General features: G+C 37.2%; 2 protein-coding genes, 3 long non-coding RNA genes and 1 pseudogene across 6 annotated transcripts in view; 3 read left to right on the top strand and 3 right to left on the bottom strand.

Moving 5' to 3' along the window:
- Positions 1 to 10,772, top strand: part of LOC147475065 (uncharacterized) — a 15,023-nt gene extending 4,251 nt beyond the window's left edge. The window contains exons 3-4 of the long non-coding RNA XR_015209622.1: positions 10,542 to 10,575; positions 10,641 to 10,772. This is a non-coding gene — a long non-coding RNA (uncharacterized LOC147475065). The remainder of the gene's footprint in view (positions 1 to 10,541; positions 10,576 to 10,640) is intronic.
- Positions 10,773 to 34,182: 23,410 nt separating this feature from the next.
- LOC147475064 (uncharacterized) lies at positions 34,183 to 37,489 on the bottom strand. Its single transcript, XR_015209384.1, has 2 exons — positions 37,379 to 37,489; positions 34,183 to 36,427 (listed from the first exon to the last, which is right to left on the bottom strand). It is a non-coding gene; the product is annotated as an uncharacterized LOC147475064 (long non-coding RNA).
- A 1,819-nt stretch (positions 37,490 to 39,308) lies between these two features.
- Positions 39,309 to 40,479, bottom strand: LOC147475063 (uncharacterized). The gene is made up of 3 exons (XM_086585254.1): positions 39,856 to 40,479; positions 39,513 to 39,808; positions 39,309 to 39,399 (listed from the first exon to the last, which is right to left on the bottom strand). The coding sequence occupies exons 1-3, from the start codon at positions 40,477 to 40,479 to the stop codon at positions 39,309 to 39,311; spliced, it is 1,011 nt and encodes a 336-aa protein (XP_086441380.1).
- Positions 40,480 to 43,342: 2,863 nt separating this feature from the next.
- On the top strand, positions 43,343 to 45,665 carry LOC147475062 (H/ACA ribonucleoprotein complex subunit 3-like protein). Its single transcript, XM_086583262.1, has 3 exons — positions 43,343 to 43,564; positions 44,600 to 44,642; positions 45,388 to 45,665. Exons 1-3 carry the CDS (start codon positions 43,511 to 43,513, stop codon positions 45,483 to 45,485), a joined length of 195 nt encoding a protein of 64 aa, XP_086439388.1. The 5' UTR covers positions 43,343 to 43,510; the 3' UTR covers positions 45,486 to 45,665.
- A 16,838-nt stretch (positions 45,666 to 62,503) lies between these two features.
- LOC147475061 (lysine-specific demethylase JMJ29-like) lies at positions 62,504 to 66,019 on the bottom strand (annotated as a pseudogene). The gene is made up of 7 exons (XR_015209692.1): positions 65,469 to 66,019; positions 65,245 to 65,345; positions 64,741 to 64,840; positions 64,496 to 64,637; positions 64,255 to 64,318; positions 63,240 to 64,087; positions 62,504 to 63,042 (listed from the first exon to the last, which is right to left on the bottom strand). The product of XR_015209692.1 is annotated as a lysine-specific demethylase JMJ29-like (transcript).
- Positions 66,020 to 66,542: 523 nt separating this feature from the next.
- Positions 66,543 to 67,764, top strand: LOC147475060 (uncharacterized). Its single transcript, XR_015208184.1, has 2 exons — positions 66,543 to 66,836; positions 67,260 to 67,764. It is a non-coding gene; the product is annotated as an uncharacterized LOC147475060 (long non-coding RNA).
- Positions 67,765 to 72,089: the final 4,325 nt, after the last annotated feature.

Raw genomic sequence — 72,089 nt, 5'->3', positions numbered from 1 at the left:
ACAGATGCCTTAATTACACGTGTTTCTATGCCCCCAAACAAAAAGTATGGTTTGTCCTCAAAGCATTTAAATAAAGAGGGTAGAAAAATACCATGGAAACGCATGAAATTCTGGAACATCTGCAAAACAAAGTTAGAACGTACTAATATAGGAAATAAAAAACTGACACAATTCTATACGAGTTCTACCCATTATGGGGTTAACAAGAATGAAATTGCTTGGGACATAAGCAGACACTAACTAGAATGAAAACTTACCTTATCTCCCGCATTACTCATTATCTTCCTCATTATTCTCTTCTTCCATAAAGAAGTGAGGTTCCTTCGCGTCCTGCCATGCCATGACAATTTGCCAGGCTTCCCGCCATTTATCATCTATTATTGCTAACCTATTAAGAGCCACTTGGTGCGGACGGGGTGTAGGGTGCAACGATGAGGTTGTATCCTCCACCCCTGCCAAGTCATTACCGGAAAGATCGAATAATACTATTGGTGGGTCGCGATTGTCGGCCGTAATCCAATCCGTGAAAGCGTGTACAAAAACGGGGAAAGAAACATAGCATAATCACGGAAATTAGAGCGGGCATAAGAAGGTACTTATGCCTCATGCTATGGGATCGAGCTAAACTAGACATCAAGGTTCGGGGAAGGTCATGACACATACGCCCCGTGGCTAAAGCAAGGAAGGCGGCAAAGTGGCATCATTCACGAAGAAAAACGCCATTCCCTAAAATATTTAGCATGATCCAAAACATAACGGTTCCTATATTCATAGACGGGGCTACCAAAGGCGACGTTATATCCCCTTTGGTCATCTATAACGGAAAATGCCCGCTGCGCCCACGACTCATGCAAAACTTCGTAAGTGTAGACATACATATTATCTACCCAATAGCACCATGGGTCTTGTATTTCAGCGGGCATAGCAAGTCCAAGAACAAATGCTAGCAAGAACCTGGTAATTTCCATTGGTTCATTATCAATGTTGATGGAGAACATTTGTTCTTCATCTGGTCTTTCAAAGAAAATGCAGTTATCGTAAAAATAAGATGCTAGTGTTGGAGAATAAAGTGTATCAGGTCTTACCATAAGCGGCTCCCAACCAACGTATGTGATCGCCTCGCAAAACCAAGCACCATAAGTAGTGCTTTGGAACAAATCCTCGAAAGACTGTTCCGGTATCAATGTTGGAGATGTCATCTCAAACTTACGCTCTGGAATAGTTGCGAATGATCCGGATACTTCATTGAAAACTGGAAATTTTACGGTCCGCGTCCAGTCGGAAGTCTCTCGATAGAAGCGCGCGCTCTGAATAGTTGGAATTTCCGTGTTTTGGTCGGTCGGCTCAGCAAGCGAAGTCGCGCTCGACAAAAATTCAGAAAAAAATATGCAGAGCACGAAGTGCGCTCTGTAGAAGCAGAAAGCTTTCGAGTTGCTTGAAACTTCGGAAAATGAGCCGAAACGTGGGAATCGTGGGAGTGAAAGGTGAGTGATGGAGTTTAGGTGTAGTGTGAGTTATGAGTGTAGAATGTATGAAGTTTATATAGGTTTTAAGTTGCTAAAACGGATCGGGAAGTTTCCAAAACTAATTACGGCAGTTTTCGGAAATCCTAAAATTTCCAAACCCGAAAACGGAAACAACTCATTTTCTTGATTCTAATTCAAACCTAGTATCTTTTAGGTTGAATTTATGATAGAATCTACCTATTTAATTGAGATTTCATCCTACCCTTATACTTATTCCTAGATATGCCTAAACGGCCATCTTTTCACCTTGACTCCGCAATAAATTCTAACACGAGGGTTATATAAAAATCATGCTGGAATAGATAAAACCACCCCCAAACAATTTGGGAAGGTGGGATCAATATGAGACAACCACGCATAATAAAAATAACCGCATTATATTAAAATTTTCATTCGAAGTACATTTCATTACAAAATTTAAATTACGGAAATAAAACTTACATTAAAATAAATAACAATAATGAAACTACAAATAAACATAAAAACATCAAACGATGCTATCCCTAACCACTCCAGTACTGGTAGCGGAGTGTACATGGTCTGGAGATGGCTCCTAGGCTCCTGATGGGCCAGCACCATCCGTCCTTCGGCGACGACGCTCGTGCCTCGATGGTGTGTCATCAGAAGGAGAGTCCCCGTGAGGTGGGAATCGTGTAAGCATCTCTTCCCGGAACTGTCGCTGAGCTTCTAGCTCGGCCCTAATATGTTCCCATCTCTCATCCTCTCTCTGTGTACGGATCTCGAAGTTATGATGCATCGTTGCCTGTCGAGTCCGGAGGTCTTCGCAGATAGTGTTGAGCAAACGCATGCCACAATGAATCACAGCCATGCGTTCTGCGTCTGACCAACACCTCTCCAAGGCATCCGCATCAAAACAAGTCACATCCTCCTCATCCTCCGAGGCATTCTCGTTTCCCCCATCCTCCTCGACATTCTCATTTCCACCGTCCTCCTCTTCTTCTTCTCTATCCTCAGCCAACCTCCAAACTCGTTGGACACACTCCCTATAGATGCGTGGGTTTCGGTGTAGGGTGATGTAAGTCCTATCCGACGCCTGAGCTGCTCTCAACTTCAGCATGATCTTGGTTATCAACACAGGGAGAGGTGCAACAGACTTCCCTACTCCCCTAATCATGCTATGTAAAAACTCGAAGATGCAGAACTCATACTTTTGCTCCTGGAGTATCCATAAGATGTGGAGGCAGTTCAGGCCGATGTCGCTGACATTCTCCTTCCCCAGGACGTTCCGACCAATCCACTGAGTTGCAGCCAGCTGGTTGGTCCTAAGGGAAGCCTGACGAACACAATGCGACCTCGCATTGTAGTTCCCTTCAGTAACTGTCTCGTTCATCAATGGCTCTACCCCATTATGTTGGGACTCCTGCAACGTGACATCCAGATGGATTCTAGGCGGAATGCCTAGAATCTCAGCCAACAATCCAGTAGTCACTTCCTTCCTCCTCTTCGCCACCACAACAAAAATCCTAGTCCCTTCCAACTCCCTCGTATTGTAGAACCGTCGGACTAAGTCCTCGTGGTAATAGGCTTCAGTCGAGTACCACAAGCTATTCCGATCTCTCATCGATCATTTAAATCACCGTAAAACGGTGCGAAGTGGTCGCCAGTAAAAGCTTGCTCTGGTAAAATTTGGCGTTGTTGAGCCATTGGTGTTTGGAATGTAGTGGGGGTTTAAATGGAATGTGGTGGTGGGATTTGAATCGACCGACTGAAGCAAACAGTGGTGGTGGTGGAGTGGTGGCGCGGCAGCACCAAAATTTGGAATTTTCAGTTGGTTTTGCTTATTTAATTTGGTGGAGGTGGTGGTGGAAAGCTTTTAGATTAGATTTGAAATCGATTTGAACTGGGGGCGTAGGTTAATTAGGTTTTCTTTTTATTTATTTATTTTTTTTTAGGCTTTGTTTGAAGCTTTGGGCGTTAATGGCGGTTTGTGGAAGATGATCGTGACTGTTGGGCTAAGGTAAGGGCGCGAGTGCGCTGCCTGTGGGTGCGGGTTGGGCCCAAGCCCAAATCGAAATTTGTGGTTTTTTTCGATTTTTCGCGAAACTTCAAATCAAAATTGCCGCTTCGTTACAGGTCCGATTTTTGCGAATGAGATATGGAAATGATTAGGAGAGAATTTCCAATCCAATGATCCATAAAACACTCTATTCCGACCGTGGATGACATATAAGATAGTGGAAAATGCCTCGAAGTGCGTGCATGACGTACGTTATGCAAACAATTGAACTCTAAATTCATGGATTATGTCAACCCGAATCGTAATACAATTAAACGGCCTAAGCAACTGTAATGGGACATAAACATTCTAGGATGGAAACATGAACACCCCACCCCCAAACAAATTTTTTACAACGGAGCTTAGAAAATTTGTTTTTAGTAATGGTCTTTTTAAAGTCGATTCGAGACTTCCTATATTACTATGTTTATATATATATATATATATATATATATATATATATATATATATATATATATATATATATATATATATTTAATTTTAAAAGAAAACAATAAACAAGAAAGACATAATTCACCCCATAGAGAAACATGACTAAAAAATCCGAGAAAACATGCAAGAGTGGAAAACGTGAATTATGTTTAAACATGGACTTAGGATCCGGTACTTACAGCCACACACTCCATAGGGAGGGCCCGGTTACCTTAATGGTGCACTCACCAATATATGGAAATGAAAGGAAATGCACCAAACACAAAAGTTGAGTCGTTTATAGTCAGATACTCGAGACTTATCTAAACATATGTATGAACATGCAGTTTATCATATATCAACAACCAAAATAGTTGTGGATCATTCCATAAATAAATATCACAGAAAACATATCCAAACACAATCAAGCACCAAGATTTCCTATGACGCAACCTAGTAAAATGAAAGCGAAATCGGATAACCTTATTATGTAACCTAGCATGCACCTTCTTTTTCATTTTTGAATGAGTGGGTGTTCTAGTGAATAAGTGTGGAAGAGTGAATGGTTGTGGAGAATATGGTGGATATGGGTAAGTTGTAGAAGGAAAACATGGAAAAAAATGAGGATGTGGGTTTAGCACAAAAATCATTCATAGTGTAGGTAGGGACTGTCTCCAGTCTGAAAATGAAGGTGTCAAACGCTTTTGTCTTCTAAAGTATTTGTTTACTAGGTGAATTTAAAAAATTATGAAGCACAGAAGAAACAAAAGGATCGAGTGCAAACTCGAGATTCCTTTGAAAGGGTGGAAGGAGGGGAGTCGAGGTGGGTGTTGTGCAAAGTAGTTCTTGATAGGGTGAATCATCACCTGCTCTAAGAAACTCATCGAATTGCTCATCTATATTGGTCATATCCTCGTTACTATGATAGTCCTCTACATCTTTGAGAAAGTCATCTATCTCATCCTCATCCGTACTATGTGTATCGACTAGTGTAGGGATGGAAATGTTGGAGTCTGAACTTCCAAAGGAAAGAAATTTGGGCATATGATTATCAGGGAACGTGTTGTTGAAATAATCTCGAGCAAAGCTCTCGATCATGCTAACCTCTCCATCCATAGACGAATCGGGTAACTGTGTCTTTGTTTTAAAAACATTGAATTCAACAGCAAGATGGCCAAAAGACATGGACATTGAACCATCGCGGCAATTAATGAGCGCATTGGCGGTTGCCGGAAAGGGCATACTAAGATGATCGGGACAGAGTCGTTAACGACTTTTGTGTCGAGGATGACAAAATTAGCCGGATAGTAAAAATCCTGAACTTTTACCAGAACATTTTCGACGACACCCTTAGGATACTTAATAGACCGATCAGCTAATTGCAACGTCATTTTAGTGGGTTGCATCTCGTCTAGACCTATTTGTCTATACAAATAAAACGGGAGTAAGTTAACACTAGCCCCCAAGTCTAATAACGCGGTCGTCGTATAAGAATCTCCTAAGGTGCATTGTACGGTAGGACGACCAGGGTCCTTGTACTTAACAATTCCATTATGTTCAGATAGAGTTGAGAATTGTTCTATTAAAAAGGCGTCTTTTGGTATATTGGTCTTACGCCTAGTAGTACACAATTCCTTAAGAAACTTAGCATGGTGTGGTAGCTTTTTTATAGTTTCGAGGAAGGGAAGGTTTATAGTTAGATTCTTGAAAACATCCCTAATCTCCTCATAATTAGTATCCCTAGTTAACACGGCTAATTTTTGTGGAAACGGTGGTTTCTGTTTATATTTAGCAATGGTATCACCTGGATGTTTAACCGTGGCTTTCTGTTTCTTAGGTTGTGTTGTAACTGGTACCTCTACAGTGGTAGGCTCTTCAGTTTCTATTTCGGTATCTAGTAAAATAGCAGGTGTAGGGGCTACTGGTGGGGTTACTATAGGCATAGTTACTTTGTTATTAACCACTCTGCCAGAACGGAGAGTGGTGATGGCCTTTAGCTCACCTACATCTTCATATTCATTACTAGTATTATCGGTTACCTCAAAGGCTGTATTTGTTGTTTTAGGATTAGGTATTTCGTGACCTGGAGACACACCTTTGGGTTGGGCTTTATCTTGAGCCAACTGTTGGGTTAAATTATTAACGGATTGTAGAAGTTGTTGGTTAGATTGAGCCATGGTTTGGAAAAGTTTTTTGCTCACTTGTATGAAGGTGTCAAGACGATCCGGTTGTGTGGGTGTAGTAGTCATGGGTGGTGTGACTGGAACTATTTTACGTGAATTATTTATGGGTGGATTTTGATAGTTATTATTTACCGGAACGATACCTCTATTAGCATTATAATTATTATAACCACCTTGACTTTGTGCTTGACCTTGTCGAGGTTGCACTTGGTTGTTATAATTATTAAAATTACCCTGCCCCTGTCCTTGTCGTGGTGGAGCTTGGTTAAAACTTTGTGTTGGCCTAACATATTGATTATTGTACCCTGGAGGTGTGACGTGTTGGTTATTTCTCCAACTGAAGTTGGGATTTTGTCTCCAAGGGGCGTTAGGTTCACTATTAATGGAACAAGCCTGTTCATAGGCAATAGGACAGTGGGAGTCGGGATGCTCAGGGCTCCAACAGAAACTACATGGATTTGAATTTACATTCATGACGGGGATAGGCTTTTGTTGAACAGAAATGGCCTCTACCTTTTTAGTGAGTGATTCGATTAGAGTTTTAAGCTCGGGATCGTGTTTAATTTCAAACATACCGGCGGCCTTAACTGTATTTGATGAACTAGCGGAGCGGTGGATATCATCACTACCCCCAGTTGTTATTTCGCTTAGTTTGATCCTCTAAAAATTTATAAGCCTCCGAGGCTCCTTTGCTTAAGAAACTACCCCATTCATTATGTCTAGGACTTCTTTATGGTGGTGTAGAAGTCCTTTGAAAAGGCACGAACTAACGTGTCTTTCGCTAAGTTATGATGTGGACACTCTATAAGGAGATCGGTGAAGCGATTCCAAGCCTCCGAAAATGTTTCATGAGGATTTTGTCGAAAAAATGAATCTTGGAAAACATCTCATCCGTCTTTAGGGGTGGGTAAAATGTTCCATAAACAGGTGAACAAGTTTAGCCCACGAGTCCTGAGAATTAGGCGTTTGGGCGTTAACCAAGACGCCGCCTTTATCGGCTAAGGTGAAAGGGAATATCCCGAGTTTAATTTGTTCCGCACCAACCGTAGGATGGTGGAATGTTGTTAGGACTTGTTCAATCCCACGTGTGCCGATAAGGTTTTTCATGGTCTAATCCATGAAAAGCGGGTAACAAATTAAAATATTTGGGGAATTCGGAAATCCCCCACTGGGTCTGCTAGAACGATGCAAGATTTGGGGCTATCGCTCAAGGCTTTGTAGAAGTCAGAGAGAGGAGTCTCTTCTTCGTCGGGCATTGTGTCAGGTGATGTGTGTGAAATAGTAGCTAGAGGTGTAGTGGGTGGTATACTAGATAGACTTGTTTGTTGACGTTGTTGTGTAATTACGTTCGCTGTTTTTGTTCGGCCAGACCTTAATCTCATACAAGGCTAAAACCAAACTTAGCTACTTACATCAACACTCCAAACAATTCTGATATACTAGTATAAACCTCTAACAGGAGATGCGAGGTGTGGAAGAAAGGAATACCGATTCGTCCTTGCTTTCGCTTTATGAATAACATCTTGTTCTGGCGTGTTCGGTGTATATAACAAGTTAGAACACTGAAAAATTTGAAAAATCAAAGTTCGAAGTCAAAGCGTAGAATTCGGAAAAATTAACAAAGGGAATTGCAAGCGCTCTCAGAAGTATGATGCGCGACTCGTGTAATTTTCAAATTACAGTGTTTTTAGGGCGGGTCGCGCTCCACATGGGGGCGGGTTAGCGTTGATGTAGAAGCTATAGGGCAGGTAAGCTCTTCCTTACGGCGAGTGCTGGTTCGGTGTAATTCTCGCTGAAATTTTCAACGATGAAACGGAAAGCCACAGTATGAATCAAACATGGGTGGGTGGGTGAAATGGGACTTTTAAGAAAAGTACTTACACTACGAAAACAATGCGAAAGTGCAACTAAGATGGCAGCGGCGGCATTTGATAAAAGATAAAATGAAATAGTTTACCTACGAAATGAACGATGAACTCAAAACGTAAGTAAACTAAAACTAATTTATGTGCCTATATTTTATCAAAGAATTCTACTCTCAGTCCTATGAGATATAGTGGAGTAGAGTGATTCGTTCCACTCCTAGTCCTTCCGCATGTTAATGTTTTCTAAGTATAAGTATTCTAACTCTAAAGTCTAATGAGAGATTTACGAAAAGGCAACTAGACTACGATGCAACTACCCACAAGATGCACTAGTCGACTATCAGAACAACTATGGGAATGCTACGTTGATTCGATGATAAGGAGTTAGAGGGGGATTGATTCCACCTCAACTCGACTTAATCCTATTAACGATTTAATCGTCAGTAATCCGAATTGAATCGCCCGCGCAGATTAATTGGTTCTTCCTAATCCCTAATTACACATGGCATTCCTACCAATTCATAACTAGCATGTGAATGATTAAACCCATTCTCATGGTGAACTAATCGATTCTAGAGTGGGAAGAAAATTACGATGATTCTACGATAGTCGGAATCAAGCTTTCATCAAGGCTTCTCAACCCCCTCTAATGGAGGTTTAGCCGAGAATCATTACGCAATCATTTCCGATTAAATTTAAACTAAACATGATATAAAGAATTGAAATTTACTAATCTAAATTAAACAATAATTAAAATCTAATTAATAACTAAGAATTGAATAACAAGTAATAAATGAATCAGATCTAACACAAATGTAAATGATAAGAATCAAAATTTAACAACTAGCTATTTTATTAATCAAACTAATTAAGAGTAATGATTCTAATAGTTTAATCTAAAACAAGAATTGGATTTGAAATTAACTTAATTAAAACAATTAAATCTAGATCTAGAAGCTATTCTAATGGGTACTTTCTATTCTAAGCTCCTTTATTTTCTAACCTAAAAATCTACTATTCTCTACCAAAAAATCTACCATTAACAAAGAGCTAAGCTTTTATTTTTATACTTTCAGATCCAAAAATCGTGCATGGGCTTGGAGCCATGTTTTGGGCCGAGAATCGGGCCCAAAAAACCAATTATTTCGGTTCAAAAGGCCTCTTCAGCTGCAGTTGGCTTCAACAGACTTTTTGTCCACTTCTGCTCCTCTGATTTGGTCAAGGCTTAGACCATTGGAAAGCTCTTTCCGAGCCGGTCGTTTTGACATAAGGTAGACCCCATTTCGAGGTCTGAGTCCAAAGATATGGCCTTCGGAAGTTCTGCTGACTTTGTGTGCTGTTTCTGTCCGCGTCGACTTTTCAGCATTTGACCGGGCTTTAGAAAGGCTTTGTCTTCTTGAATCTTGGCCTTTAATCATAGAACTCCTTAGTAACCGGCCTTTGCTCCTCTATCTCGCTAAAGTGGCACATTTATGCACATAATGGACTTTGAAGCCTGAAATGCATAAAAACACGTAATCAGTGTTAACTCTTAATTATTACTCACATAATTGGTCTAAAAGTATGACTGTTAAAGGGTTAAAACTACAGTTTTGGGCTCTTATCAACTAGCAAAAGACTCTCATCCAAGTTTGAGAGATCTGAATACAGGAAATAAACCATTGTCTATCGAACAAAAAACACCTTTTCTTCTTATGGATAGAGTGTTTGTGTGAGTACAAAGTGAGAAAAGGTAGTGAATGTGTTTTAGTCAAGTTTTTTAGTGGCTAGGACGGTAAACTGGTAAATGTAGGTGCAGATAAATGTTTAATCTTTTTAGATGAAGGGCCACATGTAAAATAGATAGAAGAATGTTATTTGCTGCCCTTAAGTAGTTGGCCCTAGATGTTTGCTTTTCACAAGAAAGCCTATGGTACGTGTGGGAAAGTTTGAGGTCTTTCCTCATGGCTGAATGTGAAATGAAAATTTTCTGCCCTAGGCATAAATGCCTAAGCAAAGAAGACGGTTTGACCACATGATCTTTGAAATCTTTGCGATTTTTTTTTTTGAATTCTTAGCTTGTTTTGTTATTTCTGTTGCTTTCTCACCCTTCAGGTCTTACATTTGTCACTCTAGTCTCTTTTGGGTCTTTGTTCTTTTCGGTGAGATTTCATAGGAAGCTATTTCTTAGTGGTAATCCTAACATCTTGTTCTTTAGTTTGTTGTTCTAATTGTACAAATCCAAAACCGTCTCTCTGTGACATGCTCAGTGTTTCTTTCATAATGGATATTTGACGAGTTGAGATGATCTTTGTTTATTTATGTTTTTTGGTTTTTTGATAAGCATTAGTCCTGCAAGATAACCCGGTGTTGTACACTTGTCTTTTGTCTTTTGAATTTGTCGGAATTCTCTGCACACATTTTCTCCTTAAGATCTAAAATATTAGCTTTTACTTAATATAAGGTCCAATCCAGTGAATATTTCATTTTTAGATATATTCTAGGCGTTGATAACTTTAAACTGTTGTTATTATTCCAGACAATTGTGAAATTTGAGGTCACGGAGTTACCAGGTATGTCACTTTATTTGTCTCATTTTATAACTTGTGGATATTTAGAATTTATGATGGGTTTGCAGTGCGTTCCTCGAAATTTATCGCGAGAAAGCAATGGGTTGTTGCTGGATCTGATGATATGTTTATCCGTGTGTATAATTACAATACGATGGATAAAGTAGTATTTGAAACACACACGGACTACATCAGATGTATTGTGGTCCATCCGACACTTCCATATGTATTGTCCGCGCGCCTGATGACATGCTTGTTAGGCTCTGGGATTGGGATAAAGGTTGGATGTGCACTCATATTTTTGAAGGACATTCACACTATGTGATGCATGTCACTTTTAATCCGAAAGACACCAACACTTTTGCAAGTGCGTCTCTTGATCGCACTATCAAGGTATTCTAAACTTTTCATTATAGTAGCATGTTTTGAGCTGTAACATTTTATCTTGTTTATCCGGAAATATATATTTATCGCGAGTCTCTATTGGCTATCTAATGGATTCTTATGGTTCAGATTTGGAATCTTGGATCACCCGACCCATTTTTTTTTCTTTAGATGCACATATGAAAGGGGTGAACTGTGGTGATTACTTCACGGGCGAGGGATAGGCCGTATCTCATTATCGGGTTCGATGATGATCATCTGCAGAGTTTGGCTCGATCGCCTAAATTTAACCCATTATAATTTAAAACTTGTTCTTGGTAAAATTTGGATGGAAAACAAGTGTGGGACTACCAAACCAAAAGTTGTGTTCGGACTCTAGAAGGCCATGCACACAATGTTTCAGCAGTTTGTTTCCATCCCGAACTTCCTATAATTATCACAGGTTCTAAGTATGGGACTATTCGAATTTGGCATGCAACCACTTACGGTATATGCAATATTTTTGTGATTTATTTTTATTGGTTTTTTTGGTTTATAGGTACTCCGATGTAGAAGTCTTTTTGGTGAATTTGCCAAAATTTCCATATGGATCTTTTATTTGCATAAAGTCAATCTAATATAATCATTTTTGAAGATAGAACTTCATTAAGTGAACAAAGTAGCTCGAGGGAAACTGCCTTTGGCCGGTGTCATCCTTTCTTGGTGCCCGGCCGCCGCCATGGACTGGCTTGGTGCCTGTTCGCTGGTGGTGGTGGTGTCGATTCTTTGGGTGCCTGCTTATTCTGCTGCTGCTTGGTGGTGGTGGTGGTGTCGATGTTGGGTGCGCCCGCTTGCCGCTCTTTGGGTGTTGATCCGCCGCCGGTGGTGCTCTTCTTCTTCGCATCTTGGTGTCATTCTTTGGTGTCTGCCGCCATGCCATGGACACCGCTAGTGCACATTCTTTGGTGCCCTTGGTGTTTAGTTCTTACGTGAAGGGCTAAGTATCAAAAGCCTTTGGTACATAAGTCATGATGGCCTTACTGTTTCTGGCAACTGTTTCCGCAGAGTACACGATGTGGATCCGAAACAGACAAAGCATGTGGCATTGGCTTGTCTCGCCTTGAACAATAAATCAAAAGGTAATTTTTTTTTTGGTAATTAGAGGTCGTCTTTATGACAGTAACAAAAATTTGGTTATGGCAACTTTGGTTGTTGTTGGTGGAGTTACATCTGCAATGGGACCGATGGTTGAAAAGTCTAGCAAGGTTTTCAAGTTTGCTTTCATCTTAAATGTGTTTACTCATTTTTCTATTTGTGACTTGGAGGAGCGAGTAATTTGAGGATTGGTTTCTTGTAGGGAATATTATCAGATGTCTTGAAATGTTGTTAAGAGGTGGTGCTGTTGGAATCCTAATCAAAGCACTCGGCAGTTCATATGGCCCAGAAGGGAAGTTAATTACAGAAAGCAGAAGTTATAATTATGGCTTTACTCTGCGTAATTGGTGCTTTCATGTGTTCAAGTCCATTGCAACAGTCTGGTGTATATGATAAGTAAGTATATTTTGTGACTGGTTTTTATATTCTTTCCAATCCATATCTTGTTGGAAAGTGTGTGTTGATTTTGTGACCTTATTTTTTATTTCATATCTCGATGCATGTAGTGGAAAGATGAGTGTTAAAGATTGTTCCTCAATTCTGCACCACCTTCTGAAGTTATGCCAGGTAACATTTTTGAACTTAGTGTCTGATCATGACTCACAAGGGTTATATGAATATTTTTTTTTTTAGCGTTGAGCATTACAATGAATAATGAGTTCTTATTTGTATTGTTTATTTCTCCTTTTATGTAAGATTTCCTTGCGTCTCAGTTTATTAACATTCTGTTAGAACTACGATGAGTAGAATCCATCAAGCAAAATAAAGGGATAGATAAGAAACAATGTGTTGTATCCAATCTATCATAAGTTGTTATCTAAAATCAAACACAAAATCTTATTTTTCTCCCCTGGTGCAATAGATCCAATTTATTTGTTGGTTTCAAAGCCATGCTAATGCTCTTGAGGCGTTTAGAAAGCTGAGAGTTAGTTATATGTAGAGGAGCTGAGAGTTAGTTATATGTAGAGGCATAGGTTGGTTTTCACAGAAGTAGTCAATTTGCATGAGGAAGGATCAAGTTTAATGGGGACAAGTTTAGATTGGAGGAAGGAAAATATTATTTAGAAAGGCAAAGAATAAAATTATACTTGTTAGACTCCATGTTACATGGACACGCCATATTAAAAAAAAAAAATCATGTCAGATATGTATCCACGTGTCCGTGTCGGATAGAATACAACATATTGCATCCCTGCTTCAAGTCAATAGTTTGTTCCCAACTGCCTTTAAAACTATCCAGCTTTCTCTTGCTCAACTTTCTAAATTCATGGTTGGTAATCCATTTATTATATGATAGATTTTCTTACTAGAAAAATAAATGAAACACACAAAAGTTCTTCAATGAAGGGGATCTGTTGTCATGTTGTGTAGAACATCTCTTCTTCAAATGCATCTGTTTCATGTAATTCGGTGCTTCATACTTATTCTTGGATGTATCATGCACCTTCTTTAATATTTTTGCTATATGTAAGTGACCATTTCCCCTCCTTTGTTTTTTGTTAAGGCTGGTCCTTTCTCCTCTTACTATTTGACCTCATAATAGATTCGAGTTTATATAATGATTTGGGAATGGATATCATTTTCCAGGTCCTTCCAGTTGGGAAGGAGTTGCTTGCTTCTCTTATTGCTTTTAAAGAATTGGTTTCTTGCAGTGAGGGTAGAAGTGCTTTTGCATCAATTTCCACGCACTTCCAGTCTTTTAGTCTTGATGAAGTTGAGTTAGAGAGTAGGCATGAGCAGGATGGACATGATGGTGTCATTGATAACTCTGATGGGAGAATGAGTCCACCTTTGCATGTCTACTGATTTTTATCTTTGTTCTAAATATTAAGTTTCAATTTAAGGTTAAAGTCTATCTAGCCTTTGTTGTTAAATGAAACATGCAACGTACGTGACATTTGTTTGTTGCCTTGAAGAATGTTGTAAGCACAATGTAATGCACTTTTTGCATTGTACTTTTCTTTTGAAAAATGTAAATATTTAGTATTTGTATTTGCTAGTGACTAGAAAACTTTAACAGTGATAGAATGAATGTTATATTCTTTAATGAAAATGATGGCATACTTGTGCATTTTATGGAGCTATTTGATTTTTAAATGTGTTGTTTTGGTTTGTAGATGTTTTTAGAATTTTAGATGGGCTAGTTCTACAGGGTGGATGTATGAGAGTAAATAATAATTTTTTTTTTTTAAATCTAAAATTAGATTAGTGACGTCAAAATGATGTCACAAATATTTGTGACGTCAAAAAGCCGTCACAAATATTTGTAATGCCAAAACGCCGTCACATATTTGTGATGCCATTTTGGCGTCACAATGGCGTCACAAAAAATATTTGTGACGCCAATTTGGCGTCACAAAAAGACTGTTATGGTGTAGTGGAAGCATTCCAAACCGCCATTTGTTTCCTAATACAAATCAACTTCTTTCAGAGTCCAACTTCGTCTCCAAAACTGAGAAGGAAGTGGCTACAGTGTCGTTTCATGCATCTAGACGCACGATCCTTGCGTCTGGACACACGATCCTTGCGCCCCAGACGCGGAAGTCTATTTTCCCTCTTTTGCTCTATCCTTCTATCCTCTTTTGTGGGCTTTGGTCCAAGCAACGAATCCTTTGGCCTTGAGCTTCCAAATAGGCTTTAAAATAGGTCCAAGTCGTATCTTTAATAGCTTCAATTCCTTGGCCTTCTCCATGATTGTCCACGGGCTTCCCATGTGATCTTTAATGCTCCGAATTGCTCCGTTTTACCCCTTTTTCTCTAATATTCCACAAAACTTTCTTTTTCACCTATAGAATCATAAAACATAACTTACAAACACTATTAGTCCACTAAGATGGCTAAATAAGAGGCATAATCGAGGGTTAAATTGCACTTTTTGAGCACTTATCAACTCCACGCTTCAAGAAGTCGTGGGGTTTGCGTTTGCAACATCTTGCCCCACGCACCAGAAAGTCATGGAGTTGGCATTTGCAACACCTTACTCCACGCATCCAAAGTCGTCGAGTTTGATTTTGCAACATCTTACTCTGAGCATAAAAAAATCATGGAGTTCGTGTTTCCAACACCTTACTTCACTCATAAAAAATCATATATATATATATATATATATATATATATAGTGAACATTGGTGACTCCAACCACTACAAGTTACAATTACAAATTACACTTACGCAAATTGATCAAATGGGAATGACTGTATAAATGCAAAATGGTTTATAGTGTCTATCAACAATATTGAATTTTTGTTTCCCCAAATTTTGCATTATCACCTAAGGTGTTCTTCACTATAGAAGATACTACTCACGCATCGGTACATAATTACAAGCCTTCCAATTCCATGACATGAATGCTAATCATATAACATAGTCCTCGAGTATAACTCGTCATGATCAAAATCGAGAAGGTTTATCCCAAACCAAGTCATTCAATTCCATTGTTGGACTTTGCCAAAGACAGAGGGCCAAAATACTTTGCTTAAGGCTAGCACCTTTTTAATTACCACCTCGCTATGAATTTGGTCACTAGATGGTCACTAGATCAAAATTACTCTCTAGATGCGTCCACTTCATATTTTGAGCTCTATATAGGTTAATTTATGGCATTGCTGAAATACGCAAGTTCCATTTTCTTAAGATCTTGAACTTACACTATTGCACAATCCACCCAAGAGTCGTAGTGTTTTACCTTCTACTTTTTCAAAATTGTTTCTATATGAAACTAGGTCGCAGATTTGGATGTGGTCAGGTACCTTACCTAACTTCCATCGTCACATTTTCTTTGGAACTAATTTATTATTATTATTATTATTCTTCACCACAAGGAACTAGTTCCATTCGATAAAGAGGGGGCAGTGTATGTGCCACCATATCTACACCCCCATAAACCCCAATCGTTAGGTTGGGTACCGTTAGAGTGCCACTCACTACTATGTACGATGCCCATAATTATGGCACGCATGCGCTGCCCAAATTATGGCGTGCCTACGCTGCCCAAAATTATGGTGTGCCTGCTGATCAACTCCCAAATGTGCATTTTATTACTTGTATATTGCTGCATTACAGTCCTTCTTACACTTAACGAAAAGACAACTCATAGCTTTTACTACCCTTTTTAGGTTAAGGAGTATTTCAGAGCACTTATCATAAAAGCTGCGTCTTAACACCAAAAGGAGCCTTAATCACACTTATTATAAAGATCAGTAGCTGTTGTGGAAAAATGCTGAAAAAGTCAAAGTCAATGGTCAAAGTTAATAGTCAAAGGACTCAAATCAGAAGACCAAAGATGGAGGCCCTTATCTCAAATTATGAAGAGTTATCCCTAAACCTATCTTGGTCAAGAAGGCACCCATAAAGCAAAAGAAAAACACAAAAGTGAAAGGGGTGAGGTGTCTAGTTTAGAATGGATGAGGGCAAATCTATAAATGGCAAAAGTAGGGGTACATAAACAAAAAGCAAAGGAGAAAGATCATCCATTATCTTAGGATCCAAACCATTTGGTTTGTTTATTTTTTCTTGTCTTGTTGTTTTCAATTTATGTTTTTAATTTCTTGTTATTTAAGTTCCTTTATTTCAATCAACTTGTTACTTGTTCTTTGTTTCAATCTTCATCTTGTTCTTGTTTGCTTGTTTCATTTCAATATTTTAATCAATCTTCCTTTCATGTTTTCAAGTCATTTTAATCAACAATCAAAGCTTTCAAGTTCATTAGCTTAGAACCATTATATTATTCAAGAGTCTACCTTTCTTCTTCTATTTCCCTCACTCAAACTCTAAACAATTTAGGATGAACCTCAACTTCTAAACTCTTTTGAAGTATACTTACTACAATATTAAAGCTTCAAATGGTTCCGCCGTCATGGATTGAAGGAGTGAGAGTGATTGGTTGAGAATCTAAGAAAGGAGCATCACTCTCACCTCTCCATTTCTATTTTTTTTCGTCATTTTATTTTTATTGTTTCTATATACTGAGATACTTTTTTGCAAATCAGGTTGCGGGACAACAAAGGTGGAGAGGAGCTGATCTAACAAGCAAACGACGATCACCATCCACCGGTGTCGGCGGGCGATCACGCGGGCGGCACGACGGCGAGCGCTAGGTCACCTCAACACAAGTGTGTGCGATTTTTTTGAGGTTCAGTTCATTTGTGACACACAGTTGTACTCCAAACCCGGATTTTATAATAGAGTAGGAGAAAACAGTGGAACTTGTTAGTGATAAAAAAAAAACGAAAAAAAAAAATGAAAACTTGGTTTTTGATTGATTTCTTATGATGAACTTGAGTTAAACTTGGTTTAAGTTTAATACTTACCAAAGGATTAGAGTTTTAATTGCCTTGGGAAGTTCAAGTGTGTGAAGCAAGTTGTGGATCATAGTTCACACACTTTGAATCAACTTGGTAATCAACACTCTAAGTTCAATTGACTCTAGTTAATATAGGAGATTAATCTAAAACTAGTTAATTAGATTAGTATAATCTTAGTTTAGTTTTAAGTTTAAGCCCTTGAAGGTAAAGTTGAATAAATTGTCAAAACCCAACTTGAAAAAATATATATAGTAATTTAAAGTTTTAGTTAGTGGTGGTAGCTTCAAAAGAGTTTGTTTTAGAAGTGATGTTCATCCTAAATTGTTTAGAATTTAAGTGTGGGAGATGTGAAGAAGAAATGTAGACTCTTGTATGGATTAGATTGGTTCTAAGCTAATGAAAACATTGATAGCTTTAGTTGTTGGTATTGAAATTACTTGAAAATATGGAAGGAAAGATTGATTAAAACTTTAAATAAGAACAACAAGATGAGATTGAAGATTGAAACAAGAACAAGCAAAGTAAATAAGATTGAAGATAAAAATAAGAACAAGTAAATAACAAGTTTTAATTAAAAGGAAATAAAACAAATAATAAAGTAAAAACATTAATTAAAAAACTAGACAATAAATTAAACAAACCAAATGGTTTGGATCCTAAGATAATGGATGATTTCTCTCTCCCTTACTTTTGGGGTATATACCCCTACTTTTGCCTTTTACAGATTTGCCCTTCTCCATTATAAATTAGACACCTCATACTTCACTTTTGCTTTTGCTTTTTGGTTTCTTCTTGACCAAGGTAGGTTTTAGGAGAATGTCATAGTTTGAGATAAGGGCCTACATCTCTGGTCTTCTGAATTGAGGGCTTTGATTTTTGCCTTTGACCATTGACTTTGACTTTTTCAGCACTTTTTCATAACAGCTTCTGGTCTTCATAATAAGCGTGATTAAGGCTCCTTTTGGAACTAAGACGCAGCTTTTATGATAAGTGGTCTGAAATACTCCTTAACCCGAAAAAGGCAATAGAAGCAAAGAGTTGTCTTTTCGTTAAACGTAAGAAAGGTTGTAATTTAGCAATATACGGGTAATAAAACACAGATTTGGGAGCTTATCACCACCCCCAAATAGCATCTTGCTTGTCCTCAAGCAAGGATGAGAGAAAAAACTAAGATCATAAATAAGTGATTTATTATAAGTTATACTAATCTCATTTCGCAGAGTCCGATTGCATTGACCATATGCAACAAGACCTTAAACCACTAGGAATTCCCTAGTGGACGATCTTTAAGCCTTGTGAGAGTTTTCCAGTGAAGGTACTCACAAACTTCTTCTATTTAGTACAAGGGTCTTGTTTCCTTATTTATTCTCAGAAGTTCATACATCTCATTAGCGGTGAATAAGGACAAGCACCTTTGAACTTAGAATAATATATATACAGTAATTTACCCATCTAAAGATAAATATGCAAAACATGAGCAATGAAATGCAAAAGCAGAGTCGTTTTCAAGGCTTTTGGAGAGCTTCCTTAAGGTGGGTTCTCACAGGGGTGTGTTGCAATCACAACTCTCTGATAAATTCACTCAAGGTTTGTTCTCTCAAGTGTAGTGGGCACTTATATTCCTCGCATACTCAAATGATGTCCAAAGAAACTGGGGTCGATTGATCACGCTTGCCACTTACTATCACACTATCTTGTTCCTAATCTAGGTAGAGGTCTTTTATTAGGAGTTATGGGGCTAGGGTGATGGTTTAGAAAGAAAAAGGAAGAGAAAAACAAAATCTGATAGGTCTAGAAACTTGGTCTTCAAGATAGTTGTAACCAGAGAAAAACCACATTTTGTTCTTTTTCTTTCGAACTGTGATACATTATTTTAGCCCTTTGGTTTTGTGACTCCATATGATTTTGAATTTTGGGAGTTTTAACTGTGCTTTTGAGTCTTTTTGTTTCTGATATCTTATCCTTTTGATTTTGAACTTTTGGGAGATTCGATTTTTTTGACTCCTTTGAATTTTTTGGAGTTTTGATTTTTTATTGGTCTTTCTTTTCTTTTTTAAGCAAATAACTGTTCTATTTTTGTGCAAGGTCTTCTCTTCTCTTTTTCTGATATCCATCCAGTTCTCAAATTGTCAACTGGGTAAGCTTTTTATTGTGTGTTGTAATGGGTTAGGAATTTTTTGTGAAGAATAAAAAGGATTTTAGAAAAGGTGATGGCTCAAGAGGGGTAACTAGAGGAAAACTATCTCTTTGGGTTTTTAACGTTTATTTGGCTATATCGATCTAAAAATGGTCTAAATTCTATCTTAGGATATGGTGTGGTGATCAAGCAAGTAGACGTCTAGTCTTTCTATCTTGACATCCTTTGTGTCATCACTCAATAATCATTCAGATGAGGCTTTTGGTTAGATTCTCACACGATATGGAACTTAATTGTTCTAACCATGGCTTCAGAAACTCACTGCTATATACAAACAAATGCTGATGCATGGTATTCATGAAAAGATGCAGAAACTATTGTACGTATATTAGTCTAAGTACGAAGAACAAGTCCTTACTCTATTGTTATAATGAGACTTCTAACCTTTTTATTCATCATATAAAAAGGAAACAAGACTTTTTAATACTAAACGGAAAAATATTTTTGGTCTTTTTCGAAAAAAAAATTAGAAAGGAAGAAATATATTATTATATCTGTTATATAGAAAATGCATAGTTTTTGCAAAATGTTACTATACCACCCCCAAATAGAACTATACTTTGTCATCAAAGTATGAAGAGATAAGAAAAGAGATTACCATAGAAATATGAGCAAAAATGGCGATACACCTGTATTCTGTTCTTCATGATAAAAATATGTTACCCCCAAATGGCGTGGTTTGTTTGATATAGAACAAGAAATACATGGTTGATTGTACTAGGGATATTTATTATACTATAAAATCTTTTTTGGTTTTTGTATTTTTGAAAACATATGATATGCAGAAAAGAAAAATGGAAAAAACTTTTGAAAATTTTGTACAAGTTTGAGTCTTTTAACGTCAGATTCTCAAGACTAATAGAGAGGTGGAGGCAAAAGGTAGTATTAAACAGAGAATCGTATCACTTTGGGTTAGTTTAATTTATTTAATTCTCGTTTGGAGACGCCTCATTTTTTTATTATTATTTTTTTGCTAGTTGATTTTCTCAAGCAAAATATATCTCTAACCATATAGAGATTTTGACAATAAGATAAAATTATATGTGAATCCGATATCATTTTGGTTACTCCAGGGCGTATAATTTTCATTTTTATATCCTCTAGTTTTGAAAATTATGGAGAGATGTTTTAAGATACTCGTACTAAAAAAGCTGTGATTTTAAACGCTGATATTTTGAAAACAATCCATAACTGGTGATCTCAGGCAACTTTCGTGTCGGCTCTTTATTGAACCCAATCCAGTCAGTCTGTGGCTTCAGTTATGTGTGTTGGGGGTTGACTGCACCAGACATAATGGAATGGTGTAGGTGATTAGACACTAGTGGGTGGTGGAACTAGGTCTCTTTGGTGGATTTTAGTAATTCTGGTTAAAATGGGATGGGAACCAATGCTCTGTTCTAATTTTTTATAGGCACCTTGTCCCTGTCTGAATGTATTTGGTGGTTTGATGTGGAGGTGGTTGGTGAGCAAGGGACACTCGATATTTATATGGTTTAGGCTGAGACAGAAAATGCATGGTTATATGGGCGACCCTTAGTAACACATAACTGATGCGCAAACCGCCCTTAGAACAATGGAGATTTCGTACTTCTAAGGGTTGGTCTATGTGGAATCCATTGCTCGTTTTGGTTTTAGAAAATCACATACTTGTTGATGTATCGAGAATCTTTCATAATGAGAACGGAGAAAAACAACTATTTTGAAAAAGAAATGTAAAGGAAAGAAAAAGAAATTGTATGCTCGCTCCATAGGATTACACTTACTCAAACGACGAGTAAAAAGTGTTTTATAAAGTATATGCGAGATATACATGGACTAAGATTCCGGCACTTACAACCACACACTCCAAGTGGAGTGGTCCGATTACCTGAAGGATGCACTCCAATGGAATGCATCGAGAAAACGTGATGTGTCTTTTACAGTCAAGACTATATGTGGGGTCGTTTTAAGTCAAATTCTCCAAGACTATGCATATGAGATGGATGATATGATGTTAACTATATACTAATAGCCTAAATAGTTGGGGATATTTGTAGAAAAACATATGAAAGCATACACCCCCAAATAGAATGAAATGATATATTTGGAGTGTAAGATGCAGAATTATAAGAGAATGTTTGTGTAACCCATCATGGAATTTATGCAATAATACGTCATGTTTGAATTGTCCAAAAGAGTGAGAGGTTGGTGGTAGAGGTCCTTCATGAGGCTCAAATGATGGTGAACTAGACATACCAGGTTTCTCAACTACTGAAATGATGGACTCTTGCGTTTGTATATTGGGTGAAGTCTCTTTACTGGGAAAGTTTAGAAAATTATGAATGATCTCGAAGGCAATTGGCTTAAGTGCGAATTTGAGGTTTCTTTGAAATGGTTTCGTGGTGTTATCCTCAGAAATTGATGGATTTTCGATGAATGGAGGTTGGATTTCAAGAGGTGCTAAATTGGGATGGTGATGGTTGGGTGATGTTTCTTCACATGATCTCGAGGGCTCAAAGAATTCTTCATCTAGTTTTGGCATTTCCACAAGATTGTGGTTTATATCTGCAATAGTAAGGATGTCACAAATTTGTTCCATCGATAAGTCTTGAACGACCAAACTAAATTGAAATCCACTTCCCACCATAGATTTAATTCCCTATTTTCCAAGCACTTCATTGTCTTTGTCCTCTCTGCCTAGATCTTCATAAATTTTCTCAATGCCCTTTTCCAAATGTGTCGAGTCCAATACACGCTCTTAAGTTTCTTCTGCCAGAATTTCCTCATTTATGGGTGATGATGCATTAAGGCATGTGAGAGAAAGTGTGACTTCGGGCATATAGTCATCGTCATGATAGTTGGAATTCTCACGATAGTCAGGTGGAGATTGATGGTGATTTGATTGGTCATGAGTATCAAGATGGGCTTTAGCAATGGGCTTTTTTATAGTAACACCTTGTTTCTCTTTTTGGTTGGGTTCTAGACTAGTGGGAAGAATATTAGTCTCAGATGTGACATCTTTTGAATCGAATTGGAGAAAACATAAGGTAGTTGCTATTTGCTAAGTTAGTATTGTTTGCTTGACCATTTCCTGGTAGTGTTGGTCTATGATGGATGGTGTAGTAGGATATGAATTTGATATGGATGGTGATGTAAATGGTAATGGGTTTTGGGTGAAACCGTACTCTGACTGACCATGTGGATAGATGAATAGTGGTTGACTATTTGTGATGGAACTCCATGAATTGTCGACATGAGTAGAAAACTCTTGAGTGTATGCGGTACTAGGGAAGTTTGAAAATTGAAGTTCGTAATCGAAAGGATTTCCCGTAGTAGACTCGAATTCAGTATATGATGGAGAATGGGATAACCTATGATAAGGATTACCGCAAAAAGAACAAGGTTCTGGGTTTGCATTGTAATTCCATGACGGTTGCGATGCATATTGATAACACATGAATGCTCAATCAATGATGATGCACAAACAGTAGAAATTCATTTTTTTGGATTTTTTTTTAAATATTTACTTTGGTCTATAATTTACTATGCCTGTTTAAGGGAACAATTGGGCGCGAGACTAGGATGGCTCTACTACACGTCTCAAAAGAGTAGGCACACTTTACCTAGCGGTGTGCTACCAAGAATCTCACTCACGATGAATTTGAAGGGGAGTGAGAAAGGTAGTTGGTCCACTAGAATCTGGTAACTGATTAATCTAAATCCTCGTGGCTATATTTTTGTCCTTTTCTGGAGGAGCGTGACTACTTTGAGCTCTAGTTGATTGATTTTAGTTAAAGTTTTTGGTCTAGGGCTTTCAAGAATCAAGCAACATCCAATTTACCTACATTGGGTAATGACTTCCCAATGGTTGTTATGTGGCTCGGGTTCAACCTTATGTGCGAATGTAAATTGCAGTGCGGAAGTAAATTTCAAACATGATAGGGTTATATACTAAAAGCATTACTTTTGTATTAACTCTAATTCTTTATATTTTGAATGAGAATCATATGGGCAAATATTATGCATATTATATATGTTATTAGTTATATGCATGTGTCTAATACTTTTTGTTGTAGATGATATGGTGTGAATACACAGAAGATCATATCATCAGTACCTTATAAAGTATAAGTAATCGTTCATAACCTAGATGGATTTGGACAAACCATTGGTACGGTTGTAGTATAATCTGGTATTAGTCTATCTTGACTATAGGATTACACTAGTACACTTTGTGTATATTGAATAGGACCAAGTGAGGTTGTTTCTCTTTATACTGACTATATAAGAGAACAAACACCTCTGTTATTATGGATGTTTGTCCTCCTAATCCGGATATAATAACGGGCACTTATATGTATTGTACATTGCTTTAAATCATCAATAAGTGAGATTCATTTGTGAATCAACAAACTCAATGGATTGGGTAATGACATTGTATGTAAGGTGTACTGTTGATTATAGAAGGAATCCGTGTCCCGCAAGAAGTCGGGTTGATGATGTCCCCTTGAGGAGCTCAAAAAGGTTGTCATGTAAACCCTACAGGTGGATTTATTCCGACGTGACAATGAAGTTGAGTGGTACTACTCAAGGACATTAGAAGTTAATTAATGTAGTTGTCAGTAACTTGACTTAATCAATGGACATTCGATATCTTAAACACGGGGAGATCAACGAGCATATAATATGGAGCCCATAAATGGCCGACCGTAATTTGGGATTAGGGCGGTAGTGCAACAATGGCCTTTAGTGGAATAAGCCATTTATTGGACGGACTTGGGCGTGTGTTCGGGCGAACATGGGAAACCCAAGCCGATCAAAGCCGCCCCCTAATTAATTTCTCCTCATGGTCCCTGTTGTAGCCTATAAATAGAATACTCTTTCTTTCTAGCAGAAATTCACTATTCACTGGTTCTGAAAAAGAGGTAAGATAAGTAGATCTGAATTCGTTTCTGATCTTGAGAGAAAGAAGGGGGTTGGTATATCGTTGTCCACACAACATCCAATCTATTATAAAGGAATACAACAGAAGATCAAGGGGTTGATTGTTGATTCGGATTCATAAAGCTTGGATTCGTAGAGTTATCAAAATCGGATTTGAAAAGGTATGTTCTCTATCCAAATCGTGGACACCCATTAATTCCGCTGCGCGTGGTGTTCGCGGTTTGTTGAAATATTTGCATTCTGAATAACGGTTCCTACAAAACAATCATGTAAGCATGCTCAAACACACAAAGTATCCTCTTACTTGGGCTTCGAGGAGTTTTAGAATTTACCTCTCAAGCCGTGCTTACACACTGCTTGAGGAGAAGGCAACGTCATTTGGCGCGTGATCTGAGAATCAGGCCCAACCTTTCGAGCTTTACCCTGTTTTAAGTTACAATAAAGGCCCACTTAAAAAGCCCACAAGTTGGGTTTCTGACAATTTATACAACTTTAATTTGCCTTCAAGGGCCCAAACTTAAAACTAAACTAATATTATACTAATCTAATTAACTAGTTTTAGATTGATAAGCTTAACTAGAGTCAAATGGACTTAGAGTGTTGATTACCAAGTTGATTCATAGTGTGTGAGCTATGATCCACAACTTGCCTCACACACTTGAACTTCCCAAGGCAATTAAAACTCTAATCCCTTGGTAAGTATATAACTTAAACCAAGTTTAACTCATGTTCATCATAGAGAATCAATAAAAACCCAATTTTTCCTAATTTTTTTTTTTTTTTTTTTTTTTCTTTTTATCTCTAACTATTACAAACAAGTTCCACTGACTTCTCCTACTCTATTACAAAATCTGGGCTCGGAGTACAACTATTCATCAAAAACCAACTGAACTGCCAAAAAAAAACTAGACCCACATCTCTGGAGGTGACTAGGCGGTCGCCCCCTACCTAGCTCGCGGTCGCCCGTCGGCGCCTGTGAACTTTGGTCGTCTTTTGGTTGTGTCTTCACCTCCTTTCCAGCTTTGTTGTCCCACAACCTAATTTGTAAGAAAGTAAATCAGTACTGAGAAACAATAAAATAAAATGACGAAAAATTGAAAAAAAAAATAAAAATGTAGGGATGAGAATGATGCTCCCTTTTTAGATTCTCAACCAATCACTCTCACTCCTTCAATCCATGATGGCGGCGCCATTTAAAGTTTTAGTTAGTGGTGGTAACTTCAAAAGAGTTTGTTTTAGAACTGAGGTTCATCCTAAATTGTTTAGAGTTTGAGTGTGGGAGATGTGAAGAAGAAAGGTAGACTCTTATATGGATTAGATTGGTTCTAAGCTTATGAAAACATTGAAAGCTTTAGTTGTTGGTATTGAAATGACTTGAAAACATGGAAGAAAAGATTGATTAAAACTTGAAATAAGAACAACAAGACGAGATTGAAGATTGAAACAAGAACAAGTAAATAAGATTGAAGATAGAAATAAGAACAAGTAAATAATAAGTTTTGATTAAAAGGAAATAAAACAAACAATAAAGTAAAAACATGAATTAAAAAACTAGACAAGAAATTAAACAAACCAAATGGTTTGGATCCTAAGACAATGGATGGTTTCTCTTTCCCTTACTTTTGGGTTATATACCCCTAATTTTGTCTTTTACAGATTTGCCCTTCTCCATTATAAATTAGACACCTCACACTTCACTTTTGCTTTTGCTTTTTGGTTTCTTCTTGACCAACGTAGGTTTTAGGAGAATGTCATAATTTGAGATAAGGGCCTCCATTTCTGGTCTTCTGAATTGAGGGCTTTGACTTTTGACTTTGACCGTTGACTTTGACTTTTTCAGCACTTTTCCATAGCAGCTTTTGGTCTTCATAATAAGCATGATTAAGGCTCCTTTTGGTGGTAAGATGCAACTTTTATGATAAGTGGTCTGAAATACTCCTTAACCTGTAAAAGGCAATAAAAGCTATGAGTTGTCTTTTCATTAAGCGTAAGAAAGATTGTAATGCAGCAATATACGGGTAATAAAATGCCCATTTGGGAGCTGATCATTCTCCACCATGAATGATTCAAACTTTTTATACCATTGTCGTGGTGCTTTCTTCAGCCCATATAAGTTTTCCCTTAGCTTACTAACCAAATTCTCCTTACCCTTAACTTCAAATCCTCTAGGCTGCTCCATGTACACATCTTCTTCAAGATCACCATGTAGGAATGCCGTTTTTACATCTAGTTGTTCAATTTCTAGGTTCAAGCTTGCTACCAATCCCAATACAACTTGGATTGAAGTCATTTTCACCACCGATGAGAATATTTCATCAAAATTTACACCCTTCTTTTGGCCAAAACCTTTCACGACTAGTCTTGCCTTATACCTTGGTTGCAAGCTTTTCTCTTCTGATTTTATCTTGTAAATCCATCTGTTCCAAAGTACTTTCTTTCCTTTGGGCATCTCAACCAAATCATAAGTGTTGTTCCCATGCAAAGAATCTATTTCTTCTTGAATAGCTTTCATCCACTCTGTCTTGTGCACATCGCTAATAGCTTCTTCATAAGATTTAGGCTCACCTCCTTCCGTGAGCGTGACATACTCATTTGGAAGATATTTTTTTTGATGGTTTTCGCCCTCTAATTGATTGTCTCATCTCGATCAATTGGCAATTCTTGAGGTGGTTGCACTTCTTGTTCGCCATTGGGCTGAACTTCCAATTCAACTTGTTGATCTACTTCTTGCTCATTATCACTTGTATCATGATTTTCTGGTTCATGTCCTTGGACAGCTCTAGTACCATCATTTCCTTCTGCCACAGGAGGAACAAGTGGATCCAAGTCAATGAGATCATTGACAAAGGGTTCAAGCTTCTCGAACTTCTCAAAATTTTCAATAGTTTGGTCGATCTTCAAAAAAGTCCACATCTCGGCTCTTTATCACCTTCTTACTAGCTAGAACTCATAGCCTGTACCCGAACTTCTCATTGCCATATCCCAAGAAAATGCATTGTATTGCTTTTTCATCAAGCTTTGACCTTTCGTCTTTAGGAATATGCACGAATGCCTTGTAGCCAAACACCTTTAGATGTTCATAGCGAACATCCTTGCCACTCCATAATTTTTCTGGCACTTCTCCATTCAAAGGTGTCGAAGGGGATAAGTTAATTAAATAACATGTCGTACACATTGCATCCCCCCAATAGCTTCTTGGCAACTTTGCGTGTGAGAGCATACACCTAATTCTTTCGACAATAGTCCGGTTCATGCTTTCCGCAACACCATTATGTTGTGGAGTCTTGGGAACAGACTGCTCATGCCGAATACCATGACTTTTACAATAGTCATCAAATGGCCCAATATACTCTCCGCCATTGTCGGTGCTGATACACTTTAATGAATTTCCCGTTTCTCTTTCCACCATGCTATGGAAAGTTTTAAATATATCAAGCACTTGATTTTTAGTCTTCAAGGCATGTGCCCACACTTTCCTTGAAGCATCATCTATGAAAGTGACAAAATAAGAAGTGCCACCAAGTGTTTTAACTTTCATAGGGCCACAAACATCGGAGTAAGCTAGCTCTAACACATTAGATTTCTTTGTAGCAGGCTTCTTATGAAAGGAGACTCTATGTTGCAACTATTTAAATACGCACCTTTCATGTTAGGCAAGGCTTGCCTTTTGGCGAGGATCTGCAGCCCCTTCTCGCTCATATGACCAAGCCTTTTATGCCATAGCTCAGTTGAGGACTCCTCAACTGCATTCAGCGAGCCCTTGCATAGTTTTTCTTGTGTCTTGTACAAAGTGCATCATCTCTTTTCTTGTGACACCACACAAGACCCCTTAGTGAGCTTCCATTCACCTCCACCAAATTGGTTAATGTAACCTTCCTCGTCAAGCTTTCCTACTGAAATTAGATTCAAGTGAAAATCTGGTACATGTCGTACATCTTTGAGAACTAATGTGCAACCAACACTAGTCTCAATACACACATCCTCAATTCCAACAATTTTAGAAATGCCGCTGTTTCCCATTTTTACGACACCAAAATCACCCAACTTGTAAGAAGTGAAGAACTCCTTGTGAGGTGTAGCATGGTAAGAGGCACCAATATCAATCACCCAATCTTTATCATGGCATGTGACACTAAGACATGCATCTTCACAATTAGAGAACAATATGATGTCCTCTCCATCCGATGCAACCGCCGTAACATCCTTCTCATGCTTATGACCTCCTTTTTCTTTTATTTGTTCCTTCTTCAACTTTCGACACTCACTCTTGTAATTACCCGGCTTGCCACAATGGTAGCAGCTGACTTCATTTAGTGGCCTTGATTTAGATCTGCCCCTTGACCTTTCACGATAGTTAGATTTTCTATTTTGGCTTCTCCCTCAGCTTTCTGTAATGAGTGCCTCTGAGTGAGATGAACTTTCACTACTTCTCCTTGTTTCTTCATTTAATAAGCTACTTGTTGCTTGGCTCATCGTAATAACTCCATCTGAACTAGAGTTACTTAAAGACACAAATAAGGTCTTCCAACTCTCTGGCAGAGCGCTAAGTAGCAATAATGCTTGCAATTCATCTTCTAACACCATCTCGGAGGATAGTTGGTTCACAATACTTTGCATCTCATATAGATGCTCGGTCATTGATGTGCCATCTTTATACTTCAAATTCACAATCTTCCTAATCAAGAAAGCTTTGTTTCCAGCAGTCTTTCTCTCATACAACCCTTCTAATTTCTTCCAAAGCGAGTACGCCGACGTCTCCATTGAGACATGATGAAGTAATACATTGTCATCTATCCATTGGCGAATAAAGCCAATTGGGCGGTCTAATTTCTTCCAATCAACATCACTTGTCGCTTTGGGTTTTTGCCCCTCATTTTCAATGGGTGTTGCAAGATCCTTATAGTACAATAAGTCCTCAAATTTTGCTTTCCAAATTGCGTAGTTTACCCCATTCAAACTCACCATACAAGTTGTGGTCGTTTCCATGATTTCTACAAGATAAAATATAGAAATAGAACCTCACTCTGATACCACTGTTGGGTAACAATACCCTAGACAACTACTTTTGACAATCACAGAAACTCAACAGTATAACATGAACACAACAGTAGTAGTAAAATAACACACAAGAAAAACACCAGTCTTCTCAAAGAGAACTTTCACTATATCAAATGATAAGTGAGATTACAACTTCCTAATTTAATGGGGATTCCAACCTAACACAAGTTATTTGCCTAAGGTAGACAGATAACACAATGAATAAAGAGACAGTAAACTGGTGAGAAGAAAATGACCTCTATGCAGTGGATCGTCACTGATGTGAGGGCAGAACACTTGAATGAGAGACTCCTTGACTTGTTGAATAGCTGCTCATCTCCTTCCTATTTATAGTTCACTAAACTGCCATTGAAGAGTTCTCTAGAAGAATTGGGAGCCATCGCGAGAAGAAGAAGAGGAATAGGAACAGTCCCAACAATTCCAGAGTTTTCTCTCTTTTATGGTTTTATTCTAAATGCATGTAAAAATACTAAAATGCCCTCTGTTAGTGGCCTAATATCAGTTGGGTGAGGATAAAAAGGGACGCCCAACAACAGGAACACCTCCTTTTGAGAACCGATTATAGAGGCCTTAACTCTAACAACTCCAGTAGGACATTTTTCTTATGGTTATACGCATTCTTCCAAGATAATGCCTTCTCTTTGATCTTGTTCACGGTGACACTTTTTCAATTCTTTTATACTATTAAGCAGCTCAACAGTAGTTTTAACTTCTTTGGTATGAGTCAACATAGGGTTTTTTAGACTTTGGTACCACTTTTTAGTACAATATTAGGAAATAGTACCACTTCTGTCAGTTGACTGTTAGTTGATTGAGTTGACCGTACCGAAGTCAAACTATTTCAATCTGTTTGTATTTTCATAATGCCCACAATACCCTCAATGTGGTTATCACGTGAGTAGGTAAAATACTGTTTAAAAAGACAAAAACACGTGTCAAAATCACAATTTAATCCAACGGTTCAAAGAATAGAGTCGTTGGGTGGTTTTATGACCCATATAAGATCGAGTTCTCCTGCAAGTCATCTTCTTCCCTTTCTGCGCGCAAATCATCTTTAAACAGTATTTTGCCAAATAAACTTTTAAATGAAGCCAAATAAACAAAGCCATGGGTGGAGCTCCTGTAAGAAGTTTTGTTGCACTTGAGGTATTTGCTAAACTAACTAAACTGTAATGGCAGAATAGTGGTACTAAAGCCTAATTTTCAGTAATACATTGGTACTAAAGCCTAATTCATTCTGATGGTTTCTAATTCATTTTTTTTCACAGATATGTCAGCTGTGTGGACAAGAAGGCCACACATCTCTAGCTTGTGCCTACCTTTATAAAAGATGCAATAGTAGCTCCCCTTATCCTCCCAATAGGTGCAGAGGCATTATGAAATTAAACAAAGGTTCTGATGATTCTGGCAAAATAGTTCAAATATGGCTTTCATGTGACTGGGTAGGGTGTTTCCATAAAGGGATGATTTACAATGCTCCCAACTAGCCAATGGTGCCTACTGAGAAGAATACTACTCTTGTACTATATTGTGAAATGTGTGGTAATCAGCTGTGTGTTCTTGATTATCCTAAGTGATGGTGTGTGTTTATGTAATGGTTTTTTTCTAATAATATAAAAGTGAAGTTCCTATAAACCCTAACAAGATATATCTGCAACAAATCCAAATGAGATAAAACAGCTCAATAGTACCATTGCAACACTAACCATCTTAACCAAACCATAATACTTCAAACCAAACCATAATACTGCAATACTAACCATAATATTTCGAAGACACATAAACAAACCTAATCATAGAAGTAGCAAACCTGAACCTAGACACATAAACAAACCTAAACCTAGCTAGATAACAAATTAAAGTAGCAAAACACATAACCAAACCTAATCATTGAACCAAAAGACAGAAACAAGGGACCCCAGAAACAACCTAAACATAGAAGTCCCTACAATTTAAGCTGAAGCAGCCCTTAAACCTTGCACCACAACTCTAATTGCAGCCTTCTTGTTCTTCTCTAGCAAAGCAACCTTGCTCTTCTTATTCTTCTCCAAAGCAATCTTGCTCTTCTCCAAAGTAGCTTTGCTCTTCTCTAAAACAACTTTGCTCTTCTCTAAAACCTTACTCCCTTCCACAACACTTAAATATTGGCGGACCTCATCTTGTGTGCAGCCTAGATGTTCATCTATGAAGTCCTTGCAAATCTTTCTTCCTTGAGCCCCAAAATTGTTATACCCACTTTTATATAAATGAGGATAAGGTGTAGGTGACTCTACTGCAACTTCTTTTCCCTTCCCCATGGATGTTTGCTTTCTCCTAGCCATTTCAGTCTTCAGTATTGATGTTCTGTACTTGAGTCTTGTGTGTGGAGGACTGAGTGTTTAGGGTTGTGGTTTTATAGGCTAAATCATTTAATGAGTTGGTTGAAGAAGGTTTAACCAGGGTAACTTAAATAATGGGTCTTCCCTTCTGATGCGTCTAGGTAGACTTAAAGACTACAACTACCAAGACATAAGGGGATATACTGCTAGAATCCAAACACTAATGCACAAAAGACTATAGATAACACTCAAAAAATTCTATCAAATATACTCGATAGCGTTTTTCAAAACGCTATCTATCGCCATGCTATGCTTTGTAAGATAGCGTTTGTATCCAAAACGCTATAAAAATGATAACGCTTTTAATAGTGTTTGTTAAGAATGCAATAAATGTCATAGCGTTTCTGCCTCAAAACGATAGCGCTTTTTATAGCGTTTGTTAAGAATGCAATAAATTTCATAGCGTTTCTGCCTCAAAACGATAGCAATTCTTTCGTGCTATTAAACTTCTATAGCGTTAGAAAAATGCTATTGTTTTTGTTAATATAAAATTAGAAAATTCAAATGTATATTAAATTAGTGAATGAAAAAAGAATTGGATCTAGATGGATTCGAACCATTAACCTCTCAATTATTTGAGTGCTCTTCCATTTTGAGATTATGGATCCATTGTATCACACAATCTCATTATACTTGATGAAACACATGAATGCATAATATTAATATAAAGAAGCGAAAATCCTATATATGCAAACCTTAAAGTCCCAACTAAGTCAATACTAGCCATATCGTCTTTAAACAGAGCCATTAGAGAACAATTAAGTAGAAGGTTTTTAAGAAAATGAATGGTATAACTAAGCAAATTACTTGGATTGTAAATCAAGCAACATACACATTTAAACAACACACTCATCATTATCAAAAAAAACTCTTGCCAACAATTCACTAACTTTACAACAAGTCAAAGAAAAACCATCAAAAGTTACTCCTTCCCACAATTACAACTTCCTTCCCAAAAACTATCCTTTGAACCTAAGAATGGTTAAGTGAACGACAACAATGAGCAAGCTTCTAGCTGCCTACACAAGACCAAGTTTTGTGAAAATGGTCTATTAGTCACTCTAAGAGCACAAAGCAGCAAGCGGAAATGTGTAGAATAAGCTTGGATACCAACATTCAGTACTATATAGTTTCTACAAATAAAAGTACGACAAAATTTGGAAAAAGAATATCAGGAGCAAAACTAACATTCAAAATTTGGTGTAAGGGAGCCTCAAAACAGAACTTCAAATTCATTTGCCACTAGTTTATATCTTGGTACTTGGCTATTTGCTCAACAATAAACTGACATAAGTTATTAATTTAGTTAAGAAAAGTTCAAGTACGAGATCACCTATGATAGGGTAGCAGCTACAATGTCTTGTTCTTGAGCACTGTAATCGAGAAAAATGATGTTATCCTACAAGAAGAGCATGAAAATAATGGAATGACAAAAAAACTGTAAGAAAAACTTGTAATAACAAGAAGAAATAGCATGCAAAAATAGAAAAAAAGCAGCGTAGATTAATATTGACTCTGAAGATAAAGCTAAATGACAACATGGAAGAAACCTTAACTACTTCCTATATCTTACTTGTTTAATCATCTTCCACTTATGTGTGGTTGTTTCTTTGAATATGCCCAAATTTGTAGCACTAGGATGCGACATGCAACTATTATGTAGACAAGTCCAAGCAAAAGTAGTAAACAACAGCTAAAAAAAAACCAGTTCACAACTTCATGAAGTTCACTAACTTTATTAGCATATACCATAGGCATGAACATGTTTCAGAACTATATGTGAATATAAATTACAAAAAAAAATGATAAAACTTGGGTAGTCAACCTTATAAAGCTAAAGGTCTTCCACTGGTCTACTTGTTAAGTACTTAACTAGAGAAGCAATCCAAGGGCATACCAAAGTGGGTTAGTACCAGCTGGATTCTCACTTATGAAAAATGAAACCAACAAAAGTACATATTCTTATGTAAAAGTTACAAAACAGAGGAAAGAGAATCATGGAAAACATAGTAAAGAGAAAACTAAACTAACAAGTCATGTAAAACAAAGACAATCACCAAGTTCTCTTATGTGTCCTCCTAGTTGATAAACTCCTTATTGCTCTTTAATATATTTCCTAGCTGATTGATAAACGTCCTTGACTTATAACTAGCAATTGTGGTTAATGAAAAAATTGACCCCTACGACAACCCTTGAAATTCACTATATTCTATCTATGTTCCAGCAAATGATCGACAAAACCAAGTAAACAACAGCCCAAAAGTAATTTTACCTTTGTCTAATAACAACCTAATCATTGTTGTACAAAGGCAATTGTCTTGTAAGCGTATCACCAGACCAAAACCATTATTTAGAAGCTAGGCAAACCAAGTAAAGCTTCACATATGATACATGCAAGCTATAATCCCAAATTCAACATGAGCATTTGACTAGTTAAAGTCCTACACAATCCATCAAGTAAATCCTATGTTAGGATCTGCTCCATGGACAACCTCATCACTACCTTTCGGAATACACAATCAACTAAAAAGAAATACTACTAAGGACTTGTACTGTGAATTCACAACTTGCATGGCCATGCTTAGTCTTTTTTTTTCCCGATAACCACCATCGTAACATGGCCATACTTAGTCAACACCTATAATGAGGAGGCTTTGTGCATGCCCTGATACACATTTGTTTAATTAAAAAGGTAATCAAGCTTAAAGAATGACTAGTTGAATCAACATTCAAGGAATTAAAATTCAAGGGAAAAAAATGAGAAGTGAAGGTGAAAATAACTTGTGAAATGTGAAACAACATTGACAAGCAACAACATTTTGTGTCACACACGATTCTTCTTTTGTATCCTAAAATTAAACTAAAATGTTAGAAATATAGTACTGCGGACTTCATTTAAACCCATCTTCTACATCTAAACTACTTCCATTGAAACAAAAATATAATTCGTTTTTGCACAGGACCATATGAAAGTTACAAGTGTTCCGGTAAAAGAATAGAAAATAATTTTAAATAAAAGAATTTCACACCCATGAAAATAGCATTTTCATTGATACAAGGATGTGTAGACAAGAAGGACGTATATTGTGTTGCGACACCCTATCTATAGAAACAATACATAATTCCTAGACATAAGAGAAGACTGACTCTTGATACATATTGTTTGCTTAACAAAAAAGCAGTTTTGAAGCAAAGACAAGTTAAGAAAAATACAGAGAAGAAATTCGATCAAGTAGTTTTGCAAAGTCAAGTAGGTACATCATTCCCATAGACATTTACAACCTTCCTTTGGCAGGACCTATGAAGAAGCGACAAAAACAAAGTCTAAAGATGACATTGGAACTTGCAAGAGAAAAAATACACAAGTGGGCAGCTAATAGTATAAGCTATTAGTAACCTTTGATCCAAAAGATTTCATACCCAGAAAAGACAACTCTAAGAAATAGATGTCTTGACATGTTACCAGCACTCAAAAACAATGACTTACAATGAGTTGATCAAATAAGCCTTTCAATTTACTCCGAAACTTGTGGGATTATCTTCCACCTAGTCAAAGTAGTTGCACACATTCAACTCTAGCTAATTATGTGCCACATGATTCTTTTGTAGTAGGTTCGATGTTGTTATGCATATCCTGATTACTGTTCAATATCAAAAATCAAGAGATGAACCAATGGTGAATGAATGGAATTGATTGGTATCATATTTCTCAAAAAGTATTAGAAGGGGTCTCATGTTTCGAATTTTGGGTGAGGCCTTAAAATATAATACAAAAGTGAGACACTCATGTTTACAAAATACAGGCAGTCAGACTTGCACTATACTTGGAAAATAATAGAACACATATGTATCCTAACTCAGTTCACTGAATAATATAAGTTTGCACTCTGTAGTACCTACCCAATGACCCAAATTCAAAGCAAGTTCTAATGTGATAAGAGTGAACGAAGATCAATGGTATATTGGGTTCTCAACTATAAGGGGACTTCATTACCTTTGAGCTCAAAAGGAGATCAAAGATTTCAGAAATGAAGACCAGAAACTCTTTCTATCACACTGCCATAATTGACAATGGCTAATGCTAATCTTTGTTTGACCACATTCTGTGACTCTATTACATGCTACCAAGGTTGTAATAGCATTCACTGTTGTTCATAACTAAAACCAATAACTTCTGGAATGACATAGTATTTATCACCTTGACGGCTTGACCTTCCAACACAAAGGACAGCTAAACAGAGGAGCCAATGACTACTAAATAGGATCGTAGTTAAAATAAGCAATTTAAATTAAATACTAGCACATGCAATCTGAGTTGAACTTGTTAACACAACATACATATATAAATATAACAAATAATTAGAACCCAAGTAATCAAGAGGAGCACCACTAACCCTGAAAATTTGGAGGGAGGGATCAACTGTATAATGGGTTTTCCAACATTAATTTTGTGCGGCCTAGCATTGCCTAATCAAATACTGTAATCAATGACATCAACCAAAAAAAAATATTAAAAGATAACTAATTGACTAAATATTTAGAAAATACCTTAACAATTAAGGACACACGAGTTCAGTAATTTTTTTAGCCAATTAACCTTTGAGGGATAGGCAAACTATTATCAAGAACCATTCTAAAACCAATCAATCTAGGATGACCGAATTCAAGCATTAAAGAGCCCACTGAAAAAGCTACCATGGATAAATTAATCATTAAAAATATACACCTACCATATATATGTAAGTTAGACAGTGCAATGATATCTCGTGTGCTTAGTTACTCTAACTAACAATGTGCATTTAACAGGAACAACTAAGTACCACAGACCATGTGAATCTCGTATGCTTTGCATTTGCAAGGTATTCCTACAAAATTTAGTAACTTTTGGGTTATTCTAAATTAAATCACATTAGTGGTACTCTAGGTAAATCTGCCCCCAATAAATAAATTTGTGAGGAAATAACTATAACATCCTAACAACTTAATTTCATAAAGTAAACTGTTAATGCAATGAAACTTTACCAAAAAAAGAGCTTATATATATTTACTATTCAAGGTGAAAGTGTTCATCTTTACAAAGGGAAGCTATCCAATCCAAATTACAAGTATCCTGTTTTGATTCAAAGAGTTCAAATCATTGAAAAGTGTCATGGCTACTAAAGATTTGAACAGAGAACTAGGTCCATCATATATCATTTCTACAGGAGCCCCACTACTACAAAATAGCATAAAATTCAACAAAGAAAATTAAATTAGATAAATTCCATTATATTGAACGAGTTCTTCAACCAGATTTAAGAAGGAATAATTGGATCTCGAAGAAAAATTGGACTTTTAAGATTGGGGCGGACTTTCAAAAGAATATATGGAGATTTTGACAAGAAAGTAAATCAAATTGAAACAGAGAAGGGTTAGAAAGAGATATTTACGTTTCATGTAGCAGCAAGCCAGAGATGACGGTGGTTCCGAATTCAAATTGCATCAACCATCATGTTCCTTTCTCAGATCTTGTTTCTAGGGTGTTCATTTTCGTTTTTTTTGAAGTTAGTGATTTGATAATTCTAATTGAGTTATATCTTTCACTGGTTTTGTCGCGTGTGTGAACCTTAAGTGCTCACTCCACCCACGTGTGAACTTGAGATAGCGTTTACTAGGATTTGGGGATAGCGGGAAATTACAAAACGCAATTGAAACAAAAACGTACAAGTAAAGGATAGCGTTAACTTTGACAAATGCAATGCTTATTTTTTGGATAGCGTTTTTTTACAAATGCAATTAAGCAAATGCTATCTATTGACATTTTTTTAGTAGTGAAGGTGTACTTTTCAAACAAATAAGGACTTCAAAGTACAAGGACTGGATATTCAAACAAGTGCATATGTAAACAAAACAAGGGTACACATAAAACAATAGCAAAACAAATATATAAAAATCAACATAAACACATAAGGACACATAACACAAGTACTGGATTCCATTAAAATAGATAGGGACACATAAACACAAGTACTGGATTCCATAACACATAAGGGACATAAACACATAACACATAACACAAGTACTGGATTACAATAACACATAAGGGACACATAACACAACCATTTGTTTCTGACATCATATCCCATTTGTTTGTGACATCATAAGCATAATCATGATCCAAAACAAGCAAAACATGCAAAAAACACCAAAATATGCAAGCAATAGCCCGACCAACCATCGTGGTTCCGGCTAAGTGGCTCTTCAGGCCGATCTTTGATGTACTTGCATTTCTTGGAGGAGTTGAAGGTGTTTCTCCTCCTCCTCTAAATCCTATCTCTCCCCTGGTCCTTGATCCTCTCCCTCTTGCATTGGGGTTGCTGCTTGCTCTTGAACTAGTTCATGTTGTTATTGTGCTACTCTACCTCCTCTGGCCTTACCTATTGATCCTTTTCTCCCTTTTTGCACTGGGGCTGTTGCTTGCTCTTGAACTTGTTCTTGTTGCTGTTGTGTTGCTCTTCCTCTGGGACTTGGAGGTTGTTGTTGCACTGGGGCTTCTTGTTGTTGCATTGATACTTGATGTCCAGATGTTGCTTTATCTTGCACTGAGACAGTTCAATTAACATAACATATACATCCACAAAACATTTAATTAAACTTACTTTTCCTTTTCTTAGAGTTATTTCCATATTGGCCATTCTGTCTTAGTGCACATGTGATTGCATTGTGACCAAGTTCTCCACATTTTTTGCATTTCCTTTTTGTTTTGGTATGGACTACAATATCTGCCAACATAGTAAATAGTAAATAAATGTAAACATTGTAAATAGGAAATTATTTAATTAAAAGAGAAAAACAAGTGTCTTACCTAGCCCACTTATCCCCCCTCTTTTGTCTGATGACAGCAATTCCATGTACACAAGGTACTTTAGACAGTTGTCACTCAATACATGTGCATTCAAGCTTCACTAAGTCAATTGAGTACCTTGACCCTTTCTTGGTATTCACTACTAAGTATTTAGTATCACTTACAACCCTTACCTCATACCAATTGTACCTCATCTCCATTTTCTTTATCATGAACAACACATTTGGAACAACATCACCCTCAAGTAACTCTATAGAAAGCTCTCTTCTGGTATACATCAAATTCAATAAATCTAGATTGTATTGGTCAATAAAATGGACACAGGGTTTATCTCTTATGTGAAGTATCCATGAATTGAAAGACTCACTAAAATTGTTTGTCAATTGATCACACTTTGCTGTTCAATCAAAGTGTGCCCTAGCCCAACAACTCCTTGGCTCCCTGTCCAACCAATCCAAAGCTTTGCTATCAGTTTTGTTAATGACACCCAATATCCTTGTAAATTCTTGTACCCTTTATGCCTCTGCTACTCCCCAAGCCAGATTGTCCCACAACTCACCACGGAAAGTTTTTTTAAAGTTCTGGTACATGTGTTTGAAGCAGTATCTACAACAACATATGCACCAATCAGTCAAACTTCACATCATATGTCAATATTATAAAACTTCACATCATAAAACATGTATTAAGAAAACAATACATCTGTAAACAGCATGTACCTGTGATTTGAGTCTGGAAAGTACTCAGCTACACTATCTAATAATCCCTTTTGTCTGTCACTCATGAATGTCAGCTTGTCCTTATGCATGTCTAAATGTGACTTCATCTCACATAAAAATTGCCTCCATGTATCCTTGTTCTCTGCTTTGTATATGTAGATACCAAGAGGGAAAATTCCATTCATGGCATCAAGTCTTATAGCTGTCAAACAACACCCTCCATACTTGCCTTTGAGAAAACAACCATCAAGACCAACTATTGGCCTACACCCATTCCTCCACTCATCTAGTGATGCCTTGAATGCAAACAGAACACCAATGAAATTATAACTGTCTTAGTTACAAAGTATTTGGAAATACTACATGGGTTTTTTCTCATAATCTGCCTACACATTTCTGGGACTAGTTTGTAACCGTTCTCATAATTTCCATAGATTGCTTCAAGCATTTGTATTCTTGCATTCCAAGCAGTCCAGTAGGATATGTTAATTCCAAACTGTGAAAACATCTCCTTCATTATATCCTTTGACCTGTAATCAGGATGGTCTCTCATTTTTTCTAAAAATGCTTTAGCAACCCATGGTGTTCTAGCCTGTGTGTTCAGGATCTTCTCATCTGCTTGACATGTATGTTCATCATTATAACTCCTGAGGATGAATGTGTGATTATCTTTTTTAGTAACACTAACTATTATAGCCCAATCGCAGTCAGGAACTTTACACTTCAACGAAAGAAAAAGTCTGTCATTTCTTACTTGCTTGGTACTAAACTTATACTTGATTTCCATTGTTTTGAAGAAGTCCCTACAAACCTCAACAGTAGCCCATGACATCCTCGACTTTAACTCACATATCCCAAACTCTTCCACCACTAGGTCTGCAACCTTTGCTATCTCCTCCACCTCATAAATGTTTCTATTTAATTTCACAACATTGCCCAACTCAGTACCTTGTATTTCTTCTTCCATATTTTTAACTTATTCATCCACTACAATTGGATCAATGTCTTTATCTAACTCATTATATGAGCAATCACTATCTGTAGGAATGTAATCATAATCTACATCATCACTTTCACAACTATTATAGCCTGTATCCTTCTTATTGCCAAACACAGGTCCAAACCTATCACCATACTCATACTGATCATCTTCAGTGTCACTTCCCCCATCACCACCAACATCCAAGTTCTTTAGTATATTATTTCCCCCATCACCAACATTTAAATCCTTAATTACATCACTATTATCAAGGGTATTATCAACCATATGATCTTCTACGTGAGCCTCAAATTCTTCAATATATGCATGAATATTCTGAGTACAGAAGTCATGATCTATGGGATCTAACTGAGACTCTATCACATTACTATCTGGCATCACAACATCTTCTTCACTATTGCCTTCATAAACAACATATTCTAAGATAGGGTCCTCTAAGATATTGACTTCATCATGAGCATCTTCTTCACTCTTGTCGTCATCAGAAATCTTAAGGACCATTGGCTTTCCATTAGGTCTTAACACTGGTTTAGTAATTAGTATGTTAAGCCTTGCAGACTTTCTTACAGATGCCATTGGTTTAGGTTTTATTTTCTCAGTGTCAACTGGTTTAGTCTTTTGAGTGGGAGTTAATTTAGGGTTTTGAGAGGGAACTGAAGTAGTGGGAATTGATTTGGGGTTTATGGATTCTGTTTTGGTTGTTGGAGGTTGAGACATATAAATGGTATTTCTTGTCTTCCTCAGGCTGAAGTTCATCCTATACATGCGTCATATGTGTATCATGCGTTATCCCACACATAAACCCGTCAATTATACAATCAATCTGGTATATAACTCCTTCACCAACCAATTCTTCCACATCCGTCTTCAAATATTCCAAACAAAATTCATACCCATCCATTTCGATTTCCACTTTCTCACCACCATTGTAATCACTGCCCCTAATTTCACCAGCTTTGAGTTTTCCCCAACCACCATCATAATGAATGACAAATTCTTTCAAGCCTAACACCAATTTAGGATCACCCATAGTTTACTGCAAAACAAATATACACATACAATCACAAATAGAACCCCCAAATTCCAAATGCTGGTAATTATCAATTAGGTTATAGTCATACTTTTTAATGCAAATTTAGTTTTTAGTACAATTTTATGACGTATGCAACAAGGGTGCAACAGCATGCATGCAACAAGCAAGGGAAGTTGTGGAAGCATTGATTAACAAACAAAGGGAAGTAATGTGTCCCTTTACTTTATACATGTGTTGGAGTTTTAGTGGATGAAATGAAATCTAACATACATAATTCAAATAAAAATGCTATTTTTCATCTTCCATTATGCAATTTAATATAAAAACATGATTTTTATTACCAAAACAACTAAAAAGCTAAGCATTAAAACTAACCTAACCTTTAACAACGGCAAATAACGGATATCCAACGATCAAGACCCATGATCAGTTCAAATATCACCACGATCAGTTATGCTCAACGGTTTGTGAAGCCCACGATAACCATCCTCAAAATTGATGACAAAATTTGAAGATAATGATGGGAGACTAAGTGTTAGAGAGTGAGTGAATAAGTGAGAGACAGACGACGAAGATGTTTACCGATAGAGTGGTACCAAAGTCTAACTAACACATTTTATGTCCACTGAGGGAGTTTCCCTCCTTAATTCATCGGGATCAACGAAAAACCAAACTAACGGCCAAGATTACAATACATCGCGCAACCACTAAGATTGTAACACATGGTGTCTGGGACACCTTCAAAAGTGGTACCAAAACCTAATTACATAAAACACGTGAGAGGCACAAGAGGGGTAATATCGCCATATTGAAAATATTGCTAGTTTGATTGTGGTCAACTCGGTCAACTGACGGTCAAGAAAAAAAGTAGTACTATTTTCTATTTTTTTAAAAGTAGTACTATTTCCTAATATCGTACTCAAAAGTGGTAAAAACCCGTCAATATATTAACCTGAAAAGTAACGCAGAAAGAGTTAAAACGGAGACTTAAGATATGATAAGGATTTTAAAGGTATTATCAGTGAGCTGAAGACGGTGTACAAGTTAAAATAGGTTTTCTTCTCAAGCAATTTACGAAGTCAGAGCAAAAAACAAATTATGAAATGTACATTAAAGTGGTGTAGTTACATAATGAGGCTATTATCACACAAGGAAATACAACATTTTAAATGACACTTTCACGTGGCCACATGGAAAATGAGTACTCTGCTGATTCCTTGTGTAGTTGTGTTCATAGTACAAAATATCAGGATATGTGTATTTATCGATATTCAATTTCTGGATATGTATCGTGGATATATCCCCCTCTTTGGAGATATTTGACATTGTTTCACATGCAAATATCGTTGATATATCCAAAATATCAAAAAATATCGTGGATATTGTGGATATTTCTTAATATATCATAATACATTATTTATATTTATTTAAAATATAATGGTAAATATTAAATAAAATTATTATATAGACAAAATATTCCAAAATATCCCCAAATATCGCAAATATCACAAATATCGTTGAAATATCACCGATATTTATAGTCGTATATATCTCTGAATATATCGTGATATTTATATATCTTTTTCTGAAATATGGGTAGATATCCCCAAATATCGGGATATATCGGGATATTTTGTACTATGGTTGTGTTTATGTTCTCCCCACCAAGTAACTCAAGATTTACCAAATCTGGTTTCAGTGAATTTTTCGGGATTAGTCGGGCCTGTGTTTTAGGCTTTGTTAAGTAAAATTTATAAAATAAAAAGTTTTAAACAATCATATTACAAAAACATAAAAAGCCCAATAGGACAGGGTCCAATTGATCGTGGTCTTCTTCTTCTTCTGTAAGAAAACATCATTCTAGGGTTTTGACTTTTAAGGGGTTTAGGGTTTAACTTGCAAAGGCTTCTCTCGTTCTGTTGTGCCATTTGACAGAGAAACGAGACCCTTGCTAAAGAAAAGAATATGTATCTCCAGTTTTACATCAACGAAGACGGTAATAAAGTCTACACCACCAAGGTAAACTACTTCTTCTTATTCTCCATCAGCTCATATATTGAATAACTAGACTTGTATTGGTTGCTTGTACATATTCATGGGGTGTGTTTTTGAGTTTGTTCAGTTGAGGCCGCCGTCTGGCCAAAATGGTCTTTTGCAAGTATATACAGGTTTTACTGAGTAGATATTATTAGTGGCTGTGTATGTACAACTTGCAAAGGTTTATGTTTGTTTGCTTCTTCTTTGGTAAGTCCTTTAATCATTAGTACAAATTCTAGCCAGGACACTTTTGCATATTTGTAGCTTATAAGATAAGAACTAGATATATAACAAATTGTGGGTCTCAAGCGTCATCAGAAACTCAACATTTCGTCTAATAGTTTTGAAGAGCTTGTGAACTGAGATCCTTTAGGGACGAGATTTTAAGGCTTTGAAATGAGATAAATGGTTTTGCCTGCACTGTTAGGGGCAGCTGATTGTCTCAGTCATGGTGACTCCTATATTCTTGTGATTTGGTTTGTTGTTCTGGCTTATCTTGTTTTTTGCAGATTGGGTAGGTTCTCTGTTTTCTGCACCCTGATTTTGATCTTGAATCTTCACATTTTTTTGGACTATATCATATTCTTTTAAGCCGCCCTATATCTGGGAGGAGAGTAAATTTTTCTGTGTTTGACAATTCCTTATTATTGCTAAATGTTAATATTATAAAAATAAGAATTCAAGTGCATGATTATTATCTCAAGTTAAGGCATTTAAAAGGTTCGCCTGTTATAAGGGCGGTGTGCGTGCTTAAAGTTTTGTCTTATGTGATCATTTTTTTTTAAAGATTATCTGGTTAAGTATAAATTGGAGTAGAAAAAGAGAAAACAAGCATATAGTTATTTACTTGATGCAGAACAACTCATACTTGTTTTCTAATTTACTAGTCTGTCTCTGAGAAAGTATAACATTGTTGTGATGGACGCATATTTCCTTGAGATGTCTTTAGCTAATAATTAGAGATACGGTTGATCCATAAATAACTATAATTGACCTTTATTGTGTTTCTACTCACAGAAGGAGTCACCACTTGGGCTGGCAACACAATCTGCTCATCCAGGTATCACTTTTTCCAATCTCATGACACCATATAAATTTTACATCTCACCTGTAACTATATGTTTATGATCACAAGGAATTGATATATGTGGTAGATGCTCCATCTGGTGATAATCTCGCTTAGTCTAGGCGTCTGCATAGGTCTTCAAAGTCTTAGCCCTATTTCTGGTGGTCCCATCCAGATGTCCAGTACTATGGCCTTTTAGGTTTAAGCCTTCTCTGTTCGTAAATGTTCAGATCTCTCAGATATGCTAGTGTGAATAAGTTTAAGCCTAACCCATAAACAATTTGAGGTCCGAGTCCAATATTTATTTTCTGAAGAAGTATGAATCCTTCAAAGTTAGAACAGGTGGACTGTTGAGGTCGAACCTCCACCCTTTCTAGGGAGGGAACAATACCAGTAGCTCACCCAGTTGACATTAGAAGAACCATATGGAATACATAAATAACTCAGAACACACACGTCTCCTAGCTTGGCTGTAAATATATTCTGCATTGTTAATAGCATCAACTCTCAACTTCAGCTGTCCATCACGTGATATACTGTATTGCTTGGCTATCCTAAATTTTATTAAGTTCGGTGAGAAAGAAGATATGCCTCGCGTAGGGCCCCAGCAAACTTACTTGCAAGTACATACTTATCATTTATCACTGAATTTTAGCGGCAGTCTTTTAGCTCTTTTTTCGCTACAGCGCTTTTGCTTTCTTTTGAAGAATGAGTTCATCATCTCTTTATTTTTGTGCAGCTCGATTTTCCCCAGATGACAAGTACTCGAGGCAGAGAATTCTTCTGAAGAAAAGGTTTGGATTGCTGCCAACGCAAAAACCAGCACCAAAGTACTGAATACTCAGTCTGTTAGCCTTATCGAATGTGGTTGGAAGATCATGTTTCTGTGTATCAGAGTTATGCATAGTATGGACTTCTTATGTATGGCAAAGTTGTTTTTAGTTTCTTCTTTCGGTGACTAGAACATTGTATCGACATATGATACTGTTGAAATGCCAATATATGATTTAGTCTCAAGTTAGTATCTTTTTTTTATAGTTCTCAAGTTAGTATCGACATACTGTTGAAATGCCAATAACTTGGTGTTATGCCCAGGCGTTTTAGTTACTCTATGGATTTGATTCAAATTCTAAGAGCATCTCTAGGTGGTGGTAGCATACTCTTCAAATTTGAAGAATGCTACCACAAAATTTGATAGCAAATTTCGACCAACTCTAGGTGGTCGCAAATTCGTGGTCGCAAAATTTATTGGGGACCCACCTGTGCGACATTAGTATCTGGCGCCCGATTATTCAATCGTCGCGACGGTAAGGACCGGCGCAGCCAAGATTAATGTCGCGTCGTGTTTTATTTAATGTCGTAGCGACGATGGACTTTTGTCATTTTACAATTTTTTTCAACTCATTCACTCTAGTTAGTAGAAAAAAAAATGAGTTCGACGACTAATCCGTCTATAATAACCAAACACGATGGAGTGGTGGGCGAGGAAGAAGAAAAAAAAGATGCATACATTTGGGATAATCCCAAAGTGGTGATCTAGATGATGAACCAACCACTTCCGAGTTGGAAATCAAGGAGTCGAGGTCGACGATCCATTCTTCGCTTCAATATCGCAAGTCGATTTTGAATTTCCTGCGGAGGCTATTGATTTCGACCATCTTAGGCGGTGTCTAAGAGGTTTCATGAAAGGCATGTCTCAAGAGTTGTTCTTGAACAACGGTATGTATTTTAATTTCATAAATTAGTAGTAGTAGTAGTTAATTTTAGTAGTTCAATACAACACGATATTTTTATTTTTATTTTTTAATTTTAGTTTCATTTTTGTACATCGAGATGTGTTATGTATCGGGTTCGGTGCACTCCACGCATGCTTTAGGAAGTGGTGGGATGATATTAAGAAAGTCGGTGCACTTGACCATGTTAGAGATGCAATTTTAGCGACTCCTTTTGCTCATCTAGTTGACATCCCTTACAATAAGACCGACATTCGGGGAGTTATTAATGGTTTAGTTGAGAGATGGTGGGATAGTACACATACTTTTCACTTCCCCTCGGGGAGAGTTGGGCTTCACTCCATTAGATTTTTGCATGATATCCGGTTTGAGTATAGGATTAGGTAATCCGTTGAGATGTATAATCAATTCGAGTTGTGCCCAAATGATGACTTTCTTCCCTGTCCGACCGAGGAGTCGTATGGTGATCTTTGGTGTTAGGATTTCGGTATCAAGGTCGCATACATTACAGATTGACTACCGATTCAGGGATTGCAGTTTTTGATAGATTATTTGTCACTTGATTCGATGATGGTCAAACACATGTTGATGAGTATGTAAGAGCTTTCGTATGTATTTGATGGGTGTCTTCTTTTTTCCTTCCGCCATTCCACGATTAACTTGGGATTTCTAGCTAACTTTGAGCACTTGTAATGAGTTAGGCGGTATTGATTTTGGTGGAGCCATATAATCGTCATTTGTCGCGTTGTTTAGATAGAGCGCCTCGACATACCGGTGTTGTCGAGTCCCCGGATGGGAGGGTTTGTCATTCTCTTAGAGGTATGGTTTTATGAGTATTTCCGTCGCAAATCCTATCCTCACAGAGTATACCGATGAGAGGCCTAGGCTCGGCTTTGGCACGGACCTTGTCGAGCGTCCCCGACCCGGTGAGATCGGTCATAACATAACTTCGTCCGAACCCGGATCGAGCTTAGCATACGTGCTTCTATTGTTTGGAGGCCTTGGAGGACATTTGTGCACATCGGTAGCGAATGACCGTAGATATGCATTGTTCATTTTCATAGGAGGATGGTATTCACTTGTGGGAGTGATATGGAGTGGTATTTAGGGGATAGATGTTACGCATACTCACACCATACTTTGGTATCCCTCCCCGATCCGCTTCTACCCATGTATCGAGGCTAAGGACATGACCTTAGAGCAAGTCATCGAGAGTAACGCATCGCATTGGACTTACTCTGAGCTTCGACCTAGTTACATTGCAGACTTATGAGCAGCATACTACCGCTATCTTGGTTTAGGGTGTCTATTGGTCATTTGCTCCGGTACCGTAGGTCGCATGAGGCAACATTCATACGGTTAGCAATTTGGGTGTCGACGTGAATTCAGATTGGCCGACCATCACACCGACGCGTTCACCTGGACTGTGCACACATTTGTTCCAAAGACGGATCCCCTACCGAGTGGCCTTGGGTTTTCGGTTTGAGCCGATCCGAGTGGCGGACGATTTACCGACCCATTTCTTCTATTGATGCCACTTTCGGTCGCACGAGTTAGAGCCCCGACCTTGGACATCTATCTCGGTAATTATTTTTATTGGTTTTGTTTTATTATTTTGGTTTATTATGAAAATGTCATAAATTATTAATGAATAATTATTTCAGGATGACCTACGCATGAGATATGAGACAAGCATTCGTGTAAATGATGGCTTGTGCTCCTCGGTATTCGCTTCTGATGTTGAGAGAGAGAGACTTCTTCCCGTGCTCATGTGGATTATGACGATTTGCAACGCCAGATTGATGAGTTACAGGCTCAGATTGATCGCACAAGGGTGAGTTCATCACAGCATGGACAGACGGAGAGTTCAGCACAAGGACAGTCGAGGAGGAGTTCACGCAGAGGAGGCGATGTAGGATAGTCTAGGAGGTTGTTGATATGACGATTATTATTATGTTGTGTGATTTAGAATTGTTCATTTGATCATTTTGATATGTTGTGTCATTATTATTATGTTGTGTGATATGTTGTGTGGTTATTATTATGTTGTGTGATTCATATGTGTTTACTTCATTTGATTTAGCAAATGAATTACAATTTTATTAATAGAAGCGACAACTAATACATGATTGCAAACACATAAAATAAAAATAAATAAATAAAAGATAACTATTACATATCACCCTTATTACATACTACTAGAGTTACTCTAATTATATAATAAATAAATAAAAGATTACAACAATCAATGTCGGTCACCCCTAATGCTCCATAGATGCTTTCGACAAGGTCGCTTTTAAGTCTATCATGCATAGTCTTTGATTGAACTCGTAGAGTCCCTTCAATGTAGTGTTCCCGAAAGTAGGTGGAATCTATGGTTGCCCATTCGGATCGAGGAATGTACCTCCTCATTTCATAATTTTTATTCTTAGCTCCGATTACCATATTGTGCAATATGATACATGCTCTCATAACAGTACCCATTGTCTCCACATGCCATAATTTGCAAGCTTTTGCCAAAATACTAAATTTAGCTTGCAAAACCCCAAAAGCTCTTTCAATATCTTTTCTTGCGCCTTCTTGCATCGTTCGCGAACCACTTCGCCTTAAGAGCATTAGGGTTTGAAATTGTTTGTATAAATGCCGCATAGTCAGGATAGATACCATCAGCTAAATAATAACCCATATTATAGTTATGCTGATTTACATCAAAAGAAATAGGTGGAGAAGTACCATTGATCACGTGCTCAAATATCGGCGAGTTGTCCAACACGTTGATGTCATTGTGTGATCCTGGCATCCCAAAGAAAGAATGCCATATCCACAAGTCTCGGGCAACAAGCGGCCGAGAATAACGGATGGTTTTCGTAAGCGACCATCGTAAGCACCTTGCCATCCAGTTGGACAATTATGCCATTCCCAATGCATACAATCAATGCTTCCCAACATACCCGGCCATCCACGTGTGGCAGAATGTGCAAGCAAGCGTTTCAGATCGCAATATTTGGCGCCCGCAAGTAGATCGAACCATACAATTTGATAATTGCATCACGTAAATGCCTCAAAGCCCGGTTTCCACTTTGCTCGAAATGTATAATTGATCGTCAAGTTGATCGCATTAACCGTGCCATAACCAAGAATACGCAAAGCTGCAGCCACCTTGACCAGAGGATCTATACCAGGTTTACCAGCATTGTTAACTTTAGGCTGAAAAAACTTAAAATGAGTTTGAATATCGTTGAAGATGTGAACAAATAAAGATTTTTCATAACGAAAAGCGCCGTTTGAAATCCTCTTTCGAAAGACGGGACGATCGGCCGAAGTAGTTGTTCTTCAAGATTTCCAAAGTCAGAGCATATTTTCTATGTTTAATTTTTCGACCCTTCTTTGAACCACCATGTGGTGCCTTTCGAGCATGTACTTGTGCTTGTGCAAGTACAGCCAAAGTGTGTTTCATAAGAGGCATGGCATTAACAAATTCTTCATCAAGACTATCTACCGAGTCTTCCGCTGGAGGAGATGAAGAAGAAGACGACGATGAAGATGAAGATGAAGATGAAGACTTAAGCGGAAATATCTCATATACTTCATGATCCATTTTTTCGCAATGTGTGTGTTGTTTGTTAAGGATTGATGTGAAATGGTTGAGTTGTTTGATACAAATGTTTGAGTTGAGTGTGTGTACAATGAAGAAGGAGATGAGTGTAGATATAGAAGGTAGAAATCAGGCCATTTTTTGCCCGTTTTTTGCCCGTTGGAGCACGCGACATTAGGAGTAGCGCGCGCCAGTAGTAGTGGCGCGCGACAGTGGTAATGGCGCGCCTTGGTTGTGGGTCAAAGTCAATAAAGTTGCGCGACATTAGTAATGGCGCGCGACATTACTATTGTCGCTCCGCATCCGCATCCAAATTGCCAAATTTGCGAACAAGAATGCGAACAAGCAGGTGATGCGACCACGAATGCGACCACCTAGAGTTGGAATTCCGGGAAATTCCGACGCATTTCTTCAAATTTGAAGAATGCGACCACGGATACGTCCACCTAGAGATGCTCTAAGCCTACTTCATGTGATGAGATTTGATCATTAGTAACAGACTAACGGATCACAGATTATGTAACTTAGCCCGAAAGTAACATCGTCGGATATTGGAATCGAACACTTCAAATATATATATGGTCAAGGAAAAAGTTTATGGACACCAGTGGGTGTATATGAGTACATTGAACTCTGAAATTGATGCATGTCTAATGTCTAACCACGTTATAGGTACGCTAACTCTTCATGGGTAAAAATTATAAAAGCTAAATATTTTCAAAATGCAACCTTTCTTAAAGCTAAACCTTCTAAATCTGCTTCTTTGTGGTGGAAAAATATCATTGATTAGAAAGGTGATTCAATTGGTCACTCATCAAATTAGATTGGGCAACTCCCAAAAAAAAAAAAAAAAATTATAAGTTTGCCATCAAAGCCCAGCCCAGTAACTAATTCAACCGGTCTCACCATAACGAACCCTTCGGGCGTTTGAGTGTACACTCAAACAATCCCGCCATGTCGTTTGAGTGTACACGCACTCGGTCTGAGCATGTCGTTTGAGACTTGGCCCTTTGGAATCTTCATGGAACGGTCTGAGCATGTCGTTTGACACTCAAACAGTACCACCATATCGTTTGAGTGTACACTCAAGCGGCTTCACCACATCGTTTGAGTGTGCATTTAAACGGTTTGGCCATATCGTTTGGGGCTTCTATGGTGAAGTCGTTTGGACTAAAATAATTGAGAACTTCTAAACCAAGAAAATTCCTGATTAACCAATGATTAGCTCGATTAATCAATAAAAATTGATTACATAAACACCAATTACACTTTTCTTAAACATAAACACCGAACACTTTTCTTATAATGCAAATCATTAATCGATCATAATTGTACAATAATTTATTTAAACAATTATCTACAAAATTGAATTAGTAATTATCAATTATCAACACATCCTAATTGAATTAGGAAAATTGAAATCTGATTTTAAAAATTGGGTTAGGAACAACACAATTAAATACACTCTGCACTCTTTATATGTTATGACATAGTATTTATATAACCAAGTTAAAACATGTAATCAAACATGCCAAAATCTAAAATAATAATTTGTTTTATATCTAAACTTGTTATTTTTCATTTTTTTTTTTCAATTGTGAATCATAAATTAGTTTGGGGTTTGGGGTTCAGGGTTCAAGATTCATGGTTTAGGGTTTACAAATTTCGTACAAACATATTTCACTTAATTATTCGAAATAATAATTTGTTTTATATCTAAACTTGTTATTTTTTTTTTAAATTGTTAATCATAAACTAGTTTGGGGATTTGGGGTTTAGGGTTTATAAATTCCATACCAACATATTTCACCTAATTATTCAAAATAATAATTTGTTTTATATCTAAACTTGTTATTTTTTATTTTCTTTTTCAAATTGTGAATCATAAACTAGTGGGGTTTGGGGTTCAGGGTTTACAAATTTCATACCGACATAAAAACATTTTAATTTCAAACATATTTCACTCAATTATCCAAATCTAAAATAATAATTTGTTTTATATCTAAACTTGTTATTTTCCAATTTTTTTTTTCAATTGTGAATAATAAACTAGTTGGGGGTTTAGGGTTTAGGGTTTACAAACATATTTCACTCAATTATTCGAAATATATCAAAATTTAAAATATCTCTACATAGAATACTTAAGTTTCTCATTTACTCCTCCTTACTCCTCCTTACTCCTCCTTACTCCTTTTTTCATCAAAATCCTTACTCCTTACATAAAATACCCAATCAAAATCCTAAATGGAACATGAAAATGAAAAAGGAGCATTTGAGGTAATGTTTGAGGTGCAACAACAAATTAGAGAAGAAGAAAATAGAAAAAAAATTGAAAGTGAAGAAGTGACACAAAATGTTGAAGGTGAAGGTGAAGAAGTTGAAGAAATAGAAGATGTGACTAGTCAAGCAAATGAGATGCCGAGAAATCGTCAACGACAAAGACAAGCAAACCTTAATAATGAGGTAACACTTGATTAGAATGAATACAAAACACTTGATTGATTGAATTAATGAATGAATGAATCTACAAGAGAGCATTGATTAGAATGAATGCAAATCACTTGATTGATTGAATGAATGAATGAATGCAAAACCCAAGCCCAAACGACATGGCTGGGTCGTTTAGGGACACTATGGAACTACATGGCTTGGTTGTTTAGGTACACTATGGAACTACATGGCTGAGTCGTTTGGACCCTCCATGGAACTACATGGCTAGGTCATTTGGACCCTCTATGAAACTACATGACTGGGTCGTTTCGACTAAATTTCGTGAGAAGTTCATTTTTTTTCGTGACTTTGAAATCCCTCATTACCCAAATTGTTTGAGACTCTTGTTTTATTCTATATATAGGATCCTTTGCCGCTATCCGAGAATCGATCATCTACAAACTCGAATGACGTGGATTGTCAACCGATTTTAAGTGATACAATATAAATTTTTACTACGGAAGATGTATGATGGAGTAGGCATTGATTTTATTTTATTTTTAAAATTTTCTAAATGTAATTTTATTAGTTTATTAATAATAGTTGTTGTTTTTTATGTGTTTAGGTCTTTCATACAGGTAGCGAGGCAATCGGTTGGGCAACCACTAGAGGAAAACAAGTTAATGTGGTTGTGGTCATTGAAAAGTTGGAGTGTGTCAAGGGAAACTGAGTAGCAAGATTGAATTTGGCTTGCGAGTGCTCGGGTGTGTATCAATCACACAAGAAGGAAGGCGAAGGGAGGGCTAATAAGAGAAGGTCGGGAACCAAAAAATCGGGATGTCCATTTAAGTTAAAAGCTGTTTTCCAATTCGACACTGTCGATAGTTGGAAAATAGAAGTTAGGTATTCACAACCATGTATTGGTGAAGACCCTTGAAGGACATGCATTTGCTACTCGTCTAACCGTTCCAGAGTTCGAGTACTTGTCAGAGATGAGTAAGTGTGGAATAAAGCCTAAACAAATTTTGGATTCCATCAAGAATAGGTATCATGAAAACATATCTAGTATATCCCAAGTCTACACTGCAAAACAGAAGGTGAGGAAATTAGATATGAACGGTCTCACACAATTGCAGAGATTACGTGAGTTGTTAGCAAAAGAACATTATTTTGAGGAGTTGAAACAGGATGAGAATACCGAGGAGATAACGGGGTTGTTATGGGCCCATCCAGAAGGTGTTAAGTTGGCTCGGACTTTTCCAACAATTTTCATGTTAGACGCTACCTACAAAACTAACAGGTATCGGTGGCCTTTCGTATAGTTTGTTGGGGTGAGTTTAACGTGGAAGTCTTTCACCGTGTGTCAGGTGCTACTTCAATCTGAAACAACAGTCGACTATGAGTGGGCCCTGCATCAGTTTAGTGGCTTGCTTGGTGACATAAGCCCATCCGTGATCGTGTCTGAAAGGGACTTGGCCCTGATGAGTGCTGCTGACAAAGTTTTCCCTAATGCACACAAGCATCAATGTAGATGGCATATCGCTATGTGCGTTCTTCCAAAATGTTACGATATTGTTCCAACTACATAACTTGTAGAGAATGCCCAGTTCTTGTGGAACACTATAGTCAAATCGAAGACAGAGATTATTTTCCAGCGTAGATGGGATGCTTTGGAAAAATATTACAAGGTTGAGTACTCCAATTTTGTTAGTTATTTGCGAAAGACTTGGTTTTCTTACAGGGATCGATTCATATGTTGTTGGACTGACCAACACATTAACTTTGGGAGTACAACGACAAATAGAGTTGAAGGGTATCATGATCAGGTGAAGCGTGTACTAGGAAATGCAAACTGTCATGATTTTTTGAGTATGTTTAGCTTAATCCACCCGATTCTGGAGATCCAGATATCCGAGATTATAGCTACCTTCAAGAGGAGTATGATTGTAACTCAGCAACACCACCAAATTCCTTTGTTTCGTGAACTCATAGGCCTTATCGCACTCAAGTGTTTGGACTTGCTATTTGAAGAAATAGATACCCGCATAAAGCGTGTTAAAGATGGAGAGATCAGGTGTTGATGCTATTTACGCACGAGCCATGGACTACCATGTGCTCATGAATTAATTGAGTTTGAAGAGCAAGAGCGGTCCATCCTTTTGACTGCTATCAACCCCTTTTGGAAAACATTGTCTGCTTCTCCCAATGTGTTAGTGGGTGTTGGTCCCGATGTTACACCTTCGATCGACTTGTTCATGAAAAGGTTTGCAATGGTTTTTGAAGAAGAGCAGAGGGTTATGATTAGGAAGCTTATGGAGATTGTCGTACCAGAAAGTACATGGCTAGTACCGCCTCGTGAGGAAGCAAAAACCAAAGGTCGGCCGAAAGGTAGTTGCAAGAGAAAGCTTCCAAATAGAGATGAGAACTCTTTAAAGTGAGATCCATCTCATTTTGAATATTCTCAACGTGACCATGAGTAGTGGGTCTCGTCATAACCAAACACTATGCCCACCCAAAACACCCACACCACACCAAGAAAGAAGCCTTCTCCAAAAATACCAACCCAAAACACCCACACCACACCAAGAAATAAGGCTTCTCCCAAAATACCAAAAACAACCACACCAAAAAAGAAGCCTTCTCCAAAAACACCAAAAACAACTACATCAAGAAATAAGGCTTCTCCAAAAACAGCCACACCACGAAATGTGAAGGATGGGTTAGACTTTGAAAAGACGAGGGGTCCTGAGGATTACGGGTTGGATATTCCTGAAGAAATGCACAAATACATTATTAGAGTCGATGACCCTGTTGGCGATGGCAACTGCGGTTATAGAGCTTTCTGCATTGCATTAGGAAGAGGTCAAAAAGATTGGCCGCAGGTGAGAAAGGACTTGTACCAAAAGCTTATTGACAACCTCCCCCTTTATTGTACTTTGTACAGTCAAAGTAAGGTTGTTTATGCGATGAAAGAAATCCTACATGAAGAAGGTTACACACTCTTAAATAAGTGGATGAGCATGCCCTTTGCTGGATACCTATTTGCTTCAAGAGTTAATGTTGTCCTTCTGCATTTAGGAGCTTTTCAGTGCTTCCTTATCATGCCGCTGAGAACCCAAGCAAATCCTGAGAGAGTGAAAAAAGTGTTGGGTAGCGCACATGTTGGTGAAAATCATTTTGTCAATGTTGAACTTGTTGAAGATTGTCCGGTTCTTCCAGTAATGCGCCAATGGCTTAGAGCTCGATATGATATTGCTGAAAGTTAGAATTTGGCATTCGCAGCAAGATAATTACAATTTATGGCATTAAACATTCCCAATCTAATATGGGAAAACGAGCCCGTTGAAGACCCAACAGTACATATTATCGACTAAGTTGTCCGTATGTTGTCGATATGATATTTTGATGTAATTTGTAAATTCATTTTGACATATTATTTTGGTGTAATTTGGAACAAGTGTAATTTGATTTGATTTTTATGTTATTTGGAAATAATGTTAGGGCTTTTATTTGATTTGATTTGAAAATCGAGTGATCGACTAAGTTGATTCGGACGGCAATCGAGTGATTTGGAAATAATGTTGTCAATATGATATTTTGATGTAATTTGGAATAAGTGTAATTTGATTTGATTTGATTTTTCTTGATTTTACCCCATACGACATGGTCAAGTCGTTTTACCTTTGAACCAAATGATGTGGGTTGGTCGTTTGACCTTTAAACCAAACGGTCTGAGCTAGTCGTTTGAGACAGAGCTCTCTGGTTTTTCATGAAACGGTCTGAGCTGGTCGTCTGAGCTTTATACCAAACAACCTGAACTGGTCATTTGACCTTTGAGCCAAATGGTCTGAGCTGGTCGTTTGAGACAGAGCTCTCTGGTTTTTCACCAAACAATCTAAAATGGTTGTTTGGCATTTATACTAAACGATGTGGGCTGGGTCATTTGAGAATACAAGGAGACGACATGGCTGGGTCATTTGGATTTTTTTTTTTTCGAATTTCATTTTGTTTTTACAACACTTTCATATCCAAAAAAACAAACAAATTTCACTTTCAAAACATCAAATTCATATACCAACACATCAAATTCATATACAATTTCAAATTCATTTCAAAACATAAATTTCCACATCAAATTCAATTTGAATACACCATCAAATCCAAATACATCAATTTCCACATCAAATTGAAATCGAATACATCAATTTCCACTTCAAAATACATCAAATTCAAAAATACATAAATTACATCAAAATCGGAAGCAGCACTCAAAAATCAATTATGATAACTGTACCGCCCACCACTATACTTGCACCTAGTCAAGTTGCACGCCTCCTCGAACGAGGACCTTGCTTCTTTGGGAATATTATTCCCACCCAATTGCAGACCTCTCTCTAGCAATTGACTAGTTTCATCGATAACGTTGTTCTGTCGAAATAAGAATACAAAATAATTATTAATTACCATTTTAAAAGACCGTAACCAAAACACAATTAGAAAATCACAATACTTACAATCGGTGCATAAGATGGAAGTGTCTCCAGGGAGAAATGGATAGGAAGCCGCTCGCGATTTACCAATCGAATGTGAGAATTTTTCACATACCACTCCATGTAGTTTGAATAACACTCCCATGGATAAGTACAGATGGGTCCTCGATTGTTGGGTTGGATCACGTGATTCTGCCACGACTCCCAATATACAGGCCCAACAGTTGTCAATGTCCATTTCACTTCATACCCGCGTCCGGCTACAGTCCTGGTCATATAATTTGGTGTTGGAGGAGCTGCAGGTATAACCTAGACATGACCCAACTTACGCATGACCCTTGCAACGCAGTAAATCTCCACAACGTCAAAAAAGCATATCACTCCCTCAAAAAAGGCAATGTCATCGACTGGGCGTATAACTCTGACATTATCGTATGGATGCCAATCAACCTTAAACAAAATAAAATGTGTCATTAATCATATACTCAAATAATCAATTACTAAAAAAAAATGAAACAAACTGAAATACTTACATTGAACACCGTCATATCATCAGTTATCGCTCGGTAATACTGCAATGCATGACATGGGTTCTCATAGTGCACAGTGCTAACTGCGTGTCTCTAAGAACACGCGACCCAGCCAACTTATACTTCAAGTTTGGGATTGGCCTGAATAACGGGAAGTACTCATAGATCCACGCCTAGATATATACACACACAATTAACATACTAATAGAATAATATAATTAACATTAAAAAGAATCTGCAAAATATTTAAGTTTACCTGTAGAAGAGTCAGGAAGCCCGAAACACCTTTCACCTTTGCACACGTGGCAGTCCCAAGTCCTCTACACAGAAAGGCCAAAATTGCTGCACCCCACGCATACTCGCCGATCTCACTGAATTTCAGCAACAGCCTCAAATAATAAACATGCACTCCAGTCCCATACTTGTCGGTGAAGATGGTACATCCAAAGAAAAATAGTAGATAAGCTCTTACAACCCTCTGTACCTCCACCAAAGTCGACACCTTCCCCTTTACATTCCTATCTTTATCATTATCGCGGACCTTCCCAGCAAACTGGCTCTGCAGGAATTCTAGCCTTGCCTTTGAAATGAACTGGCTCGCGTCCATCTCCGCTTTAATCGCAGACTGCGAGACACCCATATGACAGTGTAGGAGACTCTCTGATTGTTCATGGGTCAACTCTGTGTTCCCTCTCACTACTCTGCCTCTAATTGCGACGCCTAGGATTTGGGAGACATCATCCAAAGTCACAGTCATCTCCCCAAATAGCATATGGAAGGTGTTAGTCTCTAGATGCCACATCTCCACAAACGCAGAGACCAACGCCGGATCTTGATGTTTGTAACACCCAAATACCATATCATAAAACTCAATCCTCTTAAGTTGATTTTCAAATCTGGGAGATCTTTTGAACTCATTCTTGAGATCCCATTGGCTTAACTTGGATAGATGTGGAACACACTTCAACACTTCGCGCTCTGCCTGAAACAACAAAAACTCAATAAGGAGAAGCAAAAGGTTTTGTAAAGACAAAGGAAAATCAAGATACTAAGTCTATGATAATACCTTATTTTCCTAAACATCACGAGCCACATGCACTGAATAGTCATACAGAAGCTCTGACTCAGTAGGGCCACCACCATATACACCTCGTGTGTACTCCAAATCATTCTTGGATTTTCTCACATAGTCTACCACTGGAGGTGCTTCGACTTCGACCGGTGCTTCAACTTCCATCAATTCTTCCAAATCATCATCCTCTTCTTCATCACCCTCTTCATCACTAGACTCTTCCCCATCATCTCCATCCTCACCATCATCATCCCCATCATCATCAACTATACTCTTCCCACAATCCATTGCTACATTTACATTTACATTTACATCTAAATCTTTATCTACATCATCTAAATCTTTATCTACATTAATATCACCCTCACTCTAAGTTTCACTATCACTCTCAGTATCTACATTACTCAGAACAACCTCATTGTGGTCCCCTCTACGCACTGAGGCCGAGGTGCCCGCACTCTTTATTCTCTTTTTCTCTCCTTCTACATCACCTACATTAGTAGGATCATCATCTTCTTTTCTATTGCCTCTACAGATTGAAGCCGTTGTTTTGACCCCTTTTCTCTCTTCTTCTGAGGCTCAGGTGCGTCACCGCGACCTAAAGAGGAACCGCCGCCACCAAACAACTTCTTTACACCCTTGAATATAGTTTTTGCTACATTCTTGACATTCTTTGATCAAGGACCCATTGTTACAAAGAAAAATAAAACAAGTATTAGTAACTATTACAGTTCCAAAACACTAGCATAAGATGACTACAATCTTTAAGACACTAACAGCGGTCACCAGCGTATCCGTTGTAACTCTCATTATGCCACAGAATGAAGTACAAACTTTAGTGTATATGCTATATAAAGGTAGTCTTGACAGAGAGAAAAAGGGAGAAGGTTGTTTAGTTAGAACGACCCAAATAACGACAATCACTCTAGATTTTCACGATAAAAGCCCAATGTGGGCTCCGTTCCAAGTGAGATAGAAAACGGCAATCTCATTTTATTCCAACAAACCAACCGCAAACATGCAAATTCATCGACGCTTGTAGTATTTGGTATTTGGTTCTAACATTTTATATATCAAGATTGTATTTGGTATTTGGTTCTGTAGTGAGATATAATACAATAGTTGTATCAATAACTAAAACTTCAACCATATCAAGATTCTTCTAGAAATTGGCCGACTACTCCTTGTGAATCAAAAAAATAAGTAAAGAATAAACTATAGGGACACCTGATTATTGTACAACGTTTTAAGGAAAACAAGCAATAAAACTTAGAAATAGTGAGTCAATTTTGGTCTTCAAATTCAACTTTCTTTTTAAACCTTTAGTCTTCACTGAATTTCAACAAGACACAGTAACCAATGCTTTTCAAACTAAGTGATTATAATGATCATCCTTTCAATCACATTATATCTAAGACATTTATAAAAACCTTCTCGGGTGAATGACCTAGATAAATGCATACATTGACAGGGAAAATCAGTTCAACTATAACCCATATTATACATAATCATACCTATCTCATATACAAAAGTCAGGCATTGACCCCTTTTCTGGGGGCTCACCTGCGCACTGATTTCCAACTTTATTGGAAAACAATCTATAAGGAGTAATAGTAGGCTTTGAACAAGTAAATAATGCTTTTGCATAAAAGTAGGCATTGAACAAGTAAAGAATGTTTTGTTAGTACTTAGCAGCTCCTGGATAACAGAACAAAGATATACATTGACCAACTTATAAGAAAACTTGATTCAAGCCCAGACAACTAAAAGCTAAAGCTAAGAAAATGTAGTTTGTTGTTTCTGAAGGGCAACTTTTCATCCATATATGTGATTTATAGCTTAATTACGGAACTATTAGGGCCAACACACTTGTAGATATACTGGACAAATTCGAAGTATTATTTTGTATAGATTTTAAAATAATCAGCCATGTATATATGTACAATCCATAGAAATGAAAAGGATCCTGAATTTGAGTAGTTCCTCAATATTCCACAATAATAATCTATGATACCCGAACTTCGTTTGAGATCTAAGGCACGCCCAAATATTTGACACACACAAAATGTATGATTGGATAGAATTTAACAGCAATGAAATGTAAAATTGAACAAAGAAGTAAATAATATATTGAATTGTATTTTTTGCTTCAATGGCGAAATTTCAAGCTTTCACTGCTCTCCCAACTTTCAATTTTGCTAAAGTTAGGATTTTGAAGAAACTCGAATGTGGTGATTTAATTGTCCAAACTCGAATTAAAACGATATTTAAAAGGTTTGGTTTTGAGTTTTTTTCGTTAGGGTTTCGAAGGGTTTTTCGGTGACTGCGCGAGAGAGATGATACCGGTTAGATTGGTTTTCCCGGTAATTCGCATTTTAGGTTGTGGGGGGTGGGGGTTATATTTGGCTTGCTTTGGACTTCATTTTTGGGCTTGGGCTGGAGGCTGCCCAATATAGGACTCATTAGAAATGAGATCTCTTTTATACCTTGTTGGATCATTACGGATGGTCGAGGAATCGACATTTGGGAGGATAGCTAGATTCCATCTATTCCTTGCAAAAGGCATGTTGGTCCTCGACCACTGTTGCATCATAACATCATGTATGTCTCTGATCTCATTGATAATGTGACTCACTCTTGGAATATTGATCGGCTCCAATCCCTTTTTACTAAGGATATCCAAGCTGAGATTTTAAAAACAAAGATTCACTCCTCTAATATGGATCAAAGGATGGTTTGGTCCTTGGAAAAAAATGGTAAGTTTACAATCAAATCCACGTATAATTGGTTTTATAACCAACTACCTACTTCTATTGTGCCCTTCTCTCTGAGTCATGTACAAAATGTTTGGAACCTAATCTGGAAGCTGAATGTACCACATCGTATCAAATTGATTGCTTGGAAAATCATGCGGGGTGGGTATTCTGCCAACAAAAAAAATTTTGTTTGATAGGCATACTTGTGACTCAGATGCTTGCCCGAGGTGTTTATCTGATTCTGAAACGCTTGAGCATGCTCTATTTAGTTGCTCATACCTTGAAAGAATCTGGTTTGCTTCTTCTCTGGTTCTTAACTTCAGTAATTGGCCTAAGCACTTCACTATATATGATGTGTTCAACTGTATTATAACTCATAGTTTATCTAAGGCTTGTACTATAGAGAATCTTACGATTCTTGTTACCATAGCTTATACTATATGGATAGATAGAAATAACATGGTCTTTGTCTCAAATTATAAGAATCTTAATCCTGACCACATTCTTTCTCAAATTATAAGAATCTTAATCCTAACCACATTTTAATCAGGCCTGTAGGTCTATTTTACCTGTTAAGCCTCCTCCTATCATTCTCTGATATCTTATTCCTAAGTTTCACATTCCACTTCTCTTCATGCTTGCTGCTGATGGTGGTTTTGACCCTATTTCAAAAAAAAAGCAAGTGTTGGCTACACTATTAATAATTGGAATGGTCAAATTCTCATTGCAGGAAGCAGCCCGTCACAATAGATTCAGCAGAGGATGTAGAGTTGCAAGCTCTAAGACTTGGATTGCTTCATGCCTCTCAGCTTAACGCAAGGTGGTGGTTTTCTCTGACAACCAGGCTGTTGTCAATGCGGTTAATGTTGTCCTAAAAGGCTGCTTCACCATGCCCCTCTTTTGACTGATGCAGCTAAGTCTAGTATGCAGTTAGATTGTAGTGGGCAGGTGCCTATGTCTGTTAAGTCCAGTTTTAAGCAGGTCAGTCTGAATTGTATCAACTTTTCTCAATATGCTGAAAAAAAAAAAAAAAAAAAAAAAAAAAAAAAAAAAAACGCGACAAGAGCAAATTGAAGTATCAAAAACCTTTAGCTTTTTGGATAAGCAGCTATTGACAGGACAGGAAATTTTTTAATGAGGTGATTCTTTGCATCCCCACCAGAAAAGCAACACTAAACTCCCCCCTATGTAGGCCCTGTTAAGTTATTTTATTCAATCCGTCATACTTCCGTGTGTCAAAATGACCTGACACAATGCATACAGAAACCTCTAAGGCTCTAATCGCACAGATTCTGGCATACACCAGAAAGAAAAGCCGGAAAACAGAAATAAATTTACAGTACTAACTGGCAAATGATTTAGCAATTGTTTTTGGGCTAGCAACAAATGCTGTAAATAAGTGATATAAAAGGTCAAGCATACTATGGTACATGTAAGAAGATCACTGGGACTAGCCTACGGCATCAGACATCACAATGAAGCTTTGTGACAGAGTCCCCACGGCCTAGCTCTTCAGCAACTCCATACGCAATATATGTCTTCGGCCCTAAATCTGGTTTCAATGAATTTTTCGGCAGTTTCACAGCAAGGTTAAGATATCCATCCTTTTGGTTTGTGTATTCTGGAAAAGGCAAGGCGCCAATGAACTCCACAGCATGTCGCGCCAAACGCTCCTCAAATAGATTAGATGGAGGCCAGTCTTTTAGCTTAAGCATCCTAGGCCACAAATTACCGTGTTCTCGACCACCAGAATACCCAACGAAAAAAATGCATGATCTTGATTTCATCCTATAGCATGTAACAAGGACCAATCCAATATCAGTGCATATGGAATGAAAGAGAGATAATTGTTAAACTTATAAGTGACAAGTGCCATCAAGTCATCATCACTCAAGATTTGAAAAGAGAACGTGCAGCAAGTATTGGTAAGTAGTCACTACTCCACTGGAAAAAAAAAATGAAATCTCCCCAACAATTGAACTAACCTCACACCAATCCAGGCAATCAATAGCTGTAATATCCAAATGAGAGGAACCCTCAATGAATTTTTTCTTCTTCTTTTGATTGATTACTCTAGAATTTGTCTTCTCTCGCATGGGACGACATATCACCATTGGATCCCAGCTCAATCCAGAAGTAAAGTCAATCACATCACGGACAATAACTGGCTCACCCTTGATCCAGTGCTTCTGGAAATGATTTAATTCACAGTGCTGGATATCCTTAGCCGATGGGCAGTACAGATAGTTGTCATTTGAATTTTCTCGAAAAGCAGCTTTGCGTGACTCCTCGTTTGCCAAATCAATCAAGTTAAAACAGGCGCAAGACTCTGTAGAAATTCCATGATCACTAAGTGGTTTGTGTCTTGAAGCTATCTCCTCTGCTTCTTTTTCATCTCTGAAACCCCATTCTGAGGGAAAATACACTTCAATTCCAGAAAACTAGAGCCGCAACCACCTATTTCTTTTGGAGGACATGGAATTCTACCGTTTTCTTCCACTTGCCAATCGGATAGTGGTCTTACGTTAGTTTTAAGACTGGGCTCGGCACATGAACTCAAAGGTTCTTCCTTGGGAAAACCACCTATTTCTTTTAAAGGACAAGGACTTGTGCTGTTTTTCTCCACTTTCAAATCCAATTGTGGGCTCATCTTGGTTTCAGGACTAGGATCAGCACATGGGCTCACTTGTTTTTCCTCGGGCAATCCACCATGGTGATACACCAACCCTCTGAATTTATATTCCACTGCTACTTCATCTTCACCTCCATGAAGGCAACCATTACGAATTCCGAACAACATTTAAGACACAGATCATAAGAACAATTTGGACAGTTTCAAGTTTTACAATTGTTGCTGCACAAGAAACAGAAAAATGGATAGAACATCAGGTAGTGAACAAACTGTAGTAATTTACCAATCACCAAAAATGAAGAAATAAATAACTAATAATAATAATAATAATAAAGGCTTGAATATTTGCTGCTAAGGACAAAATATACCAGTATGCACGCTCATCAACCTTACAATCTGACTGCTGCACCTCTAGCTCAGTCAAGGATATTCCTAACAAAACAGAACTTCAAGTTAATATGTAAGCCCAATAATGATAGAAGTATCGGTTACACATGTTTGTGTTAGGAAATTCAGTCCCACACAAATCAATTATATAAAGATAATCAAAATCATGTAACTGATAATCTCACCACAACACACATTTATGCAAAAAGTTGTGCAAGTTACCTCGAATCCTAGCTTCAACCTCCTTTTCCATCACTTGTTCTTGATCAATTTCTTTCAAGACCGGAAGAAGTTGATGCAACAGGTACTTGGAATAATTAATTTTTTCATCTTCAATTACCTTCCTTTCGGACTTACTTTTCTCCTATAATACAATCAAATGAATGTAGGTGATGTCACTACTGTAGTGTGGAGAAGAGAATGGCCAAATTGATTGAGGGCAAAAGATTATGAATGCTAAAACAAACCTTACTATTTCCTTTTGAACGCAAGCATTGTTTGCAATTGCAGTTTCCACGACAAACTGGGCAAGACCTGGCAACTTCGGTGTGTGACAGATGCGGATACCTGTAAAGCCATAAAAGTTAAGAGAAAGAATAGGAATCAAAAAAAGAAATTTTGAGAAAATGTATAAACGATAATTGAACACAGGACTAAAATTGTTGCTATTTGCCATGAAATGAGGATTATGGATACTGGAACACAAAGTGGTACATTCGAAATATATCCAAATACAACTAGAACTTTTTTTAAAAACGAAAGTGGAAATATCATATACATGCAAACAAAGTAACAAATAAACACATCTAAAGCAATAATGAGTCAGCTACACATCATAGTAAGTATAATTTCACATTGTGTCCAATGGCATGGGGGTTCTAAAGTTCATCAAGCAACGCATAGCCAAATACAAATTAAGATCCATAAAATGGCAATGCTATTATGAAGAGAACAATCACTAATAGAATTACCAATTTAAGCACTCATGGCAATATCTTTCTGTTTTACATTTCATGCACCGGACTACTGGCCCTCTATCATTCCTTTGACATTGGTGGCACATTGTGGATTCCTGTTCATCCAAAATAAAATCTGTGTTCACAAGTGATCCCAAGCAATAAAGTAAACGGATATGATGCACTTTTGGAATGGCAAACAAGCACCAATGCAAATTGAGATTCAAAAAAGCACTTACTTCCAATTGTGTTTTTTTCGACAGAGGTGCCATAGGTTCATTTAAATTCTGTGTAACCCTTTTCGCATTACCAAGTTCAGTTTCACAACGTACTATTCCCTCTTCACCGACTTGTTATCATTACTATTAGAACCATTCAAATCAGTTTCTGTGTCTCCTAAACAGCTTGACTTGTCAGGTTTGGCTTTGCGCTTAGATACTCGTTTTTTTTTTGAAGTCTTAGCGGTATCACCATTTGTCTTCTCCGAAGAATTGGGTTCCTCATATGACACACGCTTGGCTTTCGCCGCTCTGGGTTTCCTCTTAGAACCAGATTCTTCTTCTTCGGAAGCCTTATTCAAAGAGGCATCAATATCACTTATTCAAAGAGTCCCGCCAAAGGTTTCCCTTTTTAGTCTAGTGTCAATTTTATTACTAGTATACTGCTATTGTAGTGGGGCGTGAGCAGAGAGAGAGATTGAGAGTGGCGTGGAGAAGAGAAGAGATGAGAAATGAGGACTGAGAGACATAAACCAACCAATTCACAATTTGGGCCACATCCCCCTCGGCCCAAAACGTTAACTCGATTCATTTATATATATAGAATAGAACTGCAATAGAGCAACTCTCAAAAACAAATCTTCCGAAAAATTAACTCTCACCCCTGTTAGCAATTCCGGATAAGGCGAAAATTCAGTACCAAAATAATTCAAGAATTATTTGGTGAGTCAAAAAAACGGTACGGTCAAATATTCGGAAAAAAATTCGCAATACGCCAATTATGCGGTATTTAATTAATACGTGTTTTAAACGTTTTGTTGCAAAAATTCGGAAGTAAAATATTTGTGATATTATGTTAATAAATCTCTAATACTAGTATATCTATAATGATCGGGGCCTCTTAAATTCATTCGGGACTTTTTCTGACGCATAATACCCTTAATGAATAATAAAATCAGCAGAGAATGGGCTTGAAGCCCAGTGTTCCAATTTAATTACGTAAAAAAGACACAACTTTTTCTAATTATATCAAAAGCCCATCCGGTCCATTTATTGGCAATATTACACAATTGTCCCTTAAACAGAAATCAAAACTAGACAATTATGCAACATTCATGTTGCAGTCAACAACATATGCAAATTTTGAAACCCTAGTTCTCCAAATTAAACCCAAATTTCGAAACCCTAACCCTAGTTCCCCAAATTAAACCCAAATTTTGAAACCCTAGTTCTCCAAATTAAACCCAAATTTCAAAACCCTAGTTCCCCAAATTAAACCCAAATTTCGAAATGAATAACCCTAATGAAGAAAAAAGAAAAGATTCAAACGATAATGTGCAAGCAAACACAAGATCTACTACAAAAAAAAGAGAACAAGAGGGCAAAAAGGTTAGATACCAAATTTCATTGATAGTTTCACAATTTTGATATATTAGGATTTTCATTTTATGAAAAATTGGTTAAAGTGTGTTGAATGTATTCACTACAACATAAGTGTTGCATCGAATATACTTGGATTTTCATTTGCACTGTCACTGACCACTGCAATATGGATGTTACACTGTCAAATCCCAAGATGTTGCATTGTCGAATCCCACTTTAACATGAGTATTTTGGGTCGAATGCAACATGAGTGTTGTTTGAGGTTTAAATTGGTGATGTTTGTTTGAATTTTGATGCATGTTTTCCACTAAAACATCCATGTTGCAGTAAAAAAAGCCTGCTTTGCAACATTCATATTTGCTTCTTGTGACATTCATGTTCGATCGTAATTGATTGAAACAAGCTACTAATTCATTAGTTTTCTTTCAGGTTACGCAACAAGGGAAGGCCGCTAAATCTAAACTGAACCTTCCGAAACAAACTAAAGATGCAACTACCGCCTCAACGAGCAAAAACCCAAAAACGAAAGCCAAAGAAAAGATATTGTTGGGTGCGAAACCTTAATACAACATGAATGTTGCATTGTTAACTCGTAGTTATTTTGGTCTTGTTGTTAGCTAGCTAGCATCGTAGTTATTCGGGTCGTGGCCGAAGTATCCGCTGTCTACACATTTTATGAAAAATTCTCGGGAGATTCAGACTGCTGTTCGTCTTGTTCTTCTTGGTGAATTGGCTAAACATGTCGTTTCTAAAGGCACCAAGGCGGTTACCAAATTTACTAGTTCTTGAAGATATTTGTTTAGGGTTTGTTTCAATGTTTCAATGTTTCTGTCTTTAGTATTTAGTATTAGAATGTTTCAATGTTAGTGGTGTCGATGTAATATATAGTTGATTTGGAACCTATGAATCAGAGTTAGATCTTTTGTGAATGAAATTAGGGTTTCTGGTGTTCTCTATTTTGGTTGATTTCTTCGTTCGTTTTACCTAGTTCAAATCTGAGATAGTTATAAATGATGATGGTTGTGGATCTTGAATTGGAATGTTGGCAGTTAAGAAAATGTTAGCATAATTGTAAAGTTTGGTTACTTTTTTATGCCTAAATTTTCTGGAATTCAGTTTGGGCTAATGTTTAGGGTTCATTCAGTTCTTAGAGATGAAAGGTTGTGGTACTGAGGCTTCTGTTTCGTCATTTCTTGAGAATTTGGTACTTCATAAATCCCATTTTGTGCTTAGGTTCATTCTTGTGAATTGTGATTGTTGTTATGAATATGTAGTAAAGTTCAGACCCTATATAGGATGACCTACAATCCCTGCAATTTGTATCGATGAGGCGTTGAATACCTCATTAGCCAATTGCTTCCTAAATTCCAAGTTTCTAATAAATGGGTTTAGCTTTGTCTACATTATGATTCCAAAGACAAAAACACCAAGTTTAAAAGGAAACATCAAACTATGTAGTTGTAGTACATAGCATGACACCTGTAAAATGGAGAAGTCTCCTTTAAAAGAGATAGGTTCAGTAAGTCTCACGCATTACGACTGCATACAATATGAATGTTTCACTCTCAATTACAACTGCAATATGAATGTTGCACTCTTAATTATGATTACAACAGACTGCAACATAAATGTTGCACTCTCAATTACAACTGCAACATGAATGTTTCACTCTCAATTACGACAGAATGATGCAACATGAATGTTGCACTATCAAATACAACTGCAACATGAATGTTGCACTCTCAATTACGACTGCAACAGACTGCAACATGAATGTTGCACTGTCAATTACGACTGCAACATGAATGTTGCACTCTCAATTACGGCGCAACAATGATCGCAACATGAATGTTGCATCAGTCACCGCAACATGAATAATTTTACAGACTATAAATTTCATTATAACAAATGAAAAATAAAACAAACCGACTAGCTAGCGAATAATCTCAAATGAGTATCAACATTCCATAAAAGTATACAATGAATATCAATTTCTCATTAATAAATGTCAAAAGACCAAGCTTTAAAATCCCAATTAAGACAACTAAAAACATATGGTTTGCCGAGAACATCAAAACTAATCATAGACTAACGAATCACACCGGTGCTTTCAATTCTTTTCTTCTTGGGTCTACTAGGACCAATCTTTGGACTACACGGATAAACCGCAGGAGAAGAAGGCATGCGTCTTAGCATAGAACCATTCGGAACTGGCTTGATAGAATGTGAGTAGCATTGCCTAAACGCGATCACCGTATATCCTTCATCAATGTAGCCATAAAAGGAATCACCCTTACTATCAATACATGCGATAGCATGTATGCAAAGGAAATTATCGATACACCAATAGTTACAAGTACATGTTCTATTCATCAAATCAATTGAATGAATAACATCATATCGCGAGTGAAAGAAATATCAAAGCATGATTGATTTAACTCGGGCCAATTCGTCGAAATCTCATTTTTGACATCGATAATTGAAGAAGACGGACCAATACGACTCGCGAGAGTCAAATTTTTGTAGGATATAACTCCAAGAACAATAAAATCCATCCTACAACACAAAATTGAAATGAAACTAAAAATTACAACAATTCCATTATCTCAAAAGAGTGCAGGTTATATTATTCGATGAAAAAAATGATCAAATACATAGATGACGATAAGTTAAATTATCAGCAGTCAATTTCTATCTTTTGCTTGCCCTAGATAACATAATAATAGAAGTGTAGGTGTAAATAAATGTACCTTAGTGGTGACGGTTCCAGAAAGTCCAGCAAAAGGAGAACAAAGAAGAAAAGAGAAAAGACGGTCTCAATTTGGTCAAAATCACGATATGAGAAATCACCATTGCCAATTGAGAAAGAAAGAAATTAAGTAACAACTTTCATATAAAAGGGTATGTAAGGTATTTTGAAAAAATAATAAAGGTTCAGTTGGTTTTTTCTCGCAAACTCACTGAAAAAGAAACCTTTATTTTGCACTTTTACAAACTGGGTGGGCTTTAGACATAATTCAAAAAGTCAATGGGTTTTAGGCTAATAAAGACCGAAACCAGGGTTTTGAACCTAGTTTTATGTAAAATCAGATGCCTAGATATTTATTAATGTGGACTACTTTGTCTTTTTATGTGTTTATAAATTTTCAGTACCGATATTGTCCTTAAATAAAACAATTGCTTAACACTTTTAAATAGGGTCAATCAGTCTTTTCATGTGGGAGTATATTAGGAAACCAAATCCACGCCATTCTCACTTGTACGCAACTATTAATGTCATTTAATTAGCAATAATTGCGTTATTTAATAAGAGGTTAAGAAATGAAAAAGTCTAATTAGAGAATAAGAACCGATTCTTTTCCATTCTCTCCTATCTCTTCTGTTTCAAACCCCAGATTCATTTTCGTATAACGCTGACTCCTACTAGCATGCTTCTATCATTATTCTAAATAATAGTCTTTAGTACAAAATATTGCAGGTTCTATCTTAAGATCAGTAGTTATTTTCTTTTAACCATTAGTAAATCATAGATTTGTTATGCAGAAAGGATGGAAATCCATTCAATACTACTATTATTCCAGTCTCACCACCAGATCAACCCGCACTCCCACCACCACCTCTTTTCAGGCTTTCGGGTTCTAGTTCTAGAGTAAGACCTGGAATAGAGAACAATGGGCCATCAACATCACAAGGACCAAGTACTGCAGAATCAACAAATTTTTGGAAAACAAAAAAGTTCTTATGGGCTGCAATTGTGGCGGCATTCGTGCTGATTAGTTTTGGGATTTTGTTTTTTATGTTGAAATGTTGCAAGGGAAAGCAACGGGGTGACAAATTTTCAAAAAGTCATAAAATGGGTGCATCTAACGCTCGAATGGGGAAGTTTGATGACATTGAGTCTATGACAATTCTCATAATGTTACAGAGAAAGGTAATGTTGTTCTCTTTATTTTTTTCTATTATGAAGCGAAGGGATCAGTCTATTGTGACAAAGATAATAGAAATACAGCTTAGAAAGTAAGTTGAGCAAACTTACTTCCATGTCAGGAACAAGCAAAAGAACACATGCATGTCAAAACATTGTGCTTTCCACTTCAGAACAGAATTCTCAAATATAAAACTACTCAGTTGTTCACTAAGTTTGGCATGCATGTGTTATAGGTAAACTCCTAAAAACCAACTCTTACTTGGAGGAAGAACCGTACATATAGACATATAGCGTCTAATCTATATACATTGAAGCAATGGTTGTTAGATACTCTTGCTTCAAAAGTCCACAATTGCATCACTAAGAAGAAAGTTGACCTTAGTGTGTTAATCCGCGTAATATAACTTATCATCTTCTAATGTTATCCAGTCAATTAAGCTATAGAGTGTTTTGGGTCAATACAAAAAGGCAGTGCTGCTAAAGTATACAATTAGAAACTCAATAGAATTTTTTTGCTGCAAGAAATCGTGCATCCACGTGTAAAACAAGAGACAACAGAAACAAGAAAGAACATAATAATTTAATACCATATATCTAATTATCTATTCATGGAAGAGTGGATTATTAATGAAAGATGAGTTCCCCTACATGGACAACTATAGATATGTCTAAACTCTAAAGTCTAAGCTAGGCAAGAAGGCATGCGACGTAACCATTTTAAGGGAAGTCAAATTCATAAAGTTGAATGGCTCATCACATTATATATTGAACTAGATCTAATGTTCCTTTCTTGTAAGATTAATTTCCAGCTATAATGGTGTTTCCTTCAGGAAGCCTAAGACAATACCATGTTCTCTTCATTTTCTCTGCATGGTGTGTAATTCATTCTAATGCAAGCAAATCGTCAAATGTAAGTGATGTTCCTCCTACTCGATTAATCCTTCGTAGATTCTCAAGTACAATCAGTCTAAGTTTGTTTTGACGTGTTTCTCTGCCCAGTGGGTAAACCATGATGGCGATATGTATATCAGGAGATACTCAGAAAGAGAGGTAAAGATCAGCCCATACACTGTTTCAAAGCTGAAATTGAAGTGGGAATTTGTTGTAGGGAAGGACATAACTGCAACACCAGGGAATACTTAATATCTGTAACCAAAAAGGGAATACTACACCATCTTACCTTTGCAGGTGAAATCAATGATGAGGGCAATCATTGTTGCTCAGCTGATGAGGTATTTCATCAAGCTGAGCAAAATGATTTGATTGATAATGGGCAATGGTTATGTGCAACTTGATTGGAAATATTTTGAAATAATGATTAACCAATTGTT

Source organism: Coptis chinensis, chromosome 9 (genome assembly GCF_015680905.1).
Source record: "Coptis chinensis isolate HL-2020 chromosome 9, ASM1568090v1, whole genome shotgun sequence".
NCBI classification, from domain to species: domain Eukaryota; kingdom Viridiplantae; phylum Streptophyta; class Magnoliopsida; order Ranunculales; family Ranunculaceae; genus Coptis; species Coptis chinensis.
The sequence above is the reverse complement of the archived record's forward strand: the minus strand, read 5'-3'. Positions and strand labels throughout refer to the sequence as shown.

Excerpts from the sequence above, each read along its gene's own strand:
- LOC147475062 (XM_086583262.1), top strand. The coding sequence starts at position 43,511 with ATGTATCTCCAGTTTTACATCAACGAAGACGGTAATAAAGTCTACACC. Across the intron at positions 43,565-44,599 it reads ATAAAGTCTACACCACCAAG|AAGGAGTCACCACTTGGGCT; the intron begins GTAAACTACTTC and ends TTCTACTCACAG. Across the intron at positions 44,643-45,387 it reads AACACAATCTGCTCATCCAG|CTCGATTTTCCCCAGATGAC; the intron begins GTATCACTTTTT and ends ATTTTTGTGCAG.
- LOC147475063 (XM_086585254.1), bottom strand. The coding sequence starts at position 40,479 with ATGGAAGAAGAAATACAAGGTACTGAGTTGGGCAATGTTGTGAAATTA. Across the intron at positions 39,809-39,855 it reads GTAGTATTTCCAAATACTTT|GCATCACTAGATGAGTGGAG; the intron begins GTAACTAAGACA and ends TTTGCATTCAAG. Across the intron at positions 39,400-39,512 it reads TTTCCAGACTCAAATCACAG|ATACTGCTTCAAACACATGT; the intron begins GTACATGCTGTT and ends ATGTTGTTGTAG.